The 72,089-nt window shown below is 34.6% G+C and overlaps 1 long non-coding RNA gene across 1 annotated transcript; it reads left to right on the top strand.

The window, feature by feature from the left end:
• The first annotated feature begins 50,499 nt into the window (after positions 1-50,499).
• LOC118501002 lies at positions 50,500-60,845 on the top strand. The gene is made up of 3 exons (XR_004903575.1): positions 50,500-50,591; positions 54,859-54,861; positions 60,834-60,845. It is a non-coding gene; the product is annotated as an uncharacterized LOC118501002 (long non-coding RNA).
• The last annotated feature ends 11,244 nt before the right edge of the window (positions 60,846-72,089 follow it).

The following is a 72,089-nucleotide window of genomic DNA, read 5'->3' as shown; positions in this document are numbered from 1 at the left end:
GTGGTGTAATTCAGTCCAAGTCCAAAGGCCTGAGAAACAGTAGAGTCGATGAGGTAGATTCTAATCTGGGTCTGACTACTTGAGAACCAGGAACACTGGCCAGGAAGAGACTGGTGTCGGGTAGAAAATGTCTAATTTTTTCAACTTCTGCCTATTTGTTCTATTCAAGTTCTCACTGGGTTGGATTGATGCCCACCCAGATTGGGGGTGGCAAACTACTCTACTGAATCCACCAGTTTCAATGCTAATCTTATTCGGAAATGTCTCATAGAGAGACCTAGAAATAATGTTTACCTGAATATGTGGGCACCTCTATATTCAGTCAAATTGACACATAAAATGAACCATCAAAGTAAGAAGCTGACAAGTAAGAAATCATTGGCGACAGAAACTTATTGAAACAAATGATTTTAGATAATCAATTCCATATCTTGTACTGTTCTTTTCTTGGATTTATATAATTTTATAATGCTTTTATCTAGTGTCATTCCATAACATTTCATCATTATGCATCATTATCTTTGTAAAATATACAATCTACCATTCCTTGAGTTGTTGGTATTTGGTTCGACATGGAGAAGAAAAAGAACATCCATAAGAGAAGATATACAATAATTCAAAAATAACAAAAGTAGTTAGATATTGAAGTAGGAGTTGACTAAGGGACTCCTTAGGAATTTACACAACTGTGGATGTGGTCTTGGATATAAATGCATGTGTATGGGAGGGTCTCTTTGGCTTTCTATTTTCCCCCCTAAATATTAAAGAAAAAGTGATTCCAAAATCTTAGCAAACATGGATATACAAACTATAACTGTTTAAGTTATAATATTAAGGGTAATCTGAAAGGACTTTTAATGAAAAAATCTTTGCATAAACTATGTGTTCACTATATAATGTGTATAGAATCTTGAGAATCAGAAACATGTGTTTTGGTTCTGTTTGGATTACTTGATCAGTTTTTTTTAAGATTTTATTTATTTATTTTTAGAGAGGGAAGGGAGGGAGAAAGAGAGAAACATCAATGTGGGGTTGCTGGGGGCCATGGCCTGCAACCCAGGTATGTGGCCTGACTGGGAATCGAACCTGCGACACTTTGATTCACAGCCTGTGCTCAATCCACTGAGCTATGCCAGCCAGGCGGATTACTTGATCAGTTTTTTACTTTAAACAAATTAGACACTCTAAATCTCATTTTCCACATTTTCATATTCTAAAATGTCATGATTATAAACACTACACAATGGTTATTTTCACTAGTCAGGTAATATTTTCATATTCCTAAATGTCAAGATTATAAACACTACACAGCTATGACACACAGCTATGAGCACAAAGAAGGTGAACATAATATGTGTCCTTGCATGTTTACATAATTCCCAACTTTATCTACAAACCTGAGTTGCATGAAGCCTCTGATACAAAAGGCGGTGACTTTGGGTCTACAATCTTGAAAAATTGTTCATGGCAAACAGCCCCAGATGTTAGAGCTCACTCCTCGAGTTTAGCTAAAAAAAGAATTCATGGGCAAGTACTCAAATATCAACAAAAATTTATTTAGAAAGTCACAGACTTTGATGTAGTCTCATTCATTTATTTTTTCTTTTATTTCCCTTGCCTGAGGAGATATATCAGACAAATTATTGCTATAAACAATGTCTGAAATTGTACTGTTTATGTTTTCGTCTAGGATTTTTATGCCTTTGGGCCTACCATTTAAGTCTTTTATCTATTTTGAATTTATTCTTGTGTGTGGTATAAGAAGGTTGCCAAGTTTCATTTTTTGCACATATCTGTCCAATTTTCCCAATACCACTTATTGAATAAACTATCTTTAGCCCATTTTATGTGCGTGCTTCCACTGTCAAATGTTAATTGACTATAAAGTTGTGGATTTATTTCTATGCCCTCTATTTTGTTCTATTGATCTATGTGTCTATTTTTATGCTAGTTATTTATAATATCCAAGGTATGGAAGGAGCCCAAATGTCCATCAGAAGATGAGTGGATAATACAACTATGGGACATTAACACAGTGGAATACTTCTTGTCCATTAAAAAATAAAATAAAATTTTACCCTATTAGACAGCATGGATGGATCTGGAGAACATTATTCTAAGTGAAATAAGCTAGTCAAAGAAAGACAAATGCCATATGATTTCACTCATATGTGGAATCTAATGAACAAAATGAACTAATAAGCAAAATAGAGATGACTCATAGATGAAGATCAGGAGGACAACTATGGGGAGGTTAGAGGGTGGAAGGATTGAGCAAAAAAGGAAAAAGGACTTGTATACATGGACATCAGTTTGATGACTGCTGGAGGAAGGGTGGTATAAGGAGGATAAATGGTAATGGGAAAAATGCAATTATTAAAAAAAAGTCACAGAGGTGGAAGAAGTGAGCCACCTCGACTGGATGGACTCAGGAAACAAGTTACAGATGCAAAAGAAAGGTCCTTGGAGTTTTGGAGAAAGAAAGGCAGGAAAAAAGTGCACCTGGAAGAAGGAGAGGTAGAGAGGTGGTAGGCATGTTCCACAGAGAAAGAGAGAGCTGGATCTTTCGTTTTGAAGGTTTTTATCTGCTTTCCAAAGGCAGGGATTTTAGGGAAGATCTCAGGGGAGGATCTCAATAGTATGTATATTCATCAGATTTTTCAGGTGTGTCCTTTCAGGGTCATTGTCTCCACTGATTGGTCAGTGCCAGGGTAGGAGATCATTAGACATTGCATCTGGTTCTGATGTCAGCCATGGCCATGCCTTCATCTGGTTTTGCTACTTTTCTGGGCCTAGAGTTAAAACATAACTGAGGCCTAGGTGTTATCTTTAGTTTGACTGAAATTCTGTCTCTGTGGTCTGCAGACCTGAGGCTTTGTTTCTAAGATTATTTAAAGTAGGCCAGAACCTCATTGTTCTGGGAGCTCAAGGTTTAAGACAGTGGTTATACAAAGACTTGTATGGAAGTTGTATGAGGCTATTCTCCTGCCACTTGTTCCTCTTATAAGGGGGTTTATCACCTGACTAATGACAATGCAGGGGAGGAAAGGTCAGGGGAGTGACCAAACTGCATGATCAATGATATGTGAGGGGAGAGCAGGCTACCTTGGAGAAAGGTCCTACCCTACAATATTTTGTTTTCCTTGTTTTGCTCATTGCTAGGCATAGTGGCAGGAAGAGGTCAGATGAGGAAGAACTGCTAAAGGCATAGTAAAAAATTCTGGATTTTATTTGAAGGGCCATTGATTTTATTCAGTAGGTAATGGGGAGTCAGGCCTTTGAACAGGAGTGTAGCTTAGGAAGAATAACTGTTAACCACTTTCAGACAGTTGGAAGGGGAATCAAATGAAAGCAGGGACACCATTAAAAGGCTGTGCATATGTTTCAGGAAAGGCTGCCATTGGCCTTACCTAGAACAGTTACTACAAGAATGAATCTTGAGGCACATATGAAACAAAGTTTGGAACTTGATTCTATATAATCTGATAGTTTATTTTGGCTGAGAGTGAAAGGGAAAACAAACTTCAGAGACAACTTAACAAGAGCTCTGATGTTAGGAAGACTTGGTTTGGATTCCTGACTCTATGTATACTAGCTGCACACTCTGAATAGGTTACGTGCCTTTAGGAATTTTGTTTTCCTCATTAATAAAACAGGGATGGCTATAGTGCCCAATTTCTTGGTTTGAGTGATATTTAAATGTATTCCCAAGTGGATACGTTCTGCAACCACATTATGACGACTGAGAATCAGATGTTTGAGATGCAGAAACATTGGATTAAATGTATTAGAGAAGAAATGGAGTTCTCAATTATTCAGGCGTCAGTTGACTTCAGAAGAAAATAGTCAATTACTGTGCAAGATATGAAAATGTCTTCATTGATGAGTGCTGGGAAATCCAGACTAGCATCAAAAATTATTCCAAATTATTTTATCTACCGGCATGTTCTTGAATTAAAATAATTGTCCATGTCTGCTCAGTAGGAGTGATACTTACATGTAGTTTGGGAACAAATACCTGTGTTACCTCTTCTGACACTGATCCCTGTTAAGATTATAATCCTCTCTAAATAAATTACATAAAACAAGTAATATACGTTGATAAATTCCTATTTTGTTTTTGAAGATGCTGAGCCACATGTGTGACAGAGCATCGTTAATCATCATTATCGATGCTTAACTCAATTTTTCTGGGTATTGAGTGTCTTCATGCACTTTCCAGGCTACAATACAAATAGGATATCGAAGTTGTGTTCTCATTATCTGCTCAGTATATAACAGTAACTAAAAACTACTAATTATATGACGGTTACAGATGGCTATAGGTAAGGATAGGAGAATATTTAATAGTAGGATATTGATAATTTTTGAAGTAGGTATATGCACATGGTTTGTAAATATACTTCTTTATCCTGGCTCAGTAAATGCCTAGCTCTGTGATCTTAAGCAGCTCAAACACTGGGAACTTCAATTTATTAATCTGAAAATTAGGATGCTATTTTCTGTTAAAAAAGGATAAAATCAATAATAACAATTTGGACACTCCAAGCACAATGCAGAATCACAAATTAACCATATAATATTTCTGTTTGAATATTAAAAAATATTTTCCTTCTCCAAGACATTTTCCTGCTATGTAGGAGGAAAATGTCATAATGATTATACAAATTTACAATGACTCCAAGGAGAATGATGCCATCAGTATTGTGGAGCACATATTTTTCCAACTGTATGCAGAGACATTAAATGTCTGGCATGAAGTAAATGCAAATGCTTTGTTGTAGGATACTCAGCGACTGCAGTGGAGAACAATGGTAGGAAATAGTGACATTCACAGGTTATAGTGTATTTGAGAATTCCAGAGCAGGAGAGATGAGTTTGAAGGTCACCAGCACACTCTCAATATTCCCAGTTCCTTCTGACCTGATCAAATCGCAGAATTCCTACCTCCAGATTTTTCCTTTTTAGTTGATTTTAATTCGCCTGGTAGGAACCTGTGAAGCATATTCCCAGTGCCAGACTTTGTAAGCAGACACTCTGCAGGGAAGAAGGCCAGCAGCCTCTGCTTACTTTCCACTGTTCCACTTGGCTTTATCCCTAATTGTCTTATGTTTACCCTGTCAACTGCTACAAATAGCTTTGATTTAGAGAAAATGTAATATAAATCCCAACTAAATACACAGCACACACAAATTATATTTAAAATAAAAAATAAATGAAGTTTCACATTTTCTGGACTTATTTAGCAGTGACACATTTTATGAATTGCGAGGCTTGGGTAGAACTATTCCGTCTTCCTCCCACAGTTTGGTTCCCTGCAGTTTTTGAAGCTGACGTTCAAGAATAAGCAAACGTGGTTTCCTTTAAGTGACATAAAATGAATATTCTGTTTGATATTATCATCTCTCTACTTTGTACAGACTAAAGACGCTATTTTTTACAGAATTCAAAATTGCAGAAATCAGACTATTTTTGACTCACCTCTTTTTACTAAACATAAAAAGTCTTCAGAAAGTTGATTGCTAATTTTACTTATTTTTCTCAAACATTAATTCATTAACTGTGTCCAGGAAATGTAATTTATTTTAATTAATCTTGGATTTTATTTTAGCCATATCTTACTGAAATTAATAAAATTAATTAATATAACTAATTAATTGTTTAACATTTTATAGCAAATTTTAAAGATGATCAGCTTTAAATGTTACCATAAAATTTCTCTAGAGTATTTAATCACTGTGAGAATGCACTAATAACCAGCTTATTGTTAATTCCAACAATATTGGCTAAAATAGGTGCAATAATTACATTAAGAAATAACCACATGCACATTTTTATCACATTCAAGTGTATAGAATCAACATGAAAGATCAATCTTTTTATTACATATTTAATGTAATAAAATTACATTTAGTAAAATGTAAATTTACATTTAATAAAATAAAAGAATAGTAAAACTATTATTTACAAAGTAATTATTATATATAAAACAATGACATACATTGTCTCATTTCATCTGCAGTAGTCTCATGTGGCAGATTTTATTATGAGCACTAATTTATGTATGAAGGAACAGAAGCAGAAAAAAAGGTAATTTCTCCACATGTCACATAGCTAGTAGGTGAAAGAGCCCAGATTTCAAGCCAGAGGGCTTCAACACCAAAGCTTATAAAAAAAAGTGTACTGAAGGTATAGAATTCTGTTTCTCTGAGTTACAGTATCATCACTTCAAAGAATGAAATTATTTCTAACCACATGTAGTTGGAAAACAAACAAACATTGTTCTGAGTAAGAAAATCTTTTTACCTCTACTCTATTGCAGAGTTACATAACTTTTAGTGCTATTATTATATTATCCTTATAATTTAGAAAAAGAAAAATTGTTTTAAGAAAAAAGTTACACCAGAGCCTTGAGGTAAGAGCTCATACTTGCATATTCTAATGTTTTCTATACAAACACTGAGATTTTGATAATATTCTCACTCTTATCTCCACCTCAGTAGAAATGAAGCGCTGCACCTGAACCTCAGGAAGGGGAGGCAAAACGACAACACATGCAGGTCTAGGAAGCTCCACAGGTAACAAAAATTAACCTCCTTTGACAGGCCAATTGAAGGTCACTGCTCTAACCTCATAGCTATGATCATATACTAAGGGACAAACCAAGGAGGAAATGGCTGATGGAGCAACACTCTGCAAGGGATGAGTGGTCAACTGTTTATTCTGTCACTGGAGATATCAAAATGCTGCTGACATTGGTGGTCAGCAATTTAAATAGATGTTTTGAGCTATATTAAAAAGAGGTTATAAGTTCAATATTCTGTAAAATCACAAGAAGGAACTAGGAGAAAAACAATGACATCTATGGAATTTGAGTTAATTTTACATGTTGTGAATGTAAATATACACATACCAATAGAAGGGTTGGGGAGAGAAAAAGAGAGAGACTCTACATTTTAAGTATAGTGAAGTGCTGAAATTACAGTCTCATGCCTCCTCCCTAGAAAATTAGTTAGACCATCAGGTGGCTATGGCTAAGGAAATAGTAGCAGCTGACCATACACTTATTATTTCTCCTTTATTTTTCCTTATTCCATACCATCCTCAGTCCCATGATGTTATATCATTTTGTGTTGAAATGTCTGTATATTTTACTAGGTCTTTGTATTAATTATAAATAAATGTCAATCTATGTCTCTAGTAGCTCAAGTATAATTACCAGATATTTATATTGATCTACCTATTCTATTAACTTAGGCCATGCACAGACAACTCTACTCCCAAGGGTAACCCTTAGGAGTTAGCCTAAAGGCTAATCAACCCAAGGGTTAAGGCACCAGCCAGGGTACACTGTCTGGTGTACCAGTGGTCTCCCATTCTCTATGGGAGAATACACATAAACTAAATTCCTAGGATGCTAGACCAAACAAGGTGTAACATCCATTTAGAGGAAGTAGATTTTATCAATATCAGAGCACTCTCATGAATTACAGAATTCAACATGTTTCCGAAGACCCTGGGTGATGATATAAATATGATGTTATGTTGGTTCCAAAAACGTAGAGAAGCTAGGGCCCCAACTAATGAGGCAAAATGTCAGACTTCCCTGGCACATGGTGGAAGAAAGGATTAAAATGCTCAGAGAAATGCCAATATTAAAGTAGGTATACTATTAAGAAATTCCACCAGGGGAATGTTCCAGGGGCGGACACAGAGGATACTGCATAGGCCAGTGAGAAATGGGTGGTTGGAGGGAGTGCAGGGTCGACAAGTTCAGCAGGTGAGATGGGAAGGAGCCCGAAGGATGGGACTACCAAAAATGACCCAAATGTGTTTAAGAAACAGGTATTCAAAGCTCTGGGAAGCTCTGCACTATATATATTCACCTTACAATGCCCTTTCTCTTTTTGTCTACTAAGAAATCTTGTTTCTCCTTTAGTGCTCAGTTAAAATTCTCTCTACCCCAGGACATCCAGTCTACATTCAACCATTTATCCTCCATACTCCATATTTTTTTACTTATATGATTGATCTTTGCCACTATCGCTTTCCTATTATGTCTCCTCAAATTTTCTCCGGGCTGACATCTAGACAGACTTTATTTAACACATATGTTTGTTAAATGCATGGATTCAAGAATGTAATAAAAGGGAAAAAATACCTTTGGTAGCTGGCCATTTGCTATAATTTTTTTATTCATAAAAAAGAGCCAAAATAAAAGTTCAGTTGGGTGCAAATGACAAAGGAGAAACTTCCAAGGAGGAGCAGTTCCATAGCCATAACCATCATACACGTAGTGCTAAAACTTGGTAAAACTGGGACTGTGGCTATTTGCTGAGACACAGCATTAAATTAAATCTGACCTCAGAACATATATCCCAGGGCTGAGTTAGCGATCCTAATCTTTTGTTGTAGTGTTACAGAACAAACAAGGGGGGCCTGGGACGATATAAAGAAGTCCCCAGGTCCGTTATGTCCGCTGCCAGAGGAAAGAAGTCTCTCAATGCCAGAGATTTGTGAAAAGGAAAGGAAACGTTTATTTAATGCTATACAAACTTAAAGTAGGGACCTAATGTCTTCACCAAAAATCCTAAAGTCCCTTAAAGCACCCACAAACAGACACAGTCCTTCCTTCCTTCCCCCTTTGCCCAGTCCAGAGTACCGTATCTCCTAAAGCTGCGGGGGTCCCTACTCTGGCAAAGGCACGTGGTCCTCTCTCCCCGGACCACGGGAGTCCCCACTCTGCCAGAGCAGCATGGCTCTCTCCCTCAGGGCCGCGAGTCTTCACTCTACTAAAGCTGTGTGGTTCTCTCTTGCAGGGCTGCACATGGTTCTCCCCTACCGCAGTGGCTGCGGCCTCTCAGTTTAAATCCCAGCGCCAATCTTCCTCTGAAGCCCCATTTCCAGCTCCTCTCACAATTGGCTAAAGCTGCCAGATTCTGGGCAGGTGTGGCCCTGTGGTGTGGAGCCAATTATCTCCAGGCTCTTCTGGATCTTATTACAGATCCCTATTTGAGGCTCCCCTCTTGGCTGCACCCTGTTACAGTAGCACTGTCTTCCAGGGGCTTGTAAACTTACCAGCTTACAAATCCCACCCTCAAAGCACAGAAATCTGATGTTTGCTGCATTTTCTTTAAGGAGGAGATAGAAGAACATCCTTAATTAAAATGTTTCCTTCCTCTTTGTAGGAAGGAAGCTAAGAAAAAATACTACCTAGAATGTTATTACCCATTGCACACAAGTCTATGATGATCAGAATAATGAACATTGACCAGTTCTTATGACTCTTGGGTTTTGTCTCTGATTTGTCATTGATTGGATGGCATTGAGTGAATAAATGTTCCTCTCAGCCTGTGTTTTCTCTTTGAAATTATGAGATTGGTCTAGCTACATTGCATCACAGTAAAGCAACCTGAGTATGACCTCTTGAGATGGACTGCAAAACTTAGCTTCATGACTTTATACATTTGAGATTGCTCCAAACAGATCATGGAAACCACAATTTCCTGCAGTAGAACTACCTTGAATTTTCTATTTCTCATTTTCTTCATAGTGATGGTTATTACAACTTAGAAGGGAAAAGAAAAGTATTAGGGGGAAATTCAGCTATTTCTCTAGATTTTTAAAAAAGTCCATAAACAAAGGATAAATGTTAACCCCTATTACCTCTTGGTTAAGGTTTTATTATTTTGTGAAATTATATGTTTCATGTATTTCTAAATTAAAAATTCTTACAGCATAAAGGCCAAAACATGCCCTAAAGCACATCAGAGAAGAATATTATCTAAATCTATTTCTGAAATCACCCTAGGGTCCACACAGTGAAGAGGTCAAGATCTGTGGTGTGTGCTGACCTGTGATCAGATCACAAAACTGATCAGAGAATAGCAGATTAGAAAAGAGGGAATGTCCAACTTTAAACCAAAGATGAGTGCCGTGGAATGTTAGTATCATATAAAATATATTTCAAAATTTAAAAATATTCTAATAATAAAGACATATTAAATGATAGGATGGATTTGACATGAGTACATATAATTTTACATGGACATAAATAAAGGAGTTATGCTGTAAGTGAAGCAAAACTCAGAGAACTAAAGGTAGAAACAAATACTCCATTTTGGTGGAGACTGTAAAACTCCTCTCCTCTTATTATAGAAAAAGTACACGGAAATTCAGTATGAAAATAAAAGACTTCAAAAATATTATGAAGCAACTTGACCCAGTAGAAAACTTAAGAACTTACACACAGAAATAGCAGAATACTCATTTTTTAAAAATACAAATGGTGCATTTACTAAATTCCTATATATGCTGTTCCATAAAATACATCTCAACATGTTTAAGAGATATGAAATCATATGAAATGCATTGTGTTCTATGACTGCTATATTAGCAATAAATAAATGTGGTAAAAGTATGTGCACATGGTGGTTTTAAGTTTCAGATTATTGTGTATTTGATATTTTTATTAAAAATATTAATTTTCTGAAGATACCAATTTAAGAAGTCTACTTAATTGAATTTTGAACATTTACCAATTTGTGGTTAAGAATTATTGAAAAAGTATTGATTTTCTGAATTAAAATGTTAAGAATTCTAGCACAAATGTTATAGAACAAGAATTGTGAGAAAACCAAGAAAATATCTGTCAAACGTAGAAGAATAAGAATATAGAGCGGACATAAAAGAGTCACTTCTCCTTACAATACTGCTAAATGCGTTATCACTGCTGAAAACAGAAACTAAACATATTGCCTTTACAAATATGCTGCATATTTATACTACATAGTTTATTTATACATATAAAGTGGTGGGTAAAACTAGGTTAGTAATAATAAATAACACAATAATTAGCATATTATGAATAATACAATAATTAATACATAATAATGTAAAAATAAACTGTTTTGCATACTCACAACTGTAAACCTACTTTTGCTCACCCTGTACATATTTAAAATATATATTGTACCATATATAAATAATTTGTAAACAAATTAAATAAAGTCATTAATGACATTGCAGATAACTCCAAGTCATGATTAAATGGAAATAACATTTTAATTGTGAGGATTGATGACTGTGATGAGGTCCAGTCCCACTAAGCATGAGCAGGAAGGGCCTCCTTGCAGTGCACCACTTGTGTGTGAGGGTGCATGGTCATATGTGTACGTGCGTGCTTTGGGAGATGCACGGCACTGTCTGTTACAGGGTAGGCATTCAAAATACAGTATTTACAGAAACCTTAGTAGCAGCTCAAACGATAGGAACTGTTCAGTCTCTATACCCTTCTAATTTTCTGAGTGATGGAAGTGTTTTTGCTCCATATAAAGTGAGCTGCACTAAAAAATGTTTAATTAATTTAAAGATCTCCTAGACAAGATAAAGTAACAGGGACTATATCCCATTTGAATCAATAACAATGACAATGACAACAATAAAAAAAAAACAACCTTGAACTAAACAAGTTAAACAATAGTTTTCAAGAAACTGGACATCAGAAAATGAAGAACAGTGATCCCAGAAAGATGGGAAGCAAATAAGGAAAATTCTAAAATTGTTCCACATTTCTGTCTTGAGAAAAGTGTCCAGATCCGTGTTTAGGAAACGGGAGCACAGGTGGGGTGGGAGGACTCCCTTAATTGAGAATGTGAAGCTGAAAATCCAAGCAGGGGGAGAAAAGATGGATTGTCAAGGGCACAGGGAACTTTTGGATGATGTGTATGTGCATTTCCTCGAGCATGGTGATGGATTTATGGGAGTATACATATGTCAAGACATTTATTTGCATATTTTTATGTACACTATATTATATATAAATTAAACCTCAATAAAAATATCATGAAATCAAAAGGATATTCCATTTTGGTGACTGAGATGACGTTGAGAATGAACTCTTTTTTTTGTACTAAAGAAGCTCTTATGAAACACAGTTAGTAATTAAAGTGTTTGATACACACGGTACGAAAGAAATGTGTAATTTTAGGGGCTAGTTTGCCTCCAAGGCCACATGAACTACTCTCACTCCACAATAACACTGATACCCTGTGCTCCGACCTACACTGCATACAGTTTCTACTCTGACAGCACATCAGGAACAGAGAATGTGGCACATATTTTAATAAAATGAGCATAGCTATTACTACTATTGATTACATTGTCATTGTTTTACGTAAATAAATACAGTTTTTGTTATAGGTTTACATATTTCAGTATAATCAAGTCTTTTTAATTTTATAACCAACCTGACATATTTAACTGTGGTTATATTTCCTCATTATCATATATTATTTTACGAACAGCTGCTCTCATTTTGTTTAAATTCTAGCATTAATTCTAATAACTCATCTCTTAAGGCGGGTGACCTTGTTCCTTGACAATAAAGAAAAAACTGTTTAAATTTGTTTAAATTGCTATAATGGAACATTCCTTTGGAATCTGGGCATTCTGCCATGGCCAACCCCTGCTGTGACTTCTGCTGTGGCCCCAGGCAGGCACAAAACCCAAGTTCTAAGTGCCTGCAGAAAAATTATGATGTACTTACAATTCTGTGTTCAACATATAGCATAATTCATACAATTTTTTAAGTTCTGATAAAAGTATTAAATGATAAAAACCTAAATTTTGATAGGAGAATTATTGGAATTGTAATAGTTATCATAACAGACTTATCATTCAGGATTATCTGGTGTGTTAGTAAAGATGTAAATTTTATTCTAGACACAGTGAGGAACATTGAAAACAAGACATTTAAATAAGAATTATATGAACACATGCATGGTAGCATGCACTTCATTGTGGCATTGTGGGTCACTGTTCCACAGAATGAGGTGAGAGAGGGGGGATCGAAGACACAGCAGCTAGGAAGGCCTAGGACATATGCTGGAAAAAACTGACAAGTAAGAAATTGTCACAGAAGGAGTGTCTTTAGGATAAGTACACACATGCACACTCATTTGTGTATGCATTTTATACCTGTGCAATATAAATTTGTCTTGGACTCTGTTGTATACTCTTATCTAAGTGATTTAGTAATGTTGTATCTATTTCAATTCCATCACAATTTCAAATTTTCAGAAAAATATACTGAAATCCATTGTGTTGATAAGCATTAAGGGGGGCTGTTAATAGAAACCCACAGTTGCATTAATATTAGACAGAGAAGAGAACAAGAGGGTAGTTGAGAAAAATTATCTCCCAAATTTAAAAAGAACATGGAATTAGAGTGAGATTTTCCAATGGACCCTCTTTGGAAACATATAGAAATTTTGTCAAGGTCTGGAATTGCCATCAAATGTAGAAGTGGTTCCCTACAACTTTGTATTGTCTGAACAATAAAGGAAGGGGTGTTCCTAAGGTGTTGGATAAATTAAGCATCAGAAACTCAAGGATATACAATTTAAAGTGATTAATTAATTAACATAAAGTTAGGGTCCTGACTGGTTGGTTGGGCATTGTTCCATAAAACAAAAGGTCACGTATTCAATTCCCAGTCATGGTGCATACTTGGTTTGCAGGTTCAGTAGCAGTCAGGGCGTGTATAAGAGGTAACCAATGTTTACCTCCTTCTCACACCTATTGATGTCTCCTTCTCACACCTATGTTTCTCTCTCTCTTTTTCTCTCTCTGTTCCCCCCCTATAAAAATAAATAAAAAGCATTATTAAGAATATAAATAAAATTGAATTAGGGCGGTACTGAATACAATTTTAAAGATTTAATAAAGTATATAAAACACTAGGTACAAACTCTGATGTTATCAACATTTGAATTTGTAAATAATAATTGGTAATCAGAAGGGACTTGTTCTGATTATGCTTCTTATAGTTGCTCAGTTAGGACTAAGGAAAAACAATTTAGAGTATTTGTGTTATTTTTTATTTCTGCAATATTAGTTTATTGAAAATTCTTCATGTAAAAAGAGATGTATTATTTTCCACTTCCTTCAACTAATTGCTAAATTTGTCTCCACAACTCCCCATAGATTGTATGGAGTTGGTGATAGAAAAAATATATGACCCTGGTCTTGTGATTGAAAACAAATCTTAAAAGAAACCCAGCTGAAATAGTAATAATGATTATTTATTGAATATCTATGAAAACTAACATTACTAAATTTTAGCTTAATTAATTATTGACGTAAACCTCCAGATTAGCCTTTCTTGTTCTCATTTTACACAAAAGAAAATGAATTCTATTGGGCAATCTTCAAGAAATGATCACAGAAATAGCTCATTTAGAGTATATGTAATAGTAATTATAAGGACGTGTTTCATCTATAGATTTCAAGAGAAAACAATCTTGCTAAAAGAGTCATTTGGTACTCCTGACTCTGTTAAGCAAGAGGAACGTCTGTTCCCAGTAGCTCATTATTGCCTTCTTAATGTTTGTCAGCATTTTTATTCTAAGGGAACAGCTTGCAATAGTGTGACAGCAACTCTTCGGGAAATTGTATGCAGTTTGCAAAAATCTAAAATATAATTCCACTTAACTTTTCAGGTGTCCTGGGACTGGTCCCAGCTGTTTGTCTGTATATCCGCTTGCCTCAATCAATACTCTATTAGGTGAAGCAGTTCTGTAGCACTGAGCCATGAAATGGTGTAACTAGTTTTTCCATCCACTTGCTTCATTAAAGGACAAGGGGCCTGGGTATGCTATGTTCCTAGAGAACTATAGAAAATGGATCTATTTAATTAGTATAAATATAATCAACCTTGTCTGATATCAAATTTAATGAAAAACAATGCCTACCATCACTGGAAAATTGTCTGGGATTTCTTATAGGTTTAGTTGAATTTGGTTCAGGAGCTATTGAGACCACTGCATACGTTGCCAACTTTTTACATTGCTCCGAATGATGCACAATTCAAAGTTTGGATGTGCACAGGCTGCTTAGATCAGCTCTCAGAAGGAAGGCAAATTATTTCTAAGTCATTTTAGTGAAAGATTCATAAATAATTGTCCTTATTATAAGAAATGCATTATCGGGTCTTATGTGGTTCAGAGAGTTATGAAGGCTGCTAACATTTTGATTTCAAGGTAATATCCCAAACATAAGAAATATTCCAAATTTAAAGTAGGAGTAATAACATACCTAACGGATAATTATTGACCATTAAAGACCAGGCTAATGGTATTTTTTAACTACTGATTTTTTGCCACTCTTCTTTCTAGGTTTTTAAGGAGTTTGCCATGAAAGATGTATGGAGGAGTACTGGTGAAATGGAAATAAAGTAAAATGACATAAAAAATACGACAGCGGTGTTATTCCAGAAACTGCTGGGTTGATGTAACTGCCTCTTGGCCTTATATTTACCTTTGCTGAGCTACTTAGCAGTCAGGGATTGATTAGGTAGATAGATGGATAGATAGATAGATAGATGTTTTAATATTTTTATTTTATTCATAATGGCTGACATTATTTGGAGGTTCAATATTGCCTAGGTATTCTGAGAAATTTTCATCTTGTTATTTAATTCACATGACAAATGGGAGATGTGTAATATTATTATCTTTTTTCATACCAAAGAGAAAATAGAGACTTTTAAAGATCTCTAACAGTCAAAAGCAGGTTATAGAACTTCAGAACATTTTGTTGTCATGATGTTTGAGTGTCATCCATTGAGGGGTGGATTATATGAAGACGACGTAAGAGAATTAAACTACATAAAAACAGTTTTAAAATTGTATTTCTTTTGTCATTATTTCAGTAAGAAAGATTCATAATAAGCTATTGCTATATAATTCAATGTTTTTCCTTTTGTTTGGCTTATCTCATCTTGCAACAAAGTTTCTCTATGATTCTTAGGATTAGTTTTGATATCTTTTAAAAAGGTTTATTAATAGCAAATTATTGAAGTTGTCTTCAGATTTGAAGAAGATAATATATGCAAGTCCTGTGGTAAATAGAATCTTATTTATTGTAAGATTCAATAAATATTATTTCATTTTCACAGTTCCTCCTTAATTAAGTGAAAGAAAGAAATACATGTGTAAGAACTATAATCTTAGTCCTTTGGTATCATAGTTGATATGAAAAGTTGATCATAATTTATTGATTTTACTGATCTTATAGTTAATATCTATTTTGTTCATGGTTAATTTTTATTAAGCTGGTGTTTGATGGATTGCACAGTGTCAACTTGGGAAGCTGGAAACTATGCTCCTGGTACCAATTTTGCCTTAAGGTTTCAAGTTAAGTTGACCAAAAAAGGAATTTCCCTAAGATTTGGAAGGTAGAAGTGAAGCAAGAGAATTACTTTTGGAAGGTCATTGCAGTTAGACATAGGGCTGACAATCACAGAAATGCTTGTTAGATTCCATTTAAACTCAACTTGCCTGACTTAGTACCCAAGTCATCTGCCCATCTTCAGGAATAGCAGCTTCAGGTACACTCCAGATGGCTGACTAGAGACCTACAGAGGTAGCACCTGCACAGAGGGCACAGCTTCCCACAGACTTATACACAAATGTCTCCTTCGTGATTCCATTTGATTTGACTGGTGCACTTTTCTCTTTCTGATTTCCTTGCATGCTCCAGCTGGTCTACCCAAGCCAGTGCTTCACATGAACATATTAAGAATTCTTTCCATAATTCTTAATTCTCTGTTACAGACCTTCAATTCCCTACCAATTTCCCCTTGTACATAAGATCTAATTCTTATATAAATCCACTACTTTCATAATATTTATAGTGATTCTCCTTCTTTGAGTAAATCGTACACAACACAAATGTACAAACATGTATAAACTTAGCAGTATATATTTTCCATTAAGTTTTTTATTTGGCTCTGTTCCATAAATTGTTACTTTTGACACATATTATTAATGATATTACCAAGTATATTTTAACATTTTTCTTACTTCCACTTACTAACTTAAACCTAAACCTGAAGCTTATTGTCTAGAGGAAGGGGGTATTCAAATTAGCAGAGTCAAATTCTTATATTCCTTACATCCTCATCTAACTTATATACATCTTCAAAAAGATCATAGTTGCTACAATCATTTTTATTATTTTCAAAAATAGACCATCATTGCAGATAATGCAGCAATATGCAGGGTGGCTTATATGAGTTATAGTATGCACTCCTTTCAATAACTTTTTTTATTGATAGTTAGGAAGCTAACAACACATTATTTTAGGGAATCTATAGGGTGGTGGAGTACCCTTAGGAACTGAGCTTAGGAATCAAGAGACCACTGGACACAGCGAGATCTGAATGCAGTGACTTTAAAGAAGAAAAGTGTGAGGACAACATGATGGTGTTGAGTGGTGTTTTATACAAATCAGTTCTTTGGGATAGGCATGACAGATAAAACATATAATTCATTTATGCAAAAAAGAAAGCTTTAAAGTATACATGGGAGAAAAATGGAAAGAGAGGGTCTGTGTGGGTGGTATCATATATCAGAACTGACATTGAATTCAGAACCCTGTCTGCCTTGTTAGTTGTTGTTATGAGAGACATCTTCTAGAAGCCTGAGGAAAAATAAAAAATGTATAATAAAGGAAATGAATAGGTGGGGCTGGTGTGCAAAGTAGCGATATTTAGGTTGAAATTAATGAATGCCAGGTTAGGGCAGTATTTCTTAAAATGTTGCTATTTACAAATACAAGTAGTTAAACATAAATTCTAGGAATATGGCTTGGGAATCTACATTTCCAATAAGTATTTGGATAACTAGGGAGACATTTTATAAGCAAGGAAATTATGTGTGATTACAGCTGTGTTTTCAGAAGGATAACTCATTGGCCAGGCTTTGGCAAGTTTGAACATGAAGCTGCATCTTAGCAAGAATGATGCTGGCCTAAAATAAAGTGGAAATATGGGAACTGATGAAACAACAGAGGCACAAGTTATCTGTTTCTGTTTGAATAAAAAACAGGAGGGAGTTAAAAGGTAATGGGAAAAATACAACAAAAATGAAATAGAATACAAAAAGAGATAAATGAAATAGAAAGCAAATATGAATAAACATTACCATGTTCAATGACAAGGGCATTGAAATGATAAAGGCATGCATGTATTAGTTTCCTGACACCAGCACTTGACAGCTTTGTGATCTTAACTAAGCTACACATTTCTCTCTGTCATAATATCCTCATCATTAAAATATTAATAATTATATTGAAGCCTAGATTTATTGTGACTTTTAAAAGAAATAAATATAGTGGAATACTAAGTGGGCATCCTTAGCAAATGTTGCAAATTATTATATCTAGTTCATCATTGTGTAATAAAGAATATCAAAGAGTGGATATGAAAGATAAATATGTTGTTTTATAATCCTAAGTATAGTATATTCTTCAGCTAAATCAAGGTAACTGAGAACTTCATCTTCAAGCTGCTTTCAATGTGATTTGAACCTTAAAGGTCACATTTAGTGTTCAAATACACACTTTATGCATGCAGAAGAATGCCGTCTACCTCAGTCTTCAATAATTTAGTAGTTCTTAACTACAGGTTTCCTCCACTATCAGAAAGGAGAGTTTCTATGAAACCTTTGGTATGCTGATGGTGAAGAGTTAAGAAGCAATGACCTTGGGACCCATCTTGCTAACAGATGCACAAAGTAAATGGAGATAAAACACAGGTACTCACAGACAGAATTCATATAGGGTGATTTGATTATGATATTGAGCGAGTGTCATTCCTGGGGAAGGAATTTGGCAGGGTCGCCATCACTGCTCAGGGCCATGCCTCTGTACAGGCTCCCTGAAAACAAACTTTTGCTTTTCCCATAAATATATGTTCAGCAACGCCAAAATTGGTAATTTAGTCCAGTGTTATATAAATTCACTGAATCAGGCTAATAAGCAAAGTCCCAATATGGAATTTGTGTGTGTACAAATGAATATCATCTTCAGATTTCTTCAGTTAGTGAAAACAGGTACAAATGTAGATCTGTCCTAACAGTGCATACAGACACATACTACAAACTTTCAAAAAATAGGGGATGCATGTATTTAAAAAATAGTCTATTTCAGCAACAGTGATTAATACATTTATCAAAAGCCCTTTTGAATTAATCAGTGTTTATAGGTTAGGAACAAAAAATCATATCAGATAAGTAAATTTCAAGTGCACTCCCATATTGACTTCTTTTCAGAACATGGTGTCTTCAGGATAATTATTGTGAAACTACCTATTTCTGAAGAGAAAGATCCCCACCGCGCTGATGGGTATCCTTTGTTATACGAGTGACAAAGCACCGCTTACTAACATGGCTGTTGTTCCTCTCTACTTTTCTATGTACCAAGTACCTCAGTACCTACTACCAGATATCATTCCAGGCCCTTCATTCACACTAAGACCTTTACACCTGAGAACCCCGTATTCCTCCTGTTAATTTAGAACTTTGTATGCAAGTATGGGCTTTGGAATTATAATCACCTGCTTGGTTTCACATCCTAGTTCTGTCAAGCATCTATTTGGTCTTGGGGAAATATCTAGTATTTGTACATAGTTTATTTATTTCTTTTTAGAGAAGGGGGAAGGAAGGGAGAAAGAGAGGAAGAGAAACATCAATGTGTGGTTGCCTCTCCTGCACTCCCAGCCAGGGACCTGACCAGCAACCCAGGCATGTGCCCTTGACTGGGAATCAAACTGGTGCTCAGTCCACTGAACCGCAATAGCCAGGGCAAATATCTAATGTTTTAAATATCAGTTTCTTAATCTAAAAATTAAGTTAATATACTTTCATTATAAGAATATTTTAAAGGAACCCAATCAGTAAAACAAACAAGCAAGAAAAATATAACCAGAGACCTTGAAATTAAGAACAATCTCACAGTACCCAGAGAGGAGGTAGTGGGGTTAATGGGAGGAAGGGGGAAGAGTTTTCAGGAACAACTATAAAGGACACATGGACAAAACCAAGGGGAGGTGGAAGCAAGGGAAGGAGGTGGGGATGGCTGGGGTGGGGGGGGGAGTGTTGGGGGTAAATACAAACAACTGCAATTGAACAACAATAAAATACATTTTTTAAAAAGAGAATGTCTACAGTCATGTGACTCTCAAAGTTTCATGATTCACTTATGCTACATGCATTTTCCTGCACTGTGGCTCAACATTAACTGAGTACCATTAGTTAAAAACAAAACATTTTTTCCCTGTGGAAAAAAAGAGAATATTTTAAAGGTAAAATGATAAAGTGTATAATATTTAAGTGCATCTCAAAGAACTAGTAGCTTACATGGTACCTTTATACAGCTCAGAAGGACTCCTCTTCCTCAATACACTTTACTGTCATCTGTCTCTAAAACATTATAATAAATAATTTTACTGATCACCCAGTGAAATGGTACCCCCTGGAGTTGTGTACTATGAAACACAGACAACAGTTGGTCAACTCCAAATGGCTGGCAAAAGGTAGGTGTCAATAGGTAGGTATGGTTATGACAATAATTTCCCACTTACAAAGCCTTAGAAAACAAGAATTTCAGCCTGTCTGGATGGCAGGTGAGTGTGAGAATTATTGTATGCTAGTCTACTTCTTCCATGCTAAGCCCTGCTTTAAATGACTTTTGGCTTTTTTATACCCCCAAATTACTCAGACAATACTAGTTAGTTAAGCAATACAAACAAAATACCACAGTCTACTCATTTTACTTCAGCATCCAGGGAAGTGAAAGGTGGGTTCCCTGCGTTAAACTGAAATCACAAGTCTCCCCTGGCTCTTCCTTCTGATCTTCAGCTCAATCTCAGTCATTCCCGTGCCTTCATTTCTAATGCGCCTATCTTATATTTTGGTTGTCTTTTAATCTGCTCCAAATTATTTTGATTTGAAGAAAATGAGGATATAAATCCTAAGCATATGTAAACACGATTATGCTTATAATGTCAAACAGAAGATGTGTTTAGCTTCCTATTTTCCAGAATTGTTCAGCAGAGGTATGTTTCATGAATTGTGAGAATGTGGGAAAGCTAATGAGCAGTGAGACTCAGTAAACTTTATTTACTCTTTCTTCTACAATTTGACTGCCTTTATTAAACTGGGATTTAAACTGGCATAAATGCCTTCCAGTAAATGTTATAAAATGATTGACTGTCTGTCTGATTATCATATCTCTGCTTTGAAGTTGGACTAACTAAAGGCACACTTTTTACAAATGCAAAACAGAGTTTGAAATTTTATTCTCTTTTGACACCTTATGTTTAATTCATACTAATGCATATTTTAGAAAATCATTTTAAATATTATTTTTCTTTGAATAATGCTGGAAAAAGACATTCATCTTTGTGGCAATAAGTTTCTTATTTTGTTAATGCTGAATATTACAAGTTAACTACATCCTAATAAAATAAATTTAAGTTGAACATTTATTGTTCAGCATTTTCAACAACTTGTTAAAAGTACTCAGTTTTAATAAATTATATCTAACATTTCTCAATAGCTTATGGTCAAAATAAGTTGAGATTAAGTTGTTCTTAAACTTCACAGCTATCATAGAAAATAAAGTGTATAAGTTTAATACAAAGTATTTGGAAGTACAAAATTGAACATGTTTACTAAACATCTAACATCTCAGTTTGGTCATATAAGTAAGATAAAACTTCTTTAAAAATCATTCACTATGTATCAAACAATTTACATGTGCTAACTCATTCAGCTCTAATAATAACCTTATAAATTAGGCATTATAATTACCCTCAACTTACAGATGAGGAAAAAGGCATAAAATAATATTGTTGCCTTTGGTAGGCATCAAATTAAATATATGTTCAGCAACACCAAAATTGGTAATTTAGTCCAGTGTTACATAAAATCACTGGATCAGGCTAATAAGAATAAGTGAAGTCCCAATATGGAATTATAATTAGTGCAAACATACATAATACAAGCAAACGTAGTTATTATATACATATTTATGCAAGTACATATGCTTATATTGCATAACTTTGCATTAATTCTAATAAAGCATGCATGTGTATGTATTGGTATGTTTATATGAGTATAGAGAGATCTTCAATTTTCAATGTAATATTTAGTAAGTCCTTATATTAATATCTAGTGCCATCTCACTACATAATTGCTGATATAACAAAGGAAAACAACAGAGCTAATGCTCTCCATATCCTTTTGTTTTCTACCTCATCATAATTTTGTGCCTTCCATTGATCTTCTGACTCTCATATCATTTTGCATTGAAATGACCATATTTTATACTGCAGTGCCTGAAGAGATCAGTCTCTCTGTGTATAGTGGCTCATTCAAAATCTCCATTAATTTTTTAAAATTGACTATCTAGTCTTGTCTTTATTAACTACTGTACAGGTTCTATAAAGCATAAGCTTACAAGTGTCTACTATTCAAGAATACCTTTCACACCAGCCCTGCAGCTCAGCAGCACTGAGACATAAAACAGAAGCCAATACTTAGCGGGAGGATCATGTCTAAATAGAATTATCTCTATAAAATGATCTTATTCTGTTCAGAAGTTACTGTCACTTTTACTTCATATCAAAGTAAGTCTTCCATCCTTCCTACTGCAGCAGCCCAGATTTTTGTTGTATATTTATTATTTCTACTCTTCTATATGAAATAAAATTGTAAATCTTAACAATAATTGTTTTGGTTATCTTATTTGTAATTGGCTCTAAGGCACTTCAGAAAAAGCTATATAAAACACCTTTGTATGTTAGTTAGTTCTCATATCTCCCCTGGGAAACTTAATTTTGTAAGCTCTCTAATAAGTCACGTACCCTCCAGTGGTGCTGCTCTACAATTGCTTTATTATGGTTATACAGCCTTCACCATGATCAAAGAAAATATATGTCCATGAAAAACCATGTACAAAGTGTTCATAGCCCCATTATTCATAATAGCCCAAAGTGGAGAAATGTTCCAAATATCCACGAACTGATAAATCAACCAGTAAAATGGGGGATAACTATACAAAGCCATCTTATTTGACTGTGAAAAGAAATTAAATTGTGATATAAGACACAGCAAGGATGAATCTTTAAAACATATGCTAAGTGAAAGAAACTAGTCACTACGGACCAAAAAGCGCATGATTCCATTGTATTAAATGTCCAAAACAGGCAAACTTATAGAGATGGAGAATAAGTTAGTGGTTGTCCAGTTATAAATTGATTTCACAATTTACCTCTTAGAGAACAATATTATTTCTATCACTTTTTAAGATTTGGGGGAAATATTATTTTCCTATAACCCCAAAGAACTGACTATAGACTATATAGGCAGTTTATTCCATTTTGTGTATGTAAATTGCATAACCAAGAAACCTTAGAGCAAAGTGAATTGTCATGGTATTAATGACATACTGGCAAGATAGGGATAAGGACCCCACAAAAATAAGTTAACAGTTCTCAGAGAAGCTGTTTTTATAATGCCTTACTTCTATCACATATTATGAGTGAAATGTAATCACAAAGTTTTTACCAACATCAAGTCAACTTCGTTGAATTTTTATGATATAAAATATATTTGACCAGTACACAAAATGTAGGGTGATATGACTTTTAAGACCCTTTCTATGTTTTAGAAGTTATGATCTTTTTCATTTTACTTTTTATTACTTTGAAAGTCTTATAGTGTTGAAAGTGGAGATGGAGTGAAGGGTGAACAACCTTCAATTTAAAAGGATGTTGAATGCAATACTCTTTCTGTAAAATCAAAATTGTCAGGATCTGGAAAGCGAGTGTATGGTCCTAAAATTTCAAACCTGATATATACAAGACCCTTTAATCTTTTCCCATTACATTTTACTGCTATGTCTCTATAGTTACTGTTTCTCAGAAGAATGAACACTCTTCATAAACAGGTCCAAACTGAACTGGTAAAAATAAGTGACAAATGAAATTGACCACCATTTTATGATAGCCTTAATATTTTATTTGAATGTTGTGTGAGAATGAAATCCATGTTATTTAGAGTTTTTGCTCTCATAATCCTGGTGACATAACTAAGGGCCTTAATAATCTTATAAAGCTAATACCACCTGTCTCTTAGGATGAAATCAGGTAGGATGTGATACTGAGGAGGATATGGTACCCAGGTCACTGGCTCATGCCAACATTGGTGAGTCTGAAGTAAGGGCAGTGTCTGAAAGAATGATATAAATGACTAGACATCAGCTCCTGAGGGCAACAGTGGTGTCTTAAACATTTTTATACCCCAAGCAACTGAGCTCAGATCTGGTACATAGCTGGTACTCCGGCCTGGATTGCCAGCCAGGTCCTCAGCAGGGGGCTTATGAGCAGCAACCACACATTGATGTTTCTCTCCTCTTCTCCTTTCCCTCCCTTCTGTCTAAAAAATAAATAAATGTTTCTTTTCAAAGACCTCTGGATCAGGAATCAGACCATTTAATCACAGAGCATGTTTTGTGTCTTGTATCATTTCTTCATTCTTAATTCCTTGCAGGATGGCCCAGTGAGGGTCAGATACACACCACAAGAAGAGGGGAACTCCTAAATTATAGAACTCAGAAACTTAGATAGGGTACTGACACATCTGTCCCTCCTGTCTTCAAGAGAAAGAGAGCTATTTTGCCTTGGAATATTACCTGGGAAGAGAGAAATTTTCTACTGTGGAAATATGTACATGTTCTTGGAGATAGATGGATTTTCTTTCCTCCAGAACAATATACTGCCTCTAACATCCAAGGCATGTTTGCTGATTACTTACAAAGCCCACCCTGTGCAGAAATGTGAAAATATCCATGGTTATGTCTTCCAGCATAACCATTTCTCTCTGAATTGTGCACCTCCACTTTCCAAATGCTATTGAATGAATGAACTGCTTTATCTTTATGGTGTTCTTTTACTACACAATTCAATTTTTTAAGCATTCTAAATTTCTTGTGTGAACATTTTCTCTGCCTAACAGACTGTAAAGCCTTTGTAAGCATACAAATTATTTTATAATTCTTTTGGAATCATACTGTTAATAATAGTGCTGGCTGTACAAGATTGCCCAGTAAACACCTGATGGCAGTTTTTCCAGTTAGTCAACATAAGGAGGGAAAAAAACTTTCTATGTTTTTGATATTTTAATGTAGATGATTAGATGATAACATTTTAGAAGGTATAAAACTATAACTCTTGTTTTATTCTTTTTGATGTTGATCCACATAGTGCAACAAAGCTTCTGTATGGTATGATGCAGATGACTGTCTGAAGGAGTTTGGTTTCAATACTTAAAATCAGGGGCTTTTCAAAAATACTCCAAGGTAATAGCTCCCACTGAGTTATCACTTATTCTGTGTCTGCCCCTATCTTGGGCATTTCTTCCATACATTTTGTTACTTTTTATCTTTGTGTTTTTGGATACAGTTGCTCAGTTCAAAGTAGTCATTGGAGTATTCTTTTTGAAATTCACTCAAAAGGATTAGCTAGGCAGCCTGACTAGAAGGCAATCTAGGTACCCCATCTTTCTCTTATTCATGAATTTATTGGCTTATAGGAGATATGGTCTCGTTTGTTGCTGAGTTTATCTTTGAAATATTGCCACATAAATCTGTAATAGTTATACATGAAGGATAGTGGGGTAGTTTCCCATTACCAATTACAGGGGTATATTATTTATCCAGACACAATATAAACTCTTTTTCATTCCATCACAAGATACATGATGCTAAAATTTTGAAAACCCCAATGTCCAGACATTGTGTTCTTATCCAGTGTACAATGAGAGAAACAGGGATATAAACAACTTGCATGTGAGACTCTGCTTGCTTTTGCTATTTTCCCCTTCAAGGAAGGATTAAAAGGGTGTTTATTTGTCACTGCTCCTCTGTGTCTGTTCTCTTCAAAGGCTGAGTTTCTAGGTGGTAATGAAGTGTTTGTGGCAAGGTTATGTGATTGTTGTTGCTGTTCTCTATTATTTGCATTGATATCAAGGCTTTCTCCCTGATTCCTTTCTCCCTTGGGGAATGCTAAGTACTTTCCAAACAGAACATAGTAGGAATGCTTGGGACAAAATTAAAATTGCACTATTAAATGTAAAAGTTACTGTGTTAGATGATTATCATAGATTCAAACAGCAAAAAATATTTGGTATCCCTTCTATTGAGAGACAGGGATTAACTCTCCTCTGCTTGCATCTCCAGCTGCATTGGTAATTGTCTGGATGATAGAATGCATAGCAAGTGACATATGGGCACTGAAACTAAATCAAAAGAAGCTTGCAGCCCCAAAGAGAGTTATAATGCTAATCATTTAGTACACCAATAAAATTATTTCACAATTTTTATTGGAAAAATACTTCCATTTTTAAGTTTATTTTTTAACTTTGTTTTTATTGTTGTTCAGGTAGAGCTGTTTTCATTTCCCCACCACCACCACTCCCCTTAATTCAACAGCATACTAAACTTGATATAATCACTCTAAAGTTTAAAACATTATGCTACAAAACTCTTGCATTTACTATCCTATCTGCCTCAGGTGTCAGATAGCCTTTCTCTTGTACTCAGATCACTATGAAACATTTCTTAAAATGATAAAAGGGAAGGATATTCACTGCTGATGTTTTTAGGAAACTGTGTGTGTGTATTTTGGGAAGAGTATCACAAAATGACAAATAATCTTGGAGTAGCTTCATTCAAAAAAGGATAATATGTTTCACTTATATCACCTTCAATAATATTTGAAATTATACTTTGTTTTTAAAATATTTTCCTTTCTGGATAGGACTTTTTTAACATTGTTAAAGTTATTTTGTTAGAACTCTTGCAATATATATTATGAAACATTCTTACCACAGACCATATTGTGTAAGAAAACAAAAACTAAGAAGACATTTTTAAAATCAACAAGTTTGCACTACATCAAACAAAAAATTCTGCACAGCAAATGAAACCAACAAACTAAAAAAAATCAAACCATGAAAAGTAGGGAAAAGTATATTTGCAAAGCATGTATCTGATAAGAGAATAATATCAAAAAGAATTCATACAGCTCAACAGCAAAAAAACATACACACAAAAATGCAATTAAAAACGGGCAAATAGACATTTCTCTAAAGATATATAAAAGGCCAACAGGCACACAAAAAGATGCTCAACACCACTACCCACCAAGCAAATGCACATTGAAACTACAGTGAGATATACCAGATGTGGTTGAAAACAGCTGTTGTTGAAAAAACAGGAGATGACAAATGCTGGCATGAATGTGGAGAAAAGAGAACCCTTGTGCACTTGTTGGTAGGATTGCAATGTGCTACAGCCACTATAGAAACAGTGTGCAAGATTCTCAAAAAATTAAAAATGATACTACTATATGATCCAGCAATTCTACTCCTAGGGATATAGCTAAAGGAAAAAAATTAACTCAAAAAGATATCTATACCTGTATTTTATAGCAGTGTTATTTACAATAGACAAGGCATGAAAACAACCTAAGTATTCATAGGTGGCTGAATAGATAAAGAAGTTGCCATTGTATATAAATATATATTTCCATTGTGTGTATATATGTACATACATACACACAATGGAATATTATTCTGCTATAAAAATGAAGCAATCCTACCATTTATGACAATATGGATGGGCCTTGAAGGAGTTATGCTAATTGAATAAGTCAGACAGAGAAAGACAGATACTTTATGATCTCACTTATATTGGAAGTCAAAAGAAAGAAGAGTGGAACAGCCTCACAAAAAGATGATCAGACTTGTGGTTACCAGATCTGGAGGGTGAGGGGAGAGGGAACTGGAGGAAGGTGAGGAAGGTGGTCAAAAAGTACAGACTTTCAGTTATAAAATAAATACTAGGAATGTAATGCAGAGGACCATGACTATAGCTAATACTGCCTTATAATATATAGGAAAGTTGTTATGAGAGTAAATTCTAAGTGTTTCCATCACCAGAAAAAATGTTTCTCTTTTTTCTTGTCTTTTTTTTATTGTGTCTATATGTTCAGATGGATGTTAGCTCAACATATAGTGGTAATCAGCTCATAGCATCAACCCATTAGAGTATCATGATGTATACCTTAAACTGATAGGGTGATGTATGCTGATAATTTCTTAATAAAACTGGGGAAATTTTAAAAATACCCCTCACGATATGAAAAAAATATGAAGTCCTTAATAGTAAATATATTTTTAAAAGCTGTTGATGGTTAGTTTACACTGCAAACACTAACCATTGCCCTGGGTAATTATAGAATTATAGGAGAAATGCATATTCATGGTATGTTCAAGAATAAAACAATAAATATCATTAAAGCATTATGGATACACAAACTACGGTATATCCATACAATGGAATGCCATTCAATTATTAAAATGAACCATCTAACTATGAACAAACTTGGAAAAATGTTCCTTTTGTATTACTAAATGAAAGAAGCCAGTTTGAAAAGGCTAATAATGTGCTCCTCGAAATATATGACATTCTGGAAAAGGCAAAGCTATGGAGACACTAAAGACATCAGAGGGGAAGAAGCAAGGGAGGAATAGCAGGCAGTGAAAATATTTATTATGATAATATAATAATGGATACAATAAAGTTCACCTTGCTAGTGTATGGTGCAATTTATTTACTTGAATTCTGCAGATATTCCCTTTTGAGTAAGCCAAAAATAAACAAATAAATTAGGCATATAAATATGCATTATTCTGTAACTTAATTGTTTTATTTATTTATTTTTTTGTTATTTTTAGGCAAAAGTAGAAAAGTGTACTAGGGAAAGGTTTGATTTTGAGACAATTAATAAAAAGAAAGATACATATTTCAATTAAATATAAAAATAAATGTTTTTTTCAAAGAAATTCATTGGAGTGAAATACTTAGAAACACAGCAGTATCCCAACATGAGTGAGAACATCATATAGAAGTTGTAGAGAAGAACACACTTTATGACATGTTATTATTTTTGACTTGCAATGAACTTGAATTATGTGCACAGCAAGGCAGATTGAGATCAGTCTAATGGACCACACAGCATCAATATCCAGTGAACTTTACTGTACTCCATAAAATAACCCTTATTTTTAGAATTCACTACCTTTTAAAACAAAAATGTTATGTTTTACTGGTATTTGGGTTGTCTTCCTTTTTATCGAATTTATTGGGGTGACACTGATTAACAAAATTATACAGGCTTCAGATGCACAATTCTACAATACACCATCTGTACACTGTACTGTGTGTTCCCTACCCAAGTCAGGTCTCCATCCATCACCCCTTATCAACCTTATACCCTCCCCTACTTCCTGTCTCCCTGGCAATTCTTTGTCTGCCCTCTCTCTATGATTCTGTCAATATTTTGCTTGTTAGTTCAGTTTGCTCATTGGGTTCCACATATGAGTGAAATCATATGGCATTTGTCTTTCTCTGACTGGCTTATTTATTTCACTTAGCATAATGTTCTCCAGGTCCATTCATACAAAGGATAAGATTTCCTTCTTTTTTACAGCCAGGTACTATTCCATTGTATAAATAAATGTACCACAGCTTGGGATTTTTAACTCACAGGTTTTCTGATGTTAGCACTCCTTCTTTCTCAAAATTGAGTTGACTCTATACTAATATTAAAGTCCAGAAAAATCAGAGCACCAACTTTGGCAAAAACCAGACATCTACCATTAATCAAATAAGAAAGGAAGAAAAACAAACAAACAAACAAACAAACAAACAAACAAATACAGGGAGAAGGAAAGAGAGGGAGAAAGAAAAGAAAGAACAGAGAGAGGGAGGGAGGGAAGGAAGGAAGAAGGAAGGAGAGAAGAAAAAGAAAGAGGTGAAAAAGAAATAGCAATGTTTGCAGAGTAATGCAAGTAAAAACATCCCTGTTATGAATTCTGGTTTTACATTCACCTGAGCCCTTGGACATGTCATCTCACCATTGGACCCCCCACTGCCTTATATGTAAAATGGGGATAACAAAGCCTATGGTGGGGAATGGATGAAGACTGAGAAAAGCTCTTTACATACTCTTAAGAGTGTACTGATATTAAACATATTTATTCTTAAGTACACTAATAACACTATTAATAAACCTGTGTGTAGCATGAGAGTTTCACAGACCAGTAGATTCTTCTGTGTGAAATACACTCAAATATTGTATCTTCCACTTGGGTAACACTGGGCATGACTTTAAAACCATGAACAGTAGCCAGATGAGATAGGCTTCTACAAGCATTTGTGATGTTTGCTTACTGCAACCACCACTTTCATCCAGCATATTGGATTAGTTGTTTAAATCTTCAATAGCCCACTAGATTATATATTATACAAAGTATAATATATATACAGATTATATATTATACTTTGCCCAAGTGATTGCCACCTGAAAGTATTTACTACATTTGACTTAATAGAATAATAATGGCTCCAAAATATGATCAAATTCTCATTTCAGTGTAACTTTTACTCTCCTGATTTCAGTATTTTAGGAAATTCTGATGGGGTTATTATTTCTCTTGATGAGCTCTACCTCCAATTCTTTGTTCCTACTATAATTCTTACTCTCTGCTATATGACTTCCCACCTCTGTCATTGTAAAAGGATAATAACTCAGGTAAAATGAAGGGAGAGGAACATAAGCATAAAGCCTTTCACCATCAGTTTTCTTATAAGCCTTAATATTGCAAATTTATGAGATTAGTACTAACTAGTTGTCCATAACAATTTTGCATAGTTGATCTCATTTACTTTTGTAAATGTCAATGAGTGAGGTTTTTAAGACACATACCAGATTCTCTGATTTAGAGGGGAGAAAAATGAGAATTAAATAGTTAAGAAATTAGTCCCTGTGGTGAAATAAGGAAAGATGTCTTCCAAGATAGAATGTTAATCTCTAACCTCACTAATATAAACCAGAAATGCTGTTATTTACCTGTTTAACTTCTTGATTTGACTTATTCCACAGTAAGTGCCATCATTTATTTTCTGATAAAATATTTTGTCTTTCTTTGTTATTTTACTCTCATCCTCTCATTTTCTTCTATTTAATTTTGTGAATCTATAAGGAGTAGTATTTCCTCTATTTTTAATCTTCTTCCAGGTTTTATTGTTCTGAATGACATAAACATTAATCAAAATACAATTATAAATATTTCAAGTGTCAGTGTACTATAATTTTTATACCAATTGTTTCAATGTCCTTTTTTTCCCCACAAATTAAAGTGCATAGCCAAAACCAATACATTTTGCAAGTTAGAATGAAGCCTTCTTATGATTTAATTTTATTATAGCTGAAGAAGCTTGTAATTCTGAAAAATATTGCTTCTTAGTAGCAGTTCAAAATAAAACATTTGCAATGTGATTTTAATTGAGTTGCAACAATTTAGAAATATCTAATTTTTCATAGCTCATTTTCTTCCCATTGTTGATTCACTTGTAAGCAATGGCAATTTATTCACAAGTCAAAGTTTAGATTTGGATTTTTGGAAAAGAAGCCCATAGGTGCATTTTTTCCTTTTAATATAATTGTTTGAAATTATATTATTATTGTATTATTGATCTAAGATGAACACTGATTGTTTTTATATGCTTGGTTCTTTAAAAGAAAGTTTCAGTTTTGAGTATGTAATGCATTATATTTCTCAAAGTATTTTAAAATTATTATTTTCTTTTTGTGGGTTAGTTGCCTTTGAGCTTAACAGCTTCAGTATGGAATGTCTTATTTCTGTTTTAGTTTTTTCTTTCAATTGCAACCTCAGCTCATGTGCTTATAGATTCTATAATTTTAGTTAGTTTATGAAGAAATAATATGGGGTTGCCTCTATAAGGGTGTAACGTTGATATAAAAATTTGGTGACTCCACTTAAAAATCGTGCTGTCAATCTACAAAAAGAAAAGCCCTACTAAACCTGACAAAATGCAAGATTTGTAATTCTGTCCCTACCTTACCCAGGACCACCATTTCTCATCCTTTCAATTCATCTTTCTTGCTAGAGTAGAATGTGAGACTTGAAAATACTCACACGTTATTAAGGCTAAGGAATTCATCCATTCATTTAATGTATACTAAACTAGCATTGTCTTTATGCCAGAAAGAAACAGACAAACATGTTATTAACCTTGTGAGAACTCCAGCCCAATCTCCTGCTGGTGATTTTGTTAAAATGCATGTTCAGTTTCATTTTGCTTGGCATATGGTCTGGTTTTATGCGATAGTACTAGCCCCCAGCTAGTAGTAATGCTGCTGGTCTCATTAGGAATTTCTTCTGTGGATCATAAGAAATTATAAAATTGAGAAAGAGAAGAAATAAAAACAAATTAAATGAAATAAATAATTTTTAAGAAACTTTGAAGTCTCATGGAGAAAAAAAATCAGGGAATGGTTATAGAATTTCAAGAGAAAGCTTCAAGTTTAAAATGGGAGACTCTTCACTGAGAAGGTGGTATTTGAATAAAAGGCATGCAGTTAGCTGAGGGGAGAGCATTCCAAACATAAGAAATGAGAACATCTTGGGTAACAACGTGACTAATATGTTGAGGCACAGCAAGGAGACATATGTGACTCAGGTAGAATGAATACCAGAAGAAGCTTGGGAGAAGAGGTCACAGAGTTAACAAGGAGCCAGATACTAATAATGATTTGTAGGATTTTAGTAATGACTTTGACTTTTTTATTCTGAGTAGTACGGTGGACTTTGAGGACAAGACTGATAGGATCAGATTAATTTATCAGGATCTTTCTTATTATTTGGTTAAGAAATACACACAGACATATATACAATAAATGCAGATAATAAAGTCAGTTAGGGAGCTACTATAGTGAGATGGAGATGATAGTGGTTTCTATGAAATGTTAGCAGTAAATGTGATGTTCAAGAAATATATTTTGATAGTAGAAGTGTTACTGATGAACTAATGTAATAACTTAGAAGGAGTAAAAACAAAGGTAGTTAAAAATTACCAATAGTATCTTGGCCTGAAACACTGGAAAGAAAGAGCTGCCTTTAGGTGAGATGGGAAGACCAAACACACAATAGAATTAGGGAGGAGATGAACAATTTGGTTTTGGGTATGTGAAGAATGAAGTGACTATTAGACAATCAAGTTAAGTTGTTGAATAAGCAACTGGATATAGGAGTCTGGAGTTCACGCTAGAGGTGTAATTTAGGTGTCATCTGCCTTTACATGGAATTTGAAGGTAAGGACCTATATGATAAGATCGCTATTAAAGTTAGTATGGATGAAAGTGTTCTATTAATAACTCTCAAAGTTTTCCATCATTGAGACATCCCAAAAGAGGAAAGGCCAGAGAAAGAGAGAGAGAGAATGAGAAAAAGAGAGATTTGTAGAAGAAAACAAAAAGAACTTGATGACTGGGAAGCTAGGAAAGCAATGCTTCAAATGAAAAGATTAACTGAGATATTAACTAATGATGAATTTGTAATCAGATGTAGCAAAGTGGAATGCAATGAAGGTGTTGAGAATTGTTGTTTTGATAGTATGATATGCTGATTAAAATGAATTCAAGGAAACCTGTATAAGTTTGTTAACCAGTGCCATATCAATAAATTCAATAAAAAGAGAAAAAGATAAAATTAGAGAAGACACACTACAGACAGTGCTTCAAGGGAAGTACTTTTTGTTTGTTTTGCCATGAATAATACAAAGAGAAATTAGGTACCTGTAAAATACGCTAAATTTTTAAGCACATTAGTTAACACTTCATCCTGTTTTAATTCTCATATCCAGTAGGTCAGCCAGATTGCATCATTTCACACAATAATTTCCTTCTGTTTACATGCCCAGTGTCAGTATTGATTATTCACTGCCTTGCACTGTGGAGATTTGTTAGCTCAAATGATCGACCTGAACAATGGCACAGATGCTAATCCTTCCAGATTTAATATTCTTCAATGACCCTCCTTCTCCTTTAGCATGAAATTCAAGTTTATCGATATCATAACTGTAGTCTTGGGCTCTTTTCTAATGTGCTCCCATGCACTTCTACATTGCACAAATATGTATTCTTCCTTAAATGTAAGGCTGCTTTATCTTTGTGTTGTTAGAGGCACTTCTTTCTTAAACACACTTTAGCTTCCTCATTTGTGTTTTAATACCTACTCTTCATTTTACAAATTTGGCAACTTCTGCTGAATTTGTTATTTCCTCCTCATATCTAGTGGATATATTCTTCAGAATCTGTATACATCAAAATGACATTCTTTTCTTAGACTTCTGCTTTCCAATGAAAACACATTACTGCAATTTATTCTAAATTTCAAGACCAGTTTCATTGCCAAGATAAATGAATCACTGGTTATGTCTAAAAGACATTGCAAGTGTGCTACATGCAATTAAAATAGAAGGATAAGTGCTTTTTCTGTTTCAGAATGTCAAAAAGTGGTGGCAGTGAGTCACTGACTAGACAGCATTGGCAAACAAAAAGGTTAAAGGACACTAACATAGTTTTAATTAGATGAGACACACCCAGTATCCTGTAATTCAAGAGACAAAAATCTTTTTTTCCTTAACAGCAAAATCTATAAAGATCTCATTAAATGACAGCATGAATTTCCACTTGGGCTGGAGCTATTCTCATATATTGCTTTGCCATAACAAAGTACCAACAGACTCGGTGGCTTAAACAAAAGAAATTCAGTTTTTAAAGATTCTGGAGGCTGGAAGTCCAAGATGAAGGGGTCAGGGTTGACTTTCTCTGAGGACCTCTCTCCTTGGCTTGTATGGCCATCTCTCTCTATCTTCCCATGGTCTTTCCTCTGTGCAAGTCTGTGTCTTAATCTCTTCTAATGTAGAGACCAGCTATGTCAGATTAGGACTCACTTGTATAATGTCATTTTGCCATTATTAACTCTTTAAAGTCTTTATGTCCAAGTATAATGACATTCTGATGTACCGGGAATTTGAACTTCAATATATACATTTTATAAGGACATATTTCAGTCCATAACAATTTCATTTAAGGAGAGTTATTTTGCTTAGAAGTTTAGCTAAAGGAATTCTCCAAGGTCACTCGGCACCACTGTGACATCTCTTTTGTAGCAATGACCAGTCTAGTTCAGAGCTCCGTGAGACATCTAGTCTATTTAAATTGTATGTAAGTGAGGCTTCTGTCACATAACATTTGACTTGTTGTCAGACAGGACTATTCCTGGACAAGAGGAACTTCATCATCAACGCTGACACTTTCTTTCTACAGGAGAGACATGGGTTGGCTGTCTAGGAAGTCGTAACAGAAAATCATAATGATGAATGGCTCATTTGATCCCCACAGACTTTTGTCTGACACTGAAGTTCTCATCAGCTCTCATAAAACATTCCAGAAAAAAAACTCTCAAAAATGCGATTTAGTTTGCCAGAAAAACTGATAATGTTATTACCCCTTTTTTGTTGTATGCTTAATTCGTCCTGTTAACTTACACATGATGTTGACATTCTAAAAACTACACTATGATACACAAAAAATGCTACAAAAATAACTCTATAAATAATATTAGTGTCCTACTGTCTTTGGAGTGATAATTAAATAATAAAAATTTGATGAGGTATCATGCAGAAACAGCAGGTATTGATAAACACAAATCTTCATTTTAATCTAGGTATAGGTTATCTCTGCATGGCAGGCCTATGCATTTTGAAAAGTAAAGCAGAAATAAATTAGAAAGTGGGATCAATGTTTATATTATAAGAATATAAGTATTATTTATTTAAAAAAACACAAATGGTACTAAGACTGCCAAAATGTTTTCATGGATTTTATTGACCTTGATAGCTATAGGCAAGGAAAATACCTTTGAACAGGAGTATCCTTACCATTTAAATTTCAGCCATTTAAACCAGAACTAGCAGTGGGTTTTATTCTTTATAACCATTCATTTTGACATTTAATTACTTATTGACTTTTGTAATTATCTAAGAGCTTAATTGTTTATCTATTATCTTGGCAAATTTTTAAAGTCTATGAGTATAGGTGTATATGTTTTAAAAAATGCAGGTAATAATCCATCCCAGAATTCCCTACTCAATGCTGGAATCACAGTTCATATTTATGAAAAATACTGTGATACTGGACTTGGAAACTGGCTGTAAGTGCCCTCTTAAACTCTCAAAGACCAGAATCCACAAGAATTTCAAGGGGTAAGGATGGAGTCATTTAACACATATCTTAAATTTCTTCCTCAGGAAAATGTTCCTTTTCACTAAAGTTCTAAAATTTTATTACAGGATTTTATCATGTTAGATAAGTCAAACAAATCAAGAACCTAAAACTTATTTCAGATTCTCCACTCCCATCATAACCCTAAATCCAGTCATCTGACAAATTTATGACTTCTTTTCTTTTCAAATTACTGATATCCCTTCCCACTTTTCCAGTATTGTTCAGTATCATTTGCCATAATGCAGAGTCCCTTGATTTTTATTTTTAAAGGCCTAGGTTTACTGCATCTAAATACCCCATTAACCTACTCTCCCCACAGGACCCAGAGTGATGCTCCTGAGTGGAAAATCAAGCCTAGGCCGTGATGAAGACCCCACAGGGCCTCTGCGTGGTCTTCATGCTACTCCCAAACCTTGTTTCACTGTGCAGGATATGTGCCAAAATCTGATCCCTAGCTATATCTCCACCATTCTTTTTCTCATTCTGGGTTAACTACATATTATTTACACTCTCATGGTGTTTATTTTAAGTAAATTGTTTGATTGACTTATACACCAGCTTCCCTGCTAGGTGCTTTATACCTACAATCTGATTTAGAGTACAATTTCTCATGTTTAAGTTAATGTTTGTAGTGTAGTGATTACCCTCATGGATGGAGAGATGTCAGCATGAAGGATAATGATTGGCAAATGTTTAGGCTTCAAAGAATTTACACTTTGGGAAATTGAATTGAATATTATAAGCTTGATTCTGAAGAGATTTCATGATGCATTAAAGGAAGATTTATGGATCAACTAATAAACTGTGTTATGAAAAGTTCTGAAAAAGTGTGAAGACTTAATAGAATCTAGACAAGTAGAATAAGTGAAAAGAGAAGTGTGCTTTTGAAAGCCCAGGGTCATTAAAAGAAAGTTTTTAAATATTAAAAGGGGTTTTAAAAAACAAACAACAAAACAAAACAAGATTTTATGCATAGCAAAGTTGAAGAGGCCTGGGGAAAAGGAAGATTGGAAGAGGACAGTATAGGCACAAAAGTTTATAACTGCATTCATCAAGTTTTCCAAACATAATGTGCGGAGAAGTCACACGAGGACTCCAGTAAACTTTATTTCTGCTTACTGAGTATGTTTTTGTGTGTTTGTGGAGACAGGCTGTAGCGTTTAGTGAAAAGCCTCTCTCTCTGTTTCAACATTACTGAATTGCTGACTCTCATCTTCATTTCACTAAATACGGAAGAGCATGAGGAAGCGTCTAATTCTGTTAGCTTTTAATGTGAAAAAAGTCATAAAATGTCATTTGAAATTAGGCTGCCACTTAAGTTGTCTATAGTAAAAAGAAATGTTTCCTTTAAAACCATATAATAAAGGAAAATATGCCTGGAATAAGCATTCTTAGTTTCTGATACTATAATATTTCCAAAAAATATTCATAAATTTGAAGTGATTGCTTCTGATCTCACAGTATCTAGTCCAGATCAGAAATGTAAAATAGGAAGCTTATAAAAAGACCTCCTGTTTGTTACTCTCAAATCATCTTCATTGAATAAAAACAGAATGATTAAATGATTTGCAAGCCAATATTAAAATGAATAGTTCTGTGTGTAAATGAGGAAGTGGAGGGCAGACGGTCACAAATGAATGCTACTCCTACTCAGGCAAGAATGCTTGTGACCATTTTACATGACCTTATGCTTCTGAAATACCAAAGTGGCATAGGCAAAATATTTACTTTAGTTGTTAAAAATAGAGCACTGTTTAAACTTTAGAACTATTTATTATGTTCTAAAACCTCAACAAGACTGGTAAATATGACTGCAAATGTTCTTTTTTTACATCATCTAAGTAGAGCCTGTCAGAGCACACCATCAAAGGAGAGAGCATGCCACCAAAATAAATTATGTAGTTGTCAAATATGACATTCATTTTGTCTGTAATATTTGGGAAAAGTAACATGAGAGGCAGGACCTGGTGAAACCAATGGGAAGCTATGACAAGTCATTGTCTGTACAGTTGGATGCACCTTATTCATAAAGATAATTCATCATTTGAAGTAATAGAATTGTTTTGAGAACAAACTGACTTAATGGTATTGAAAAGATGGTTAAGGGGTGATCTGTAAAAATTGTTCATAACATTGTTTACTCGATTTTGTCACAGAGGGGATTTTGTAGGAAATCTTCTCTCCTGTATTTTTGTATCTTTGTCTTCCTTTAGTAATCACCCTTCTTTTACCACCATCTGCCATAGATTAAGAAGTGCTGGTCCAGGTGTTCTTTCTTCCATAGAAACTAGGGCCTATGACTCCTAGCATCTTGAGAATGTTGCATGAAAAGCAACAAACCAGATATTGATGTGACTCAAATTTAATTAATACTCATTCTTTGAGCAATTACTATTTCTCAAGTACTTTGATAAACATTGTAGATAGGAGATAAATAAGACTTTTCTTTTTCTTCAAGGAGCTCTCTGTCTGGTTCAACCCAATGAAAATATAGAAGCAAGAGTGGAATGCCACGATAAGATGGGAGCAATTAGTTAGACCTGGCAGTGATGAGTGTTTTAGGATTACTCACTGGGAGACATTTTACCTGAGCATTTATTCAAAATAAAAACAGTAATTTTCCAAGAAAACAAAGAAGAAAATATATTCCAAGATGAGAAATATTTATGAGCAAAAAAAAATGTTCTACCAATGAAACAGGACAGAGACCTCAGAAACAAACCTATGTCCTTGACCATCAGTTAATATTGATCATCAGACAAAGAAGGCAAGAGCATACAATAGTCTATAAACAGTCTCTTCAATAAATGGTGTTGAGAAAATTGGACAGGCACATGCGAAAAAATGAAATTATACCACAACTTACACTGTACACCAGAATAAACTAAAAATGAACAAAAGACTTAAGTGTATGTTACAAAACCATAAAAATTCTAGAAGAAAATATACGCAGTAAAATTTCAGATATCTTGCATAGCAATATTTTGCCAATATATCTCCCAGAGCAAGGGAAACAAAATAATAATAATTATAAACAAATGGAAACTACATCAAGTTTAAAAGCTTCTGCACAGCCAAAGAAACCAGCATCAAAATGAAAAGGGAACCCACTGTATGGGAGAATATATTTGCCAATGATATGTCAGATAAGGGGTTAATACCCCAAATTTTTAAAGAACTTATACAACTCGACACCAAAAAATGAGCAATCCAATTACAAAGTGGGCAACAGACCTGAATATACACTTCTCCAAAGAAGACATACAGATGGACAATAGACATATAAAAAGAAGCTCAATATTACTAATCATCAGAGAACACAAATTAAAACCACAATGAGATCTTATGTTATATGAGATTTTCTCTTTTTATATTTGTGATTATCTAGAAAATATTTCATAGTAAAAACTATAAGTGAATTTTAATTCCTATAAGCAGAGTATATAATTCCTTTGAAAATTATATAATAAATGTGCTAAAACGTGCTTATGAGCTAATATGAGATTCCTGGTGTAGTTTGCTGAGATCTAGATAGCTTGTTTTTAAATGCTAATTTATATCTTGACTATTAAGTAATCCCCCAGGAGGTGTGTGTTAAAACAGAGATTCCTAAGCCTCATTTCAGACATACAGAATCAGTCATGTATAGCAGACATTTCTAAGCACAACCACCACCCAGACGATTCTGGTGGATAGAGCAGTTAGAAAATCATCTTGTTATTCCATCACTACTACCACCATTATCAATGCCACCACTGTCATAACATACTGGAATGCTCTCTGTAACTGTATAAAGTAATTTGGGAGACATAAATACTCTAGATTCTAGACTCTAAACTGAGCAAATAATGTCTGCAGAATTGTAGATCAAAGAGCCAATGGTCCCAGAGGCTTTCTAGTACATCAAAGTCCTGACTCCTTGTTGAGTATTTAAGTTTTTTAAATGTAATATGGGTTGAACTGCTGCTGTTCTCTCACAAATGTGGAGTTTTAAACAGTGTTTGGATTGGAATACACTAGAAGGACTCAAATTCTAGTACTCTCTGGGATGGATGGATGGATGGAAGGAAGGAAGGAAGGAAGGAAGGAAGGAAGTAGGAAGGAAGAAAGGAAAGGAGGAAGAGAGGGAGGGAGGAAGGAAGGAAGGAAAAGAGAAGAGAGAGAAGAGGACAGAAGAGAAAAGAAGAGAATAATGCTTTTGACTAATAAGAGAATCTGATGTAATGGTGGACCAAGTATATAAAGATCTCCTGTAGTATTGGTAAGTTGTAACAAATGTGGTGAATATGTTTACAGCTTAAAAGTACAAATACAACTTTCTGAAGCAAACACATGGCTAGATCAAGGATGCACTTTCCTATAACAAAGATATTTTACTAGTGTGGGAGATCACTTGACAAACCTCACGGCACATATTAAATTTTTATGTGTTGAGGAATAAATAAAACTTTTTCGTGAAGATTAACTTTCAAACCAACAAGAATACAGCAGGCACTTGTGGATTTAAACTTAGAAAGACCTTCACCCTCTCTGGCTGAACTCCCAACCACATTTTCCCTCCTGTGATCATCAGAATGAAAGGATGCTGTCTGTCCTTCCATTTCTGTGGAAAGTTCTAAAGTGAAACCACTAGGGAACAGATGAAAGAAGAGAAAGCTTACTGCTGCTTTGGTAGGAGGATCAGTTCAAAGTGAAATTACCCTGACTTCTGGCAGTTAGCAGATATTTTATGCTGTAAGCAGTAGGATGGTCATAAGAGAAGAATTTTAAGAAGGAAAAATGTGAGCAGTGAGCAAGATATCCTCCAAAGATTAGGTACATGAACTAATTCCAACTGAATGACCGTTTCAGGCCTCATCCTCTGGTTCCTCACATCTTACTTTGAATTTCCCTTAGTGTAATGTCTTTTCCTACTGTCTTGACGTGACAGTGACCATAAAGTCTAGAAAGAAAAAAGACTCAGTTATGGCTAAGAAATACTTAAATCAAGGTTTAAATAAGAATGACTTTGTTACCTGGCTTTTATTTCCTTGTTTTAAATCTCAGGTGCACAAAATTGGAATAATTACAATTTTTGCTTCCTAACACACTCTCGGTATTGATCCATCATAGTCCATTTCATTCATTTATTAAACTAAATAAATAAATCAGAGCAAATATCATGACTGAATTGATTTGATTATGAAGAAACTGATCATTGTCATGAGACATCACAGACAAGAAAAAAACGACAAGCGTATTTTGTATTAAACACCTGTCCTTTTTTTCATGGTGTATAAATATACACATTTGAATGGGTTACAATGATATGCTTGTATTTTTATCTCAAAAATAAAGGCATTTTTCTATGTAATCTTAACACCATTTTATGCCCCCAAAACTTTCAGTACTATATAATAACCAATTTGACTTAGATTTTCTTAATTTTCTCCCAGTTGTTCTTTTAGGTACACACACATACTCACACACAGGACTGAGCTCATCTGGGTGATTGACCCCTGCTCAAGGTCAACAATGTTCTTGGCATAATTTGAAATCTGTCACCGGTGTCATCTAAAGACATTGTTTTTTACTATAGCTTTACATGCATTTTAATTAGTACAAATTAGATGCTGGTGCTGGTCAGTGCTTGGCTCTGTCCAGTTTGAGTCTATAGGATTCCAAAGTAGAGAGTGAGTCACGAGAGGCATTTTTCGTCTGCGAATAGCATTATGTACCACAGCAAATACTACCTACTGATTTCTGAAAAGTAAAAACAAAATCTGTGTATGTTTCATTAAATGAAAAATTCTGGGTTTCCAATTAGGAGATCTTAAAATAAACAAGTTATTTTATTAAAAGGCAAAATGAACATCCTGCAAAAGCCAAATTAAATAATTTACTGAATTTGTAAAATGAAGGACTATAAGATAAAGTTTTTCACTCTTCCAATATGGCTAAGTGACAGTTTTACTACATTTCTAAGATGTTCATGTGCAAGATACTAAAAACAATATCCGTATCAGAGCCAACACTTTGCTCTTTGAAAAAGGGAATTCCTAACTAAGAGGAAGATACTTTGTGACTTTAATGAAGCTCAAAGATTCAGAATGGAAAAATTGGAGACTTATAGCCCTTACTCAGACAGTGTGTCTACATTTATCATATATATATATATATATATCATATATGATATGATATATATATATATACATATATATATATCAGAGATGGAGCATTAACCTAGTAAGTTGGCTCATGGCCAAATTTCATTTTGAATCATTTCAGTCAAATTATGTCACTTCATATACTACTCCCACTTTGGTCTGTGTGAAACGTTATTTTCTATCACACTTAACTAACTTATTTTTCAAGGTCAAACACTTCTAAGAAACCTATGATGAATCATCAATTAACACAGAACAATAATAGAAATTGCTTGAATTCTTCATGCAGAGAGGATACAGAGTGGTCAGAAGTTTGGATTCAAGTCACTGGCAAAAAACCTCTGGCACAGAGAAATCATTTCCCAGTTTAATTATGACAGTGATTAGGCATGCTTTATAAATTAGCCTCAGAGGTGCTATAAATGCTAGCCTTCTCTCTTGTTTCCTCATAAAATCATATATTTTTCTTTCTTAAACTCATAGCTCCCCTCAAATGCATAAAAGGTGTGGCTGCACCTTTATAAAAGTTTGCATAACACAGATCTCTTTCTAAAAATGGCAAGGTTTCTCCACTTTACATCACTTATGGCACCTCTACACTTTTCTAGTAAGTTTCTTTCAAATGATTTCCTCATTTTCTTAGGTTGGACTGCACACACAAGATTTCCACTCATCCTTGGAAATGTTCAGGAAGTGATACATTGAGTGAATGGGAGTCGTCAGTCACCAGGTGTTCTAAATCAGCTATTTTGTCAGACAAGGAAGTTACGAAGAAAATAAATGAAGGATGAGATATAGCTATCAATTTGAAATTTTCAGGGCCTGTCCTAAAGTAAAAATTAACTAAAACAAACAAACAACAAACACCAAGCTTCTCTTTTTGGTAGGTTGCCATAGTATTTAACTGTCTAAACACTTGTGTATATTTATTTAGCAAGTGAATTTGGACAATCCAGTCTTGCCTTAGGCATTTCGAAAATGATGGTGAGAAGGGAAAGACATGAATGAATTATTCAGGGTAAATCTCTGAATCAGTTAATTATGAATGAACCAAAGATAGGAAAACCTGATTTTTTATATACCATAGGAAGAATATGTTGTAGAATCCCACTCAAGTGCCTGTGAGGTAATTCATTATGAAGATGCTAATGAGCAGAGGAATAATCTGAAAAATTTCAGTGTTATTTGCTGTCAGGCATAGTAATTAATTTCCTTTGCTAAAGTCACTGGAGTAACTTTATCTTCTAATTCTGAAGCTTATAGGAGAATTTTCCAAATTTGAGGCTACTATGACAAAATGTTTCTCACCATAAACCTGTCTCCCACTCAGTGTCTCATCAGTGCTGTGATTCTTCATGATCAGAAAGTTTGGCAGCAGGTGCCCTTGCAAACAAAAGGTTATTTATACACAGCAGCTATCACTTGGGACCCACGCACTGGACCAGTGAGCTATGGCAGTGAGGGTGAAAGGTTAAATCAGAGATTTTCAACCTTTTTTATCACATGGCACATGTAAACTATTAAATTTGTATAGCAAACCAAAACTATAGTTTTTACCAGTATAATAAAAAATAGGTGTAATTTTGATTCATTTACATAGATGGCTATTGTTGTGTTGGCTTTTGTCATTTTTTAATCTGATAATCAAAGGGAAAAGAGGTCAATCTCTTGACTGGTCAGGTATTGCATCATCACTAAACCATTATTACCTAAAATGTTACAGGGACTTATTTAAGAGAAAGAAGATCAAAACTATGAACATTAAAATGACAACAAACTCACAACTATCAGAAACTGAATCTAAAAAACAAAAATGAAAACAAACTAAACAATCAACCAGAGCAGGAACAGAATCACAGATATGGAGATCATTTGGAGGGTTATCAGCTGGGTGGGGGAAGGAGGAGAATGGGGGAAAGGTATGAGGAATAAGAAGCATAATTGGTAGGTACAAAATAGACAGGGGGAGGTTAAGAACAGTATAGGAAATGGAGAAGCCAAAGAACTCATATGCACAAGCCATGGGCATGAACTAAGAGGGAGGATTGCTGGAAGAAAGGGAGTACTGGGCAGAGTGGGGCAAAGGAGGAAAGATTGGACAACTGGAATAGCATAATCAATAAAATATACTTAAAAATTCTTGCAGCACACTGTTTGGAAATCACTGTTTTAAATCATTACCATCACTGTAACATATCAATAAAAACCTCACTTAAAACAGAAAAAAAGTAATTGTAATAACAATATCCAATAAAAATTGAGAATCATCTCAAGTCAGAGAAAGATACAGACATTCTGTTATTTCTCATGACCTCAAACCAAAAGAGATTTTATTCTATTGTACAAATTTAATAGGTTGAAAAGACCTTCAACTCGAGTGACCAATGACCAGGTCCATTTATTTAAACCAAATTTAGCAAATGATATTTTGTCCTATGTAGTCTTCAGAGAAGAAACTAGTTTCTAGCTTTGTTAAATTCTATAAGCTGAGGTCTTAAGATAATATGTAGTTCTTTTGCAAGGAAAAGTGAATTCATAAAAGTGCAAACCCCCACAGGGCATCTAAAAAGCAACAGTGGAAATGTTGGATTCACACTGCATGTTGTGCCGTAGCGCTGGAGCAGAGTACACTCTGCATAATCAGGTTTTGTAATACACACATTTATATCACTTACCAAGTGTGTTGGCTTTTGCTCATTCTTCCTATGAATAAAAGAGACCATTTAAGAAATTACATTTTATTTTTTTTAGCAGTGTGCAAACTTTGGTGACAGGTTGTTTCCAGTTTTGGGGAATTATGAATACAGCTGCTATAAATAGTTATATGCAATTCTTTGAGTTGACAAGTATTTTCGTTGTCTAGACTAAAATATTTCAACCTCTGGTCCAAAAATCCAATACTAAAGATTTATGGGTTGTATGTTATGCATGTGGTTAATTTTAAAAGAATTTCCAACTCTTTTGCAAAATGGTCTGTCATTGTGTATTCTCAACAGCAATGCACATACATTCTAGTTCATTCACAGTGTCAATACACAATATTGCTGCTCTGCTACATTTTACCCATTTTTATAAGTGTGCAGAAGTATCACATTGTGGTTTTAAATTGGATTTTCCTGATGATTAATGATTTGCACATCTTTTTGTGTCCTTTCTAATAACAATGTTCAATGGCTTTCAATGAGTTGTTAAAGGAACTTTATCTTAGTCACCTGTGGGATTTCATAGACCTACACATGCTCTTCTCTGCAACTTGACCACCTCCCCCACTTCCTGAGATTCAGGCACCTCACCCCATCCTCGGAATTTTAATATTTTAATGAAGTAATTCACATTAAACAAGACTTCGAGCTCTGTCCTCACATTCACTTAATAAGTCAAGATTAATGTAAATAGTTGTGTTAGGTAAAAGGGGTTTGGTACCAGATAGATAGCCATTTCCTCCTATTTTACATGAATAAGAAGTTTATTAAATAAATAAATAATAAAACAAAAAAAGGGATGGATTACTGACCTCTGACATTGTCATTAGACAATCCCCACTGAACAAATATGACTACATGTCTACAGAAAAGCAGAGAACATGTCCATTAGTTCTTCTCATCACTGATATGCACTAATTACATGCATTTATTCATAAATGCATGCCCATGATTCTCAGGCAGAACCATGTCTGATGGTAAATGGAGCATGAGGAGTTAAAGCCCCTGGAGTCCTGAACCCAGTAGTATTGACTATTGCTACTGAAAAAAATAATAAAAAACTTAGTGGCTTAACAGAACATCCATTTATTATCTCACACTTCTGTAGATCAGAAGTCCAACTACAGCATGGCACAGCTAGGGTCTTTGCTGTGAGATGTATCTACAAGGCCAGAATCAAGGTATCACAGGGCTGCATTTCTTTTAACTTGTTGGTAGAATTCTGTGCCATGCAGAGATCCCTGTTTCTTTTCTCATTGCTTTCAGGGAGAATTTCTCCACTCTTTGGCTGCCTGTGTTCTTCATTGTATTTTCCTCTCTATTTTCAACTCAGAAAATGTGCACTAAGTCTTTCTCACACTTTGAATCTCTTTGACTTCTGCCTCATCTTTTCTTCCTCTAGGCAGAAAAAAATCTCTATTAAGGGCTCATGTGATGAGATTGAGCCCACTGAAACTATCTAGTGAGATCTTCCTTTACAACATCAGTAACCTTAATTATATCTTCACAGCCCATTTGTTGCCATATAATAAAACATATTTCCAGGTTACAGAGATTAAAAAGTAAGGGATTAAGCCATGGACATCTTTGGGGAAGCCATTCAGCCATCCTGTTTACCATATAATATCTTCAGAGGGTCCTATATTAAAGGTATGTAGTCATTTGGTAATCAGAAGACATATTCTCCAATCATGTTATTTACTATCTATCTATCTATCTATCTATGTATATGAATATATATATATATATATATATATATATATATATATATATATATATATTGAGCAGGAAAATACATTTTAACCCATAAGTCTCCAATGTAGAGTTTTCATCTCACACAAGCTAAAACATTTCTATAATATATCCATATCTTAATATTTTAGGTATAAGGAATAAGGTCATTTTCAAACATTTACCTGAAAGAAATAGTAAACATATAACATGTAAGGATCAATATGCGAGTCATCTAAGTTTAATCAGTGCCTGTACTGAGTCTAATAACTTTGATGACATAAAAAGGAATACCACAGAGAGAAGTTTCAGGTAAGAAGGCAGATATACAGAGTTCAGCAAAAATAAATGTGTAGCTGTGAGTACACAAAACAGAGTTTATTCTTGTATTATTTACTAATTATTGTATTATTTCCCATATGAACAGCTGCGAACATACTTTTGCTCCACCCTCTCTATCAATGTCTTTGAATGTCTAGCTTCTTACGTATTCCACCTTTGGTTGTGAAGTATCAATTTGACCTGGGTAATAGAGAGGGAGACATAGTCCTTCATTAGGTAGAAAATAACCAGGATTCCAAGTATCCATAAATGCAGCATGAGTTTACAAAATGATGCTATCTTCTCCTTTCTTCCTCCATAAAGACAATGTAATTGTTAAACTGTATTAATAGAAGCAGGATATGTAGAATAAGGGCAGAGATCATCCTTCTCAATTCTGCATTGGTCAGACTACACCTAAAGATAGTATATTAAGTTCTGCAAATCACAATTTAATGGGAATAAATATGGTGGGTTTTAGAAAAGAGTGTTTATTATGTTAAGGGAGATTAAATATGACATGTGAGGAACGGTTTCAGTAACTGGAGAAGAGTAAGGGGGCAGATCAAGTTCTACTTGCAATTGTCTAAAAGCCTTTCCTATAGTAAAAAAAGGACCGAATCTTTGCTGAGTGACTTTAAATGGAAGACTTTTGACTAATTAGATGAAAGTAACAACAAAACATAATTAATGTACGCAATAACTCATTGCTCTGGGAGACATTCAGCACTGAAACAATGTACCCAGAGGGTGATTTTCTCATAACTGGAGATGTTCAAAGTAAGTCAGAATGAGTATTTGGAGGTAATACTATAAAGCAGTGGTGCTTCTCAGACTTTAATGTACATACTACCTGAGAATCTGGCTAAAACTGAATTGTCTCAATCAGTAGATCCAAGGTGAGCTTGAGATTCTGCATTCGTAACAAGCCCCAGGGGATGCAGATGGCTGCTGATCCTCAGAGCCCACTTTGACTGGCAAGTCTGCAGAAAGTTTGCATGCACTGCATAGCGCAGTTCATTGTTGATCTAAGGTTCCTTTAACCCTGGGTACTTTATTACATCCTGTTGGTCATTCCAGGTACACAATTGTTTTGCTGGTTAGGGAATTTCTCTCATATTTTCCACTTTAGCAAAAGAGATAGGGAACCCTTTACAAGAAAGACAAGGTGAGATTACTTTGCCTAAGGAGGAGGACATTTGAGACTCAGCAGGCCCTTCTCCATACTTCGTATTATTTACGTGACATGTTGAGGTTTTTGACAGCTAGTGGTGATCAGAAACTATTCTTTCTTTTAATGGCATGATTTTATTTCATGTAACAGTTCCTTGACTTATTTAATACCTTTAAAATGAAATTCTTCAGTGAGATGTTATATTTGGATCATGATTAAATTTATTTTGGCAAATTACGTGTGGCAGGGAAGGAGCTGAATATTTTTGAAGTTTCAAAGCATTTTATTGTTAGTTTATTCCTTTTGTTGACCAACTATAAAGGGAGGGTCATTAAACTATGGTCATTGGCTATACAGTAGAAGCATGGGGACCAAATTGTGTAAATCTTCTGGACAGAAATGTCTAAGCCCTTTATCTTTGTTAGCACATGGATTACAAACCACATGTAGTTTGACCATAAATGTATCTTGTCTCTAAGATGCAATGTAGTTTCTGCTACATTGAGAAAGTTCCCTTCAGGGAAAGTAGTGGAAGTTTACCATTACATGATTGATACCAGTTATTTGTTTCAGCATTGGGCAGAAATATCAAAGAAAAAAAAGTAAATGTTTCACAGAATTATCAAAACCTGTCACAAAACAGATAAAACAACCAATTATTCTCTCTTACACCTGATCCCCTAATTTAAAGTCTTGTAGCTTCAAAATAGAGGGAAAATTTATTATTATTGTAGTGCACTTTTCAGTTTCTCATACCAGTATTCAGGTTAACAATTTTACTAATTTTTTTCAAAAGAAAATGCACCTATTAGTTTAAGAAATGTGAAAGAAAAATAATAAAAATGTTAAGAAATGTTCTAATTCTTAACATTTCTTTCTAATGTGTCTGCTAATCACCAGAAAGTGAAAGACAAATGTAATGTTTTTTTCCTAGATTATATAAAAACCATGATAAATCGGTGCTAGGAGCTAAGCTTCAAGCTTTGTACTCTGATTAATAGAAACTATTCCTTTATGATGATAAAAGAGACAGTAGGCTTAGGAGAATTTAGGCTGACAGATTTGATTCATCAATTGGGAGAAAATGATACCATATTTCTTTTGCATTTAGATGTCAATCATTGAAAAATCAGTCCCCATAAATAAATAGTTTCTTATCTCATTTTTCCTGTCTGCTTTACAGGGAGGCTGTCAAAGAACCATTGGTTTATTCTTGAAGCAAGTAGACTCCCAAAATCTATTTTCTGAATTATCTCTTGGGTAATAAATGTGTAGAATTTTAAAGCTGTCAGGCCAAAGAATCCTGGCAGAAAGGAACTTTCTCTTTACTAGAAATGGCACTTGTACTCATACTTAGGCTAGCTTTTACTTTATGTTCTTCACAACTGTAGTTTAGTCTTCTTTACATGACCTATCTCGAGGGGGGTCTGCCTATTCTGCCATTATCTGCAGGGTACATCTTATTCTATCCTATCCTATCCTGTTTATTTTTTGTCTACTCTGAAATCTATAGCTTGTATTACCCCAAAGTATAAAACTAACTCTTAAAATTTGCATTGTAATATTGTTCAGTATAACATATACACTGACTAAAACCCAATAACCAAAATATATAGAGTAAAATAATTTCTGAGCAATGTCTCATAATTAATAATGAGTATTTGATGTGCTCTAATTATGATAAAAATCTACATTTTTATCATAAATATATATATATATATATATATATATATATATATATATATATAAATTCCATTTGAAGGAAAAGTTTGCTTTGGTGCACAAATGACATTAGGAAATCATTTCACCACATTAAACCTCTTCTCCCTCATATGCAAATAGCAATAACAACAAGGATTTTCTTGTTAGGGTTGTAAATGCTCAGCTGGTGAGTGGGACATAGAAAGCATCCTGTAAAAATTGGCCATTATTATTACTGTGAGTAAGCTGAGATAGTGTCTTTTTTACTACATAGCACTACACAGAAAAGGCATGGAATATAATAGGAGAGACCTCCCCCAAAACCAGAATTATCTTCTAAAGGGTGGACCCCTTGTAGTACAGGCTTCCCCTGCGAAGTGAGCCTTCTAGGAGCCCATCTGTGTCAGCGTACGACCTAGCCTTCTTGTGAGAGGCTGTGAGAGGTTTCAGGGAATTTTTTTTGATGATTCTTTCAATACATTTGTTCATTTCATGATGGGTGATTTGTAAGCACACCTTCCCGCACCAGCTGAGTGTTCAGCAGTTTTTGACCAAAAAACAGCATGACCTCAACACCCCACCCTCCCTATTCACCCAATATCACCCCAAGCAACTTTTTTTGTTTGTTGGTTTCTCCAGGTGAAAAAAAGTCCTCAGAAGGTAAAGTTCTGCCCTTGTGGAAGAAGTGAAACAAAAAATGGCAGAAACAGTAAAAGACATCAAAATTGACGTGTTCCAAAACTGTTTTGGTTACTGGAAAAAAATGTCTTTATAGGTGTATTGCATCAAATGTAGAATACTTTGAAGGTAAGTGAAGTTTAAACACGTAAGAATAAAAACACAATTTTTAATAAGTAAATTCCGGGGGCTTTTGGGTTCCTTTTTGTACTATGCAATGTAATGCACTTCATGCCCCTGTTTGTCTGTGTAGAGTAGAATCTTTTTAATGAAATTAGTCTGAGTTCAGCGATACATCAGTCACTTGGTTGAAACATGTCTTCCAGCTTTAAGACTCCAGGGAACTGCTGTAAATCTGGGTTCGCCAATCGCCCAAATCTTGGAGGTAAGTGGCAGTACCTCCCAGGAGTTTTCTTTCATTTATCATTTGTGACTTGGTAATTTATCCACATTTACTTTCCGGGTGATTCTGCCAGTGAAGTCATGCAGGAACTCTGTGAAAACTTGTCTGCTGATAGTCAAGAAAATAAAAGAAGAAATACAGCTCACTTGAGAAAAGAAATCATTAGCGTTGCTCTGAATGTGCTGTGTTGGGTATGAATAGCTTAGCTTGGCTCCTGAACAGTGTTTTAAACATAAGGTTGTCCTTCAACAGCCTACTGAATACGGGATGGAGTTATTTCATATAATGTTCTTTTCTAAAAATATTAATTTTTATAACTTCCATTTAAAACTGAATAAAAATAAGTTCACACTTATTCCATTTTCTCAATTGACATTTTCAAAAGAACTGGTTACACAAAGGTTATTCCTAAAAAAATAAGCATAATTCTTAACAAATTACCCTAAATACAGGTTTAAAAAATTTTAAATCATTACAAGCCTCTTCTTTATTGGCTTACATCTGAATTGCTATTTATAGCTTTAGTATTTTTTTATGGAGCATCCCTCAGCCATTAAACTTCTACTCTCAGGCAATTTCAGGCTCTTTTGTGTATAATTACAGTGACTAAAGACCCTCAATCTCGCATGATACTCAAGTACATTAGTGTCAAGTTTTTGTCTTAAATTTCCAAATCGTTTTGCAAATTGAATTAAAATATCTTTAAAGTTACCTCTAATTTATAAATTTGTATTATGTTCAGAAGTTAGAGAAACAACCAACACTTGTACAAATACACATTTTTTATTGTTTAAAAAAATATCCCTGGCTGGTGTGGCTCAGTGCTTGAGTGCCAGCCTGCTAATCAAAGGGTCACTGGATCAAATCCCAGTGTAGGACACATGCCTGGGTTACAGGCCAGGTCCCCAGTAGGGGATGCACAAAAGGCAACCACAAATTGATGTTTCTCTCCCTCTCTTTTTCCCTCTCTTTCCCTCTCTAAAAAATAAATTAAAAAATATTTTTTAAAAAGAAAATACTCTTAATTATAAAAAATTTAAAATGAGATGTTTACCTTCAGGTCACTGTTCTACCATTCATAAATTTAAAGCCATGGTAATTTACTTGCTGCCTTGCATTTCAGTTTTATTTAGATACAAAATGTATCAATATTATAATATATATAATATTGATATATTAGAATAAATAAATATATTACATATTACAATAGTTTATGAATATTATATTACAATATATAATGTACAATGTATTAGTTCACAAGAAAATGACTGATGTGACACAACTGTAATCACATGAAAACAAAAAATGTTCCTGGCACATAGGTGTTGTATAATATGTAGGTTTCCCTTGTAGGTTAAGATCACATTTTATGCACATACCACCTATTCATCCAGCATATATGAATGATATTTCTGTCTATTATAGACCAATCATTCTCTCTAATTTATACAATGATGTTCTATGAATGGGTAATATTATAAGCTCAGATTATGTTTTCTTACTATAGAGAGTCTAATATGCAATCTTAAGTTACTATTGGAAATAATCATAAAAGATGGAACTCTATTGTCATGAGAAGAGCTAGGGAAGAAATACCTAGAAGAATACATATAGATATTTTGTATTCAAGACTTACGAATAATATGAAGTGGAGGCAAAGAAACCTTACCCTTCCGGGGTGTCCAACCTTTTGGCATCTCTGGGCCATACTGGAAGAAAATGAGTTGCTTTGGGCCACACATGAAACACAAAATGCTAACAAAACTGATAAGAAAAAAAGGTTTTAAGTAAATTTATGATTTTGTGTTGGGCCATGGGTTGGACACATCTGCAGCCTTGCATAGATTCTCTATCTGATATGGGATGGAATGTAAACCCCTTAGCACATTCTCATAGCCAAACCAGCACACACTAACGGGGCTGTGGTACTGGTGGGGACAATGATTCTGATTATCAAAGAGGTATGGGCTGCTACTCAAAATGCTAGCAAGGACTAGGTTTGATATTTACTAGTCATATCACCATATTTTTGTTGAAAAAGGAATATAGAAATTCATTCACTGGTAGTGAAATGAATGAAGTGATTCATTCACTTTAATAATGAAGTTATTTCTTTGAGAAACATTTCTTATGGAAAAATAATGAAGTCAACCTGCTGAGGTGTGGGAAGAGCTGAGAGTAAAACGAAATAAATAATAGGAAAAAGAAGGTTATGATGATCTAATTTGGCCTAATATCTAGGTAGAAAATAACTATAGCAGCTAAGTTTTTGTTGTTGTCATCATTGATTGTGATGATTTTTCCTTTAAAATTTACATGAAGGGTATCCTTGGTACCTCAGTTTATAATTGAAATTCCAGCTGAGAGTATGACTGAAGTTGGCCTCATCCCACCATGACTGTGGTGGCTGATGGGATTTTGTGTTTTCCCTGCTTGGTGCTGGTGGTGTGAGGGGAAGAGTGTGTGTGTGCGTGCATGTGTGTGTGTGCGTGTTTTCAAGTAAACAACATATATGAATCACAATGGCGCACAAAAAAGAAAAAATATTGGATGTGCTGATTATTTTCTGATTACACTACATATTTTTAATGTCCCCCTCTAACTTGCTTTAACCTTTATAACCTGCATCATCTGTTTTTTTTTTTCATCCTTTGAATGCAAGAAGCCAAAGGAAGGAACTGGCAAGTTATCAGAAAGTGGAGGGAGCAAAAGATTGGGTTCATGATTTTGTGCCCTGTCCCTGCCATTCCCTTTTTACTTTACAACGGACCTGATAGTGGCTGTGTTGTAAGGTCCCAGCTTCTGTAAGATGGCTTATATTCAAACATCTCTCTCTTGGCTGCAGTAGTAGTCTTGTTTGCGCTTCCTTAATTTTAGCTCTGGACGTGGTAATGGTGTCTTCCTGATGCTTGTTCTTGTGTTCTCATACTTGACTACACATAGTGTGAATGTCTAAATTTAACCCTTACCTTTGCTTACACCACTGTCAGCAGTGCTTTCATTAGACTCTCTTCAGGGAAAGCCTTTGAATATACTCGTGTCTACTAGTTAGGTACTTGACTACTACTCCAGCCAGTGAAGGTGCTTCTCAAGCACGTTTCTTCCTTGTAATATTTGCTCCCTTAACCTCTGTCCATTGCCATTTAGACTTAATTTTTTTTCAGAGGGTAGTTTTAGTCTGTACTAATGGTAAGGTTTCAAAACACATACTTTATTTAAATAACAAGCTCAGTTAAGGTGAAGTTCACTGAAGATGATGTAGTTAAATATTCTTCTCATGAAAATAAGTCCAGGATTAACAGAGCCATAGAACATAGATTATGAACACCAATGTTATTTCAGCCTTGTGGACATTTTTGTTTCTCAGAGAAATGCATTGATTTGTGATTAGAGTTGGAAGGGATCTTGGTAATCACTTGATCCATTTCTTCATATGGCTGTCCCAGAAACCAAGGCCAAGAGTGAAGAAGAACTGTGGCCAAACCCTATCATTTAGGAGCAGCAAAGCCTGGTGTGGGGTCCTTGACTCCCAATGCACCAAGAGCACTCATATGAGATAATTCATATGGCTATTGTCTATAAATTGTCTTGATAATTAATGTGTTTTACATATTTAAATATACATTTATATATGTGTATAAATAGTATATATTAAAATATATATGGCAAATGGTAGTATCTATAGATTGACTAATAGGAATAGAGGTAGGGATAGGGATATCTATGAACATACAGTGCTACAGATATGAAGAGATAGATAGAGATGTTTGTCTAGAATGCAGAGTTCTGACTGTCAGGGAAGAAGGGGTTCATTAAAGTATGTCTTCTCCTGGCAGGTATAGCTCAGTGGATTGAGCTGTGAACCGAAGGGTCACTGGTTCGATTCCCAATCAGGGCACATGCCTAGGTTGCAGGCCAGGTCCCCAGTGGGGGAGCATGTGAGAGGCAACCACACACTGATGTTTCTCTCCTTCTCTCTCTCCTTCCCTTCCCCTCTCTCTAAAAATAAATAAATAAAATGTTTAAAAAGGTATAAGTCTTCGGAAAGGGATTAAGAGCTACTCCTGATAGCTTCATTTATAATAATATTTCTCCAAAGATCAGAGAAACAATCAGTAGCCCTGGCTCTGACAAGGCTGATATGCTCCATCATTCTTAAAATCTTCTAATTGGTTTCACCAAGAAGGAACAAGACAGCTGTGAATGCCCCGATGGGACTACAACTCACACTGCAGACTGAACATCAGAATCTCAGATCCCTGCCAGAGGCCCTCCTTGTGTTCAGAGAATAAGAGCTTTGAACACAATGTATTCACCTTTGTTGTAAGCTGATGGGATAGCAGGCAGCCTAAGGGATGAGCTAAGAAAATGAAACACTCTGAAACATGAGGAAAAGGAGGAAAATGACCTGGCAAGGTTTTGGATTTATTCCAGATTGGTTCTGACAAGCAAGTTGCTAAAACAAAATGTGAAATGTGTAACAACTTTATATTTTAAACTTGCTGTATTTATGGGGGATAAAGTAAAACCTTGAGAATTAGATCATCAATTTAAGTACAATTAAACACTGAAAAACACACAGTAAAATTAATACTGAAATGCAGCTTCCTATGGCAGCAGCATCTAGCTCCTTGCTTTATAGTGTCTGCTTTAAGCATGCTTAGAGCCTAGAATAGGATCAGGACACGGGCGAGGTGTTCAAAAAGTGTATTGTAGAAGTGATTACTTGAGTGGAAGGCTCACATCACATAACAGCATGCATGAATAACACAAGACTACCAAACACAGAAGAATCTCTGTACAAAAAAAACAGAATATTCTCTAGGATGCTGGATGTGTCTCAGACGGTATCATTCTTTTTATAGTGTATAGTTTAAATAAAGAATTCCTAGTTTCCTCTCTCCCCGATCTCCCACAATCCTATAGTAAACAACTGATAAATTTTAATGCAATTGCTTATGTATTTTCTTGAGGAATAGAGTGGGATAACTAAAAAGAGGTCATTCAGAGTTGTTGAAAGACAAGATTATTTCACTTTCTTTATGATGTGATATATCTCCTGCCTGTGTGTGAACAAATCTGTAACCATCAGTGTTGAGGATATTGCTCATAACAAGCCTGTGATAATGCTAACTGTATTGCAGTTAGCGAAAACAATAAAAAATAAAAATCAAAAGCAAAAATAGATTTATTTAGATTCCAGATACAGTACATTTGCTTGCTTGTGTGGTTTGTCTTATTTTATGTATTCTGTTCACTTATGGTCATCATCTGATATATCACATTGAAAATCTATTAGAGAAGGGGAAATCTGGGGGGAGCATTCCTTAAATAAATCTATCTTTTCAAAGAAATTGTAATATGACAGAAGTGTGTAAATATGATATGAACATAATCCACCATTAATTTTTCCACAATACTACATAATAATGTATTTTCTTTCACTTTAAAATGGGTAGCATTTCCTATGCATTGATCAATTTTAAGCACTATTTTGTAATAATCCAACTATCCTTGAAGTTTGTTAAATGTTTCTGCAGTGGGTTTCTGTTGTGAAGTAACCTTTGATAAATGTCAAGTTTTTGGTCAGATGCTCACACGATTGCTCCCTCCTAGAGGATGATGATTAAGAGTAGTTAAATAGTTAATACTTAATCCTAGAGAGAAATGCCAAGTAAAACACACAAAGAAAAACCCACAGATAAACAGTGTATTATACAGGGTGAGAAGTAAAAAAAGCTTTAATTATGTTATCTAATATAAATGTATGTATGTGTGTGTGTATATATATATCCTCACCTGAGGATATGTTTATTAATTTGAGAGAGAGAAATATCTGTGAGAAAGAAAGAAATATAGGTAGGTTGCCTTTCACACACACCCCAAACGTGGATCAAACTCTCAATTTTTGGGTGCATGGAATTACACTCCAATCAAATGAGCCACCTGGCCAGGGTTCAACTATAATAAACTATATTATTATTTTCTAACTGATGGTGACTACATGAGTTTTGTGATATATTATTCAACCTTCTTTTGTATGCAAAGTATTCAAAAATAAATTCAAATAAATGTAGCATGGATTTATCTCTATTCTTAGTGGTATTGTTATATAGTAGGTAGTTAACAAATTATTAATAAAGAAAAGAGAAACAAAGAAAATTAAATTGAGTTTAATAACCTGCAGATCACTAACCTGGTTGCTTTACCAGGAAGCAACAATTCACACTCCAGGGAATCACAGCATTGCTCTGCCCAGAGGATTAATATTCCTCTCTTCCCTCCTTTCCGTGCCTGTACTGATTGGGTAGGGTCCTAGGGGGAGGTGTTAGACCGTGGAGGCCTGTCGGTCTAACTAGGGATTCCACCTGTCCTAACTCCCCTCGCAGACTCTGGGCAGGAGCCTGAATACTTCAATAAGCAGTGGATCACAACTGGGGACACAAGCTAAATGAACCAGCTGCTGGACTGGACTGAGCTTTAACATTAAGTAGAAACTTTGGACAGAGGTGGTGTTTTATTTATTTATTTTTTTATTTTGGCTTTGCTGGACTTTGGTTGGACTTTGTCCATCCAGAAATGGGACATTGGAAGCTCAGGGACAGCCTTCCTCGTGAACATATCATTTTACCACACAACAATCTCTCGTATGTATGTCCTTGGGATGCTTTCTCACATCCATGAAAAGCCTGATTTCCACGGAAAACAATGGTATATTCTTTGTCTTATTGAAGGTTGTTTTGATCCAAATTTTTGTACCAAGCTGATATAAAGATATGAAAAGCAGAATAGTTTTATTAGCAGCTCATTTATTTACAAAGACATTTTGACAACCGTTACGATTGACAAGGAATACATCTCCTGGAGGCCTTGAGAGTGGTTCTTCTTATTCACTCAACAACACGTTCATATTTGAAATACAAATGAAATGTTTTTCCTATATCTAAGGAGAAGATTACTTGTTTAAATCAATACCCATTTACCTACCAAGCTCATAACAGAATATAACTTCTTAGCAGGTACTGGGTATGCAAAGTATATAATTGGAAATGGTAACAGGAAAATTGAATTTTTTAACTTTATTTTTAAAGTATTTCCAGGTTTGGTTTTTGATACCTTTACTGAGGTATGCTTTGCAAGTAAAAAACTATTGTATATTTAAGGTATACCGCTTGATGACTTGGGATATAAATATTTGCCTACGAAAATGTTGTTGGTGGTAATCAGGCTTTTCCATGGGATTATGAGGAAAGCTTTCCAAGGATCCAAGTGAGAAGGATTGTGGTGTGGCAAAATGGTTTATTTGTGTGATAGGCTGCCCCTGCATTTCCAAGGTCCCATCTCTGTCAGTCCTGCCATGAATATAGTCCAACTGTGTCCTCAGCAAGACCAAAACAAAGGCCAGTTTCCAAAGTTTCTACAGTATGTTAAAGCTCAGTCCAGCCCAGCAGCCAGCTAATTTAGCTTGTGTTCCCAGTTGTGATCCATTGCTTGTTGAAGTATTCAGGCAACCTGTCTGGAGTCTGGTGTGAGGTCCAGACAGCCATCAACCACACAGCCACAGAGAGAGGATGCACAAGTGCATAGGGTGGGTGCAGGTGGAGAGAGAGAGAACAAGAGCAAGCACGTGCTTTTTATTCCCCTGGGATTATATAAACTTGGGTTTGAGATGGTTCGAGTCCTTTATCAAAACGACCAGTTAACTTCCCAGGCTTTTGTCAGCTTTCAACGTGTTTACACCCCCTAGTTCTACTGATAAGCCTCTATGGTCCAGTACTTTCCCCTGCAACCCAGCCCTCTAGTAATCCAGTGGTGGGGTGGGGAGGTATGGATGTTAATCCCTTTGGCAGAGCAATGCTATGATTCCCTGGGGTGTGAAGCTGTAGCCTCCTGGTAAAGCACACAGGATCATGCTCCCCAGTTTACTAAACTCAATGCCTAATCCTCTTTGTGCCCATTCTTATTAATAATTAACTAACTATGGCAATAAAATCAACACTATCATCAAGGCCAAATGCATAACCATCACTTCTCAAAGTTTTCTCTTGCCCCCATTATTATTATCATTGCTGTTATGTATGTGATAAAAACTGAACATATAAGATCAATGATTTTACAAAATTTCATACAATACAGTATTTTTAGCTGAAGACACTATGTTTTCTAACAGGTTTTTAGAATTTACTAATTTTGCATAACTGAAACTTTTTAATCTTGGATCACAACCCCCCCATTTATTCCTCCCCCAGCCCCTGGCAGTCACCATCTGTTTTCTGCTTCAATGAGTTGACTATTTTAGAGTCCATGCATACATGATATACAGATTTGTCTTTCTCTGTTTGCTGTATTTCACTAAGGTCCTTCTGGTTCACTCATGTGGTTACATATGACAGGATTTCCTTCTCTTTAATGGCTAAATAATATTTCATTTTATGCATACACCACATCTCCTTTATCTATTCATATATTTATGTGTACGTTATTCCCATATTTTGGCTATTGTGAACAGTGCAATGAACATTAAAGTGCAAGTATCTCTTTCATATCTCTATTTCAATTTAAAAAAATACCCAGAAGAGGGATTGCTGTATAATATAGTAATTATTATTTTTTTTTAATTTTCGAGGAAACTCTATACTGTTTTCCATAATGGCTGTACCAAATTATATTCCCACCAATAGTGTACCAGGGTTTTTTTCATCTATACACTTATCAGCACTTGTTATCTTTTGTTTTTCTACTAATAGCCTTCTTACCAGGAGTGAGGCGATATCACACTGTTATGAAGTTCATTGAGGTGATATCTCAACCTGAAGAATAAGGACATTGAGAAACTTTTCATGTATCTGTTGGTTATTTGTATGTCTTTGGAAATACTCATATATCTATTCAGATCCTTTGCCCAATTTTTAATCATTTGTGTGTGTATATTTGAAGTGTGAAGTTCATTATATTTTTGAGATATTAATTCTTTATGATATATATGGCTTGCAAGTACATTCTACCATTGTGTGAATTGCCTATCACTCTGTTGATTTTTCCTTTGGTGGTGCAAAATCTTTTTAGTTTAATTAAGGCATTTTTCCTCTATGTTTTATTCTATGAGTTTTATGGTTTCAATCTTAGGTTTCTAAATCATTAATTCATTTTGAGTGTTTTCCTGTATGATGTTACATATGGGTTCAATTGCATTCTTTGTATGTGGATATCCAGTTTTCTCAGCACTATTTACTGAAGAGATTATTCTTTGCTTATTTTGTATTCTTGGCACCCTTGCTGAAGATCAATTGACTGTATATGCAAGGGATTGTTTCTGAGTTATTGTTTAATTTTATATTTTATTGTGGTAAAATGCGTAAACATAAAATTCACTATCTTTTTAAGTGTACATCAGTGGTATTCAGTATTTTAATATTATGTAACCATCAATACCATCCATTTTCAGAACTCCTTTTACCTTGCAAAACTGAAACTCTGCAACCATTGGTCTCTGTGTCTGTTTTTGATTACTGCTGGTTTGTATATATTCTGACACCAGAAAGTGTGATGTCTCCAGATTTGTTCTTCTTTCTCAGAATTGCTTGGCAATTTATGATGTTTTTGTGGGTCAAAACAAATTTTAGATTTTTTTTCTATTTGTGTGGAAAATGCTATTGAAATTTTGATAAGTATTTCATTAAATCTGTAGATCACATTGGGTAGTATGGACATTTAATAATATTAGTTTTTACAATTAATGAACATGCAATGTATTTCCATTTATTTGTGGTTTCTTTAATTTATTTCATGTTACAGATTTTAGTGTGCAGATTGTTGATATCCTTGGTAGTAATTATTCTTCATTCTTTTACTCTTTTTGATACTACTAAAAGTGGGATTAAAAAACATCTTTATAGTCATTAATTGTTAGTAAATAGATAGTCAACAGATTTTTGCGTGTTGATTTTGTATCCTACAACTCTCTAGAATTGCTCTAGCCATTTTTGGTGAAGTTTTTATAGTTTTTCATATATAGTATTATGCTATGTACAAATAAAGTTTTATTTCTTCCTTTCTGATTTTCATGAGTTTTATTCATTTTTCTTGCCCAATACCTCTGGCTAAGATGACCAGTATATGGTGACTAGACCCTTTCTTATCAGAGAGGGAACCCATGTTTTATTTTTGGCCTTGGAGAAAAAGCTGGTAGGTTTTCAACATTGATTACAATGTTACCTGTGCATATGTCAGGTATAGCCTTTATTGTGTTGAAGTGCATGTCTTCTATACCTAATTTATTGAGAGTTTTATTATGAAAAGATGTTAAATTTTGTCATGTGTTTCTGCATCTATTGAGATGATATCATATGATTTTTATCTGAAATTTTTAAGTGGTATATTATATTTATTGATTTACATAAAAACCAATCTTGTATCTCAGGAATAAATCCTACTTCATCACAGTGTATGATTTTTTACTCTGAGTTTGCTGATTTAATTTTTTACTCATCACTAGTCCATCCATATTTTCTAGTTCTTTATGATTCAGTTTTGGTAAGCTGTATATGTTCCTAGAAATTTTCTCATTCTCTCTAAGTTATCCAGTTAGTTAGTACGTGGTTCTTCATGGTAGTCCCTTATGATTGTTCGTATTTCTGTAGTATCCCTTGTAATGTCGTCTTTTTAATTCATAATTTTACTTGTTTGTGTCTTTTATCTTTTTTCTTAGCCTAGTTAAGAATATGCTAATTTTGTACATCTTTTCAAAAAACAAAAATGAAATCACAATATAACAAAACTTATGGGATGCAGCAGAGTCAGTTGTGAGAGGGAGTTTTACAGTGATAAACACCTACACTAAGAAAAATATCTCAATAAAGAACTTAAATTTACATGCTGAGTATCCAGGAAAATAAGAACAAACTAAGAACAAATTCACCAGAGGAAAGAAAGCAGTGAAGTTTAGAGCAAAAATAAATAAAATAGAAACTAAAAAATTAGAAAAGATTAAGATTACTATGGATTTTATGTTTGAACAAAATCTTATTATTGTTGCTAGAGTGATATTCTTTACCCATCACTAACATACTAGTTAGTATTCTTCCATACTAACAGAGTGACTTGGTAGTGAACAAAGAAAAGTTGTAACAACAAATTTTGGTGCTTCAAAATAATCTTCTATTTAAGAATCAACAAATGACCCCAAGAAAGGCAACAGGAGAAAATTTCCATTTTGTTATTTAATCTTATTTTATTCACTCAGGAAATATTTATTGAACATTTATTATGCATCTCTATGTTCCAGAAAAAAAACGCCAGTGTCCTGTTATTAATTTGTTTAAAGGAAAAGGAATAGTTAATGCATGCTGGACCTCTTTATGTCTATTAATTGCACACATGAACAAATATATTTATGATAATGATCATTATTAGTTAATATTATTTTTTCAATGTGCATGATAATCTCTTTGGAATTGTGTTCTGCCATCACAAGTATTCAGCATCAGAATCCTTGTTTTTTTTTTCCTCTGTGAATCTCCATCAATTTCTGGATTAAATATTTTAATGGCTATTTTCATGCTATATAATTTATATTAAATTCTGATTCAATGTAATGTGAATTCATGCTAATTAAAACAATATATAATTAAAGGTAAAGGCAATGTATTGACAAATAGGTAGATTGATATGTAGGTGCAAATTGATAGTTCAATACTAATAGTTTAATATTTATTAAGATCATATTATATATCAAGACTAATAATTAGTATTTATATTTATTCTCCCCATACTAAGTGGCGTAAAATATTTAAATGCTACTTTAGTTCAATAAAACAAAACTCTGGATCTCACTGAAAGTATATTTGCCTAAATTCTCATTGGTTTTGTTCTGGTATTTGTGATTTTCTAGAATGATAGGAGCAAATGCCTGTCTCAAATACGTTGAGAATGTAGTATGATTAGCAGGTTGGTTACATGAGTCTCTGTGTTAAATTACATTTTTGAAAAAAGTTAAAAAATAATGACAAATATATTCAAAAGGAATGAGTAAGACGAATATGATTCACTTTAATTTTTAATTGAAGCTTCAACTTTTACTTAATATTATATCACAGTACTCAAAATCAAGGTACATTAAGCAATTTTCTTCAATAAAACATGCCCCAGTGGTTATGTATTTGGAATGCAAAGCTGTCTCTTATTTATGGATTAGAATAATTGATACTGTTAAAATGTCAATGCTACCTGAAATAATCTATGAATTAAATGTAATCCCTATCAAAATCTCAATGACATTTTTATAAAGGTAGAAAAAGAGTCCTCATATCCTTATGAAACTACAAAATACCTCTAATAAAGCTATTTCAAGCAAGAAGAAAGCTGGAGGCATCACATTTGGTGATGTCAAAATACATTAAAAAAACTACAGTAATGCTATAACATGGATGAAACTTGAAGACATTTTGCTAAATAAAACATGCCAGTCACAAAATCATATATACTTCATGAATCCACTCAGATGACTTATGAAAAGTTTAAACTCAGAGAAGCAGGAAGTAAAATGGTGGTCACACGGGGGTGGGGGAAGTGGTAAACGGAAAGTTGTTCAAGGGCTATAGGGTTCAGTCACGCAAAATGAAAAGGTTCTGAAGATGTGTTGTATACCATTGCACTGATAGTTTACAATACTGTACTGTGCACTTGAACTTTTATTAAGACTGTAGATCTCTTGTAATGTGTGTATGTGTGTTTTTTTAGCATAATAAGAGAAATGTGTCTGGCACATTGCAAAACTGCATGATAGCTACCATTCTTGGGAATAGTTGTAGTGTATCCTAAAAGCCTGTGCCCAGACATGCTAAGTGAAAAGCAGTGGGAGCTGTGATTAGCGAGACAGAGGCCGCAGAAACAGCCAGAAGCCAGATTCTGTGAGTCTTACTTCCTATATCCATTTAGGGGAAGAGTTTAGACCTTAAGTGACTGGGAATTTCCAGAGGTAAGAACAAAGAGTGACATGATCTAATTTTTATGTTTATTGTATTTAGTTCTCCACCCCCTTATTAAAGATTTAAGCCAGAATATCACTTGTAGAATTTGGATTTTTCTTAAGGGATACAAAACAGAACTTTACACTGAATTTTAGCCCAGCAGTACCTTAATCTGTCTTGTAGACAGAGAAGGGTCTGAAGCAAAAACTGTATTATATTCAAGAATTTTTCCAATTTCAAGTCATTTAATGATACACCCAACAGCTAGCTTATCCCAAATTGTCACTGTGTGATTCTTTTTACAACCATCGATATTGGTCTAATTGTTTTCACAATGCACTTTGAATTAGATAAACGTTGCTACTAAAATTTGTTTCTTCCTTTCAAAACATTCTCTGAAATGTGAAAATAGGCAAACACACTACTGGGTATACCTTTTTCAGTATAATTCTGGGCTTACAACTCTGCTAGAACTTACAGTGATGGGGCTATTTGTAATTGTGTAAAGACAGACATTAACTTGAAGACTTTTGTCAGGCAGAGAGGCGAACAATTTCTTTGTGGTGGAATGGATAACCTCAGAGGTCATGGTTTATGGCCCCAATGGACGTTGATTAGATCTCTGTATGAAACAGCATTCTTAACCTGATATGTCTTTGCTACATTTTCTATACACACTTAGCTTCCCAAGTGCCCTTTGAACTGGTCATAACATCTTACTCTTTTTTTCCTTAATGAATTGAATGAAATCCTTCATATGTGTACATTTTATATTTACATGGAGTAAAGACTTTTTCTTTTTGGGAAAATTATACTTCACCATTGCTCACATCTCCTTTTTCAGAGTCAAAGCTCTAGGTCCTTCTTATTTCCACCCCAACAGACAGCCTCAGGTTCCCACAAACACTTAAAATGCAATTCTAAATTCACAACCTTTTATTTGTAAAAGGAAATAAAATAAATAAATTGTGATTTACAAGCACATAGCAGAAGATAATGAAACCAGTAGTTTCCAAAAGGGGCTGTTGCCATGGAGCTCTCATCACAGTTATCCCTCATGGAGCATGATTAGGTGATTATTAGAATGATTATTATTATTTTCAGGTGTTAGTTTTCACCTTCAATATTATTATACATTCAGGCAAGAAGACAGCATAAAGCCCATTAAGTTGCCAGTTTGAAGACTTGTCACAGTCTGGCCTGTTGTTTGCTCTGCAAAACATAAGAGTAGGAAGGAAGGTGAAAAGCAAATGTTTTTTAAAACTAGCTGAAAAAATACGGGGGAATGAATGCTTCCTTTGCAGGGAACTTGTAATTCACCATTTTCTTCTTGGAGCAGGACAAATTTGGATAACAAGGTAGAGCTCATTTAAGGGGAAAATGTTTAAAAGAATATTGATTACACAGGCAGTATGGCATACATATGACAGTAATTCTTAAAACTGACTATGTATGAATAGGTTCATTATGAGTCCATGATACAGAAACAACTTCTGAGTACCTGGATTAAGACTAACCCTTATGGTAAATCTAGTATGTGACCCTGAAATCTATAATTGTAGTATTAAAAAAGAAAATTTCCATGTCTCTTCAGAATTGTTAATGAATGAACACAGAATAAAAGAATAATATTGTAATTGTTAACTTTAACATTTCACGTTAAAACAATCAGTACACAGCCCTGACCAGTGCGGCCCAGTGAATTGGGTATCATACTGCAAACTGCAAGGTTGCCAATTCAATTTCTGGTCGGGGCATGTGTCTAGGCAGCAGGCTCAGGCCCCGGTTGGGACGAGTGCGAGAGGCAATTGATCAATGTTTCTCTCTCACATGGATGTTTCTCTCCCTCTCTCTCTCCTTTCCCTCCCCTCTCTCTAAAAATAAATAAAGTCTTTTAAAAAACAATAACTATACACACTACTGGGTAATATTAGTCCACTAATATTTCAAAACTGAAAAGTAAAGGACAGCTTAACTCTCAAAACATAGGAAGAGAAAGAGTTTCACAGAAAAAGCACTTTGTTACCGTGTTTCTACATCTCACTGCAGGCAGGTAGGCTGAATGTGCTGACTCGGCTGCCAGTGCAGCAAGGTGAGGATTAAACTCAGATCTCTGCTTTTGGATAATTAGGCTGTAACCAACCACATTTCACAGTCATACCTTTTGATTTACTGACTATGTCTTTTGTGTGAGACTTATAGGCATTTTGCACCCTGCAGATTTAGCAACCTTTCAAAAATACAATGTTTATAGTAGTGGTGAAAATTGTCTGTGAATGCATACATATTTGGATTTGAATAACGGCCACACCACTCACTTATAGTGGGGACTTGATTAAGACACAAGGACCAAGTAGGTTATTATCTGAACTATAGTCTTCCTTTCTGGGCATTACAAGGATTAAAACTGTGGGATAATGAGCTCTCTGCAACACTGAAAAACAGAAGATAGAAACATTGCTTAGGGATATCTGAGAACTCCCTTTGTTTTTTCCTATCAAATGCAGACATGGACTTCCAATCATGAGTGCTCTTTGGAATCAGTAGAAACAGTTTTATATACTTTCTCTTAAAAGGAAGAGCATAAACTCTTAGTGGAATTACAGAGATTAGAGGATACATTTATTTTAATTACATTATGAGAACAGGGACACAGCAGCATATGCTAATATGATTCATTATATTGCATATATAATATTGTCAACAAGTTAAAATGTGACTGTCATGCTAATATAGAATGAACATGTAGCCAGCACTTATTGTGGACCTATTAATAAGGGGCCAGAAAAAATGGTGAAACTGGATCCAAGAACATTTTGCATATTACCAAAAGAAGATACAATCTGAAAACATAACGATAAATGCAAATATCGCTATGTCCTAAGGCTAACACTGGGTATCTGTGCCATAGTGTTATTGTGACCCTATGATTGCTTCAGAGATATTCCTTTGGAGAGCACTTTCTTTGGCTTCACATAAGCTTGGTACCTTTAAAAAAAACTGCTCCTAGTTCTGTGCAACAAAAGAGCTTCTCAACTACTTCTTTGCAACCAAAGTAGTTCAACAGAAGTCAGCAAGAAGACTGAATAAGAATTTCAAATGCATTCCTACATGTATTTGACAAAAGCAACAAAGTTGAACAATAATACATATATACATACATACACATATTTTATTCTCATTTATTTGACATTTACCTAATGTCCTTTCTCCGTCCCAAGATTATATCCAGAATACTCTTTGTATATTTCTCCTTAGGCTACTCTCAGCTGTGACTGTTCCTCAGACTTTCATTGTTTTTAATGATCCTGATAGGTTATAGTGTCACGAGCGTATGTTCATGGTATAGTCTTTCCTACAAGTTAGCCAGGGAACTGCTTGGTTAACTGATGGCTGAGCAGCCCAGCACCAAGGAATAGACAAGATTCACACACAGTAACTATGCTATTCACTCAGCTTTTATTGAATGCGGGTTCATTCAAAGTAGAACATCAACATGCATTAATATCCTACTCACACACTAACACTCTTAAGAGAAATATAACACACAGAAACACAGAGCAATCAATGCAGATGATGAACCTGACTCTCAGAGTCTCGGTGTGCAGGTCCGGGAGACAGCACAGTGGGCAAGGGGGTCGTAAGCATCTTGCAAGGAAGGATCCCAGAGCCAGGTGGGCAGCAAGGCAGGCGAAGTCCTCAGTCCAGCAGGGCAGAGCCTCCGGTGGCCAATGCCAAGGAGATCGGGGTGGTGTGGAGCAGCACTTGTGTGTGGAGCTCAACTGTCTCAGCAGTGGTCCGACCCTGCCTCAGTTATACCTTGAACGTTCTGTCCTGCACCCTTCTGGGTCTTTTTGATAAATGTCTTGGCACCCCTGATGGCAAGTGTGGAATTTCCCCAGGAGCCTATTTATGGGTGGCCCCGCTCTGCAGATATGGTTGCTCTGACTATATGTGCAGATGTTTTGAGTGTGTCTCCTTGCCAGACGTGTCTGCTCTGACCCCGCAGGCATATATGTCTCTTTGCCAGATGTGTTTACTCTGACTTAGGTGATTTTCCTCTTGAACCAAAGTGTCATGATTGACTGACAGTCATTTTAGTTGACATGAATGACTCCACTTTGTTTTATATACTTCATGCTCTCTTGACCAGACCAATGCTATTTTATTGGTCCTGCTATCCAAGCATACTAGTCAGATAATATGTATGATGCCCCTTTATTTGAATGTCCAATGTTTTTTTTTTTCATGATGAAATTGAGGTTATGGGTTTGGGGGAGAAAGATCACAAAGATAAAGTGCAATTTTCATTACTTGATATTAAGAGTGCACGCTATCTACACGATTTATGACTGTTGATGTTGACCTTGATATCCTGTGGCTGAAGCAGTTATTGTCAGGTTTCTCCACTGAAAAAATACTTTATATTCCCTTTTATATACTGTAATTTTTAGAAGGAAGTTATTATGCACAGCCCATACTTGATGAAAAGGAATTTATGCTTCACCTCTTTCAGGGAAGAGCATCTACATGAATTATTTGTAGTTCTTTACCTTTTATTCAGTGCCTTAATTATAAGTCTTTGAGGGCGAGTAAGCTCTGTTTTCTTTTTTTGCCAGTCCTTAGGAATGCAGGTTGTTATTTTCATAACTACCCTTGAGCAGTGGAATGAGAATGAAATTGGAGTAAGTCAAAATGCCACAAACTTCTTTGATATGAATGCAAATCAATCTTAGTGCAATCAAACTGGCACAAAAAAGCAAGTAATAGATGTATAAAGTTGGTATCATGATAATGAATAATAATTTGAAAATATGCAAAAAATATTCCTTTATAGGATGATAATGTTCCCTACAAATTAAGCTCTAACCTTTAGTTGCCCATGAAAAAGCATATTGAAACAATTAAGTATGAAGGTGGTTTTCTTAAAAGGACAAACATCCTCACAGTATATTTAACTTTGGGAATCATAACAGCAAATGCTACAAGATACAGCAGAGATAACAGAATAAGAATGAAAAACAATTAGGACAAGAAACACCAATTAAAAACAGGGACACAATGTTATAAGAACACAGAATTCCTCCCCTCACCCCAGGCCAGACTGATTTCTTAACTTCCATGTAACTCACTGGCTTAGACATACTTAAACTTTACGTAAAGGTCATGACTATTGTACCTGTTTAATTGGACAAGGGCTATTTGTCAACTTTTCAAATTTGTGGAGAATTCTAAAGTTGTGTTAGGGCATCACATTCTATCTGAGAGATCAAAGGCATCCAAAGGCAAATTAAATTCTGCTTGACATCTGCAAGTTGAAGCAAGGGGTTTTTGTATTTCTCTCTTCTTTGCCAAAAATCTGCTGGAGAGAATTTTCTAAGAATTCTTAATAGATGCACCTGGAGTCATAATACATCAGTTATTTTCAACCAGTGCCATGCATTTTAATCACCATGGAGCTGTAAATATTCTTATGCCAAAGACTCATCTCCAGAGATGCTGATTTAATTGGACTGGAATGCATTCTGGGAAATGAGATTTCATAAGCCCCTAGGTATGCTAATTTACAGTCTTTTGTGAATAATGAAGATCCTTAACTTAGGAATTAAACAGACTCTAAGAATAAACCTGCTTACTCTCACCATTTTCCTGCATCCAGATCAGATACCTACATATTGGTTATCAGTATTCCATAGTTCTTTCTGACCAGTTGTTTATTTAATAGTTAAGTAAATTTCATAGTTCATTCCATTTCTTCTAGGATCTACCATTTTAAGTTATATTTTCTACATATTATTTCTTTAAACATGCATTTAAATACATATCTTCCCAAGATAGATACAGAGTAATTTTGAGGATGACAATAAATGCATAAGCATAAAGAACTTTTGCAAAGTCTTACATAAATTTAAGGATTTATTATTTATTTACTTATTTATTTAATTTTTGTAGGCTTTGATGTCTTATATACCTACACCTCAGTAGACATGGTATTTTGGAAACAATAAACATATTTTCAATCTGAATTGTTTTATTTTCCAGGTCAATATGTACACACCAATATGTGCATTATTTTTTCAGGTCTGATGTTTAAATAGTAAGTAATATCATTAACTAGTAAATATCAATACATTGCTAAAATTATGTGACCTTAGGATTAGTTTCCAAAATTAATTTGAAACAACATGCTAATAAATTTTCACCTTTAATATACTTTATGGAATACTAAATAAGAACATTATTTTTAGAATTTGATTTCCTGGGCTATAACTTTGGATTATTGCTACAAATGTAATTTGTAGCAATCTGAAGAGAAAATTAACTTATTTTTCACCAAATTAAAAAACTACATAGGGAAAAACAATAATTTCCTGATGGAAAGTTTATTGACTATAATTCTAACAACTAATATCTACATTGAGAGTAAATAATAGTTATCACTACTAAATTGCTATGACCATCACATAATAATACTTGGTTCCATTTCCTTTCAATATGTTGCCATTATAATTGTTAAGGAGCTCTTACCAAAAGCACTGGCTTCCTTGGTGCTCTAAAGGAGCAGATACCAAGCAATTGTAAAGGTGTTTCAGATTAACATTTGTCTACCCAGGCATAAATTAAAAGGACACCCCACCACCACTATATAGCCTCACTGCTAATGAACCAGGCCTTAGCCTTACCAAACTTAAGGGCATACGTTGATTTGTACATGGCAATTATGGATCCACTTTCCCTCTGTTTCTTTTTCTTCCATAAAAATCATTAAGCATATAAGTGCCAAGTCTAAAATTTCATTTCTTTGTAGCATGGGGAATGCACAAGGTCTGTCCAGAAAAACTCTAACCATTGTTAATATAATGAAAACAGTTTGTGCAACATTGATGTAACCTGGCAGTCAAGGAGAGTGGACTGGAATGCACATGTGTGAACAATGACGACTTCACTGTGCTAGTCAGTGGGGGCAGTGGGGGCAGTAGGTGCCATTGAGTGAGTATGTGTACTATGTAGTCATCGCATTCAAAATGACTGGGCAACTATAGCAACAAATCTGCATCAAATTTTGCATTAAGCTTGAACATTCCTCTACAGAATGTATTAGGATGATTCAGAAGGCGGCAACTGGTGACTGACAGCTTCATCACAACAATGCACCTGCTCATGCACCAGGTCTCATGCAAAGATTTTTGTGAAACATCAAATTACCCAGGTGGCTCCCTTACAGCCCATATTTGACACCCCGCGACTTCTGGTTTTTCCCCAAACTAAAGTCACCTAGGAAAGGAAAGAGATTTCAGACTGTCAATGAGATTCAGGTAAATACAATGGGGAAGCTAGTGGCCATTGGGAGAACTGTTTGAGATCCCAAGATGCCTACTTTTAAAGAGACTGAGGCATCATTGTTCTACCCATGATGTTTCTTGTATCTTATTCAATAAATGTTTTTATTTTTCATATTACACAGTTGGATACTTTCTCAACAGACCTTAGATGATCCTTAGTTAATAATAATTTATCAATATTGGTTCATGAATTGTATCCAATTTACCATATTAATGTAATATATCAATAATAGAACTTGGTGTGGAGTATGTAAGAACACTGCACTGCCTTTGCAATGTTTCTATAAATGTAAAGTTGCTTTAAAATTTATTAAATATTATACCAAAAAGAGTAGATATATTTATTAGCTTATTTTAAATCCATTGCTTAATTTTTTAAAAGATGAACCAAGATAAGTATAATATTTATTTATATGGCTTAGATATTGTATAATATTTCTCTGTATTGGTAAAGATCCCTCTGATAAAATATACATAGAAATCATTTTTATGTTGACCCAAATACACAAATATAAATCACAATTGCATTGTTCCTGGCTTATAATGGCCTTTTAATCTGATCAAAATCTGTGGGTTTTAGAGAAACTAAAAATGGATGTATAATAAAATGTTTCTTTCATCTTTGGGCTAATTAAAAGCACTAAATCCATCATTTCATAATCCCCTTGCTGCTTCCCAAGTGATTTTTTTTAAAACCACTTCATTTGTGTAAGCCTGCCTCATCTGTCCCTACTCTCTATAGTTCAGGCAGACAACACCCCTTAACAATCATACTTAAGATATCGAAATGTCGGTTAAACCACTCTTACAAGTAGCCATCAAGCAATTTTTACTTTAGAAGTTCCTGGGATTATG

The sequence above is a fragment of the Phyllostomus discolor genome, chromosome 6 (assembly GCF_004126475.2).
Source record: "Phyllostomus discolor isolate MPI-MPIP mPhyDis1 chromosome 6, mPhyDis1.pri.v3, whole genome shotgun sequence".
In the NCBI taxonomy this organism is placed as follows: Eukaryota; Metazoa; Chordata; class Mammalia; order Chiroptera; family Phyllostomidae; genus Phyllostomus; species Phyllostomus discolor.
The sequence above is the reverse complement of the archived record's forward strand: the minus strand, read 5'-3'. Positions and strand labels throughout refer to the sequence as shown.